We start from the raw sequence: 72,089 nt of genomic DNA on the forward strand, positions 1-72,089 counted from the left end.
ATGGCCTTTCTGTACACAAAGGATAAACAGGCTGAGAAAGAAATTAGGGAAACAACACCCTTCTCCATAGTCACAAATAAAATAAAATACCTTGGCGTGACTCTAACTAAGGAAGTGAAAGATCTGTATGATAAGAACTTCAAGTCTCTGAAGAAAGAAATTAAAGAAGATCTCAGTAGATGGAAAGATCTCCCATGCTCATGGATTGGCAGGATCAATATAGTAAAAATGGCTATCTTGCCAAAAGCAATCTACAGATTCAATGCAATCCCCATCAAAATTCCAACTCAATTCTTCAATGAATTAGAAAGGGCAATCGTCAGATTCATCTGGAATAACAAAAAACCTAGGATAGCAAAAACTCTTCTCAAGGATAAAAGAACCTCTGGTGGAATCAGCATGCCTGACCTAAAGCTGTACTACAGAGCAATTGTGATAAAAACTGCATGGTACTGGTATAGTGACAGACAAGTAGACCAATGGAATAGAATTGAAGACCCAGAGATGAACCCACACACCTATGGTCACTTGATCTTTGACAAGGGAGCTAAAACTATCCAGTGGAAAAAAGACAGCATTTTCAACAAATGGTGCTGGCACAACTGGCGGTTATCATGTAGAAGAATACTAATTGATCCATTCCTATCTCCTTGTACTAAGGTCAAATCTAAGTGGATTAAGGAACTCCACCTAAAACCAGAGACACTGAAACTTATAGAGGAGAAAGTAGGGAAAAGCCTCAAAGATATGGGTACAGGGGAAATTTTCCTGAATAGAACAGCAATGGCTTGTGCTGTAAGATCGAGAATCGATAAATGGGACCTCATAAAGTTGCAAAGCTTCTGCAAAGCAAAAGACACTGTCAATAAGACAAAAAGGCCACCAACAGATTGGGAAAGGATCTCTACCTATCCTAAATCAGATAGGGGACTAATATCCAACATATATAAAGAACTCAAGAAGGTGGACTCCAGAAAATCAAATAACCCCATCAAAAATTGGGGCTCAGAGCTGAACAAAGAATTCTCACCTGAGAAATACCGAATGGCAGAGAAGCACCTGAAAAAATGTTCAACATTCTTAATCATCAGGGAAATGCAAATCAAAACAACCCTGAGATTCCATCTCACACCAGTCAGAATGGCTAAGATCAAAAATTCAGGTGACAGCAGATGCTGGCGAGGATGTGGAGAAAGAGGAACACTCCTCCATTGTTGGTGGGATTGCAAGCTTGTACAACCACTCTGGAAATCAGACTGGTGGTTCCTCAGAAAATTGGACATAGTACTACCGGAGGATCCAGCAATACCTCTCCTGGGCATATATCCAGAAGATGTTCCAACTGGTAAGAAGGACACATGCTCCACTATGTTCATAGTAGCCTTATTTATAATAGCCAGAAGCTGGAAAGAACCCAGATGCCCCTCAACAGAGGAATGGATACCGAAAATGTGGTACATTTACACAATGGAGTACTACTCAGCTATTAAAAAGAATGAATTTATGAAATTCCTAGGCAAATGGATGGACCTGGAGAGCATCATCCTGAGTGAGGTAACCCAATCACAAAGGAACTCACACAATATGTACTCACTGATAAGTGGATATTAGCCCAGAAACTTAGGATACCCAAGATATAAGATACAATTTGCTAAACGCATGAAACTCAAGAAGAACAAAGACCAAAGTGTGGGCACTTTGCCCCTTCTTAGAATTGGGAACAAAACACCCATGGAAGGAGTTACAGAGACACAGTTTGGAGCTGAGACGAAAGGATGGACCATCTAGAGACTGCCATTTCCGGGGATCCATCCCATAATCAGCTTCCAAACGCTGACACCATTGCATACACTAGCAAGATTTTGCTGAAAGGATCCAGATATAGCTGTCTCTTGTGAGACAATGCCAGGGCCTAGCAAACACAGAAGTGGATGCTCACAGTCAGCTATTGGATGGATCACAGGGCCCCCAATGGAGGAGCTAGAGAAAGGACCCAAGGAGCTAAAGGGATTTGCAACCCTATAGGTGGAACAACATTATGAACTAACCAGTACCCCAGAGCTCTTGACTCTAGCTGCATATGTATCAAAAGATGGCCTAGTCGGCCATCACTGTAAAGAGAGGCCCATTGGACTTGCAAATTTTATATGCCCCAGTACAGGGGAACGCCAGGGCCAAAAAGTGGGAGTGGGTGGGTAGGGGAGTGGGGGGGAGGGTATGGGGGACTTTTGGGATAGCATTGGAAATGTAAATGAGGAAAATACCTAATAAAAATATTTTTAAAATAGTTATTAAAATAGCAGCATGTAGTAAATAAATAATACAATTATAAAATAATTTTTTAAAATTTCCCAAAAAATAGAGAGAGAGAGAAAAAAAGCAATGTGTTGCAATTGTCAACCATTATTGTCTCTTAGTCTTTTGGGAGGGCTTTGGGAATTGACCCCAGGGCATCTCACACTAGGTTACAGTGGTTACAGACCTGAACCTCCTTTTTACATTTTATTTTGAGATTGGATCCCGACACGTTTCTCAGACTGGCCTTGAGATTATTCTGGAGCCCAGATAAGGCTTGCACTATCGACTCTGAAACTTTATCTTCCTTTCTACCTTCAGTCACAGGCCTGTGCCACCAGTACGTCGTTGTTTGATTTAATTAGTCTTTGTGATGTACCGAAAGTTAGATTCTCAGTTACGTGCCCAGGCCTTACTAAAGGTTTTCCACCTTTTCTGAACACCGAAGGGAAGGAAGCTGGCAACCAACTGGCACACCTCTGGGAAGGCACTCGCCCCAAGACTCTGGAGGATTCTTGAGTGGGCCAGTTCTGCTGGCTTCTTGTGGTTTTGATGTCCATCCCTGTCTCAGTTCTGGAAGCCTCTCTTGATGCCTTCCTTACCTTTGCCTTCATTTGCTGTCTGCCCAGATTTCCCCGGCAAGTGATTGAAGGCTTTCTTCCCAAGACACTAATAGTACAACTAATGTCACAATTGACATGTTTTTGTTTTTCCAGGATTTTGAGAGCAGAGGGGGATTGTCGTAGGTCTGAGAAATGAAAAAAAAATTGTATTGAATATTATATGCCACTGCTTACAAAGGCACAGAATTTGGGGGGTTAAAAAGAAAGGTGTTTGGTCAAAGTGAGGCATTTGGAGGAAGGGAGACTGTACAAAACTCAACTAGGCCATTGTGGAATTTCACTATGGTTTAGTAAGGTCGTGGCCTGACTTTCATCCTGGGCACACAACTCTTCCCTTGGACTTGACTATGGCAAATGACTTACATCTAGCATGAGAAGAATTCAGTAGACATTTCTTCTATGCCCTGGCTTGGCTCAGGAGAACCTTTGAGAATACTTCTAGAAGAAGAAAAAAAAAGTGTCTGGAATGATGACCTTTGGTGAAATGGGATGATAACCCCTTGGGAAACCAGTTGAAGACAGCAAAGCTCTGATAGGTTGTCTTGAATAGAGAGAACAGTCTGTTCTTACTGCCCCCAAATGCTCACTTTGACTTGTTACCTGAGTAAGAAATAAAATTCTTAGATTATACATGTCGGAACTCATTTGTCTCTGTAGTGGGAACTGCTATAACACACCTTTAACTCCTTCTTCCTTAGGCCCATCACACTTGCAGTCTTTGTGCAATGATGGCATTCTGACGCCAAGCTCCCTGAAGGCAGGCAGTCTGCATTGTCCCTCCACTCCCTCTGCCTGGTGCCCCCTAGGTGCTCCATGAAGCTTTCCCTGATTGCATGGGATGTATCTGGGCTTTCGGGGACATTGGCAGCACCGTCTGGCTAGAATGGGGACCAGTGTTGCCATTTGATCAGTCTGATGGCTCATCTTGTTTGTCAGTTGCATCTGGAATCAACAAAAGCACAAGCCCCTGTGAGGGATTTTCTTGATCAGACTATTTGAGGCAGGCAAACCCACCCTAAATGTAGGTGACACCTTCTGGTGGCAGCTCAGATAAAAGGACATCAAAGAAGGAAACTTTGCTATTTGCCTGCTTGCCTCCACTCTTGCTGGCAAGTTCAGCTAGTCTGTTGCTGCAGCAACCCTTCACTGATAGCAGGACCACTGTCTCTGGGATTCTAATATAGACTAAAAACCAGTAGCTCTCCAGGAATCCTTTAGACCTTCAGCATCAGATCGGGACTGTTTGAGGCATCCAGACTTGTAGATTGAGCAACTACTGGATTCTCAGCCTCATCAGTGTGAGGTAGCTATTGTTGGGCTACCTGGATCATATCCTGAATCCTGTAAGCCAACTTATTAGTTTTTGTGTGTATGTGTGTGTTATGTTATCTCTAGTGCTCTTTTGGAGAACCTAACACTGGCAGAGGACCCTGTGCCTTCTCTCTTGATCCTGCTTGGCCTTAAACTTGCCTGATTCTGACTTAGAAATTAAGCTCACACTCCTGGTTCCAGATGGTTACACCACCACTGGAGCCCAGAGCCATGTTCTCACCTCCCTCCAATTTCTCTGGCTATGAACAACGTGGACCTCTGCTTCCTAGGCTCTTCCAGTTCCAAGTTGTTGTCTCCTGACTAGTACCATTTGTGAAACCATACGGATTTGTCCTGGCTCTACATAAAGATCAGTTGTGCATCCTTCCGGAACATCTACAACCTTGCCACACCCTCAGTGTCCTGTCTGGATACTCAGGGTACTGATAGGACCGGTGCCACAGATAATTGGAAAGGCTGAATGAGATGATACATGAGAAACACTGGACACTGTATTTGGCGTACAGCAGGTGCTCAATAAGTGTCACCATCATTAGGATTATGATGCAACTTCAGTTTATATTGTCACTGCATGGATTTTAATCCATGTCCCTTCTACATCCCTTAGAGAAATCAAACCCAGAGCTCTTCATAAAGAAAGTCACCCCATATAGCCAAGCACAGCATTAGCATTGGCAAGCCTGATGCATCACGTTAGTAGGTAATATGATCAAGTGGGAAACTGAGGCCAGGAAAGATTTTGAGATCTGCTAGTGAGAGGTAGAATGGGACCCAGGTCCTGGTACTGAATGCAAAACAGTGGCAAAGGTAATGATGATCGGGGCAGTGGCAGCAGAAGACATGGGGTCCCCAGTGTAATCTACAGGCACATGTACCCACTTATGCACGTGTACACACCCACACCAGCATGTGTGACTTCTCTGAGCTCAGAGGGCAGGTGCTCTTGGTGGCTCTTCTGCCCCTTAGCGGTGCACAGCTTCTCAGTACCCTGCCGTAGGTACAGCACCCTTCCTTACAGACCCCGAGCTATTCTTTATCACATGCCTTTACCCTCTGACTCAGAACCCTGTGTTACCATTGCTCTCCGTTGACCTGACTCCCTCAGTAAAAACCCCAACTCCTGAACTCCCACAGAGTCTGTCAGGTGACGTGCCCCTCCACCCCCCACAATTCACCAGGAGGGGTGAGGGCGAGGGTGCAGCAGTGAGACATGTCCATCATCCACTCCTCACCCACCCCTCACCCCACTAAATCACATTTTGTCATCTCTCACAGGTGAGTACTTTAGACCTGGCTCTTGGAGATGGAGAAGAGGCGACGGCCTTAGCAGAGGAGTCTTTAAAAAGCTTGCTTACACTGCCCATAAGGCTGACCTTGTCCACTGCCACTCACCCTTCACCTCACCCACACCCTGCCTCTCCTTTTTTTTTTTGGTGCCAGGAAGCAGCTATCTCCTGGGTGAAAATCCCAGTCTTGCAACAACATCTACCTGTATTCGAAAACTCTTGTGGCCCACCCTGGCCAGCCATGGGAGGAGGTTTGCTGACTCCCGGTCTCCTTGCAAAGTTTCTGGGGAGGATTCGGTTTAGCAACAAACAGCTGCCGAGGCTAATCCATTTTCTCTGTGCATTTGCAAGAGACATAATTAAGAGTTCTGCTGAGGGGAGAAAATAAAGCACACCATTAGATTTGTTTAGCATATTATACCAGGTCTAGTGCCTGCCTGAGCCCTCCCGCCACACAGGACATTAAGGTAAGACTCCGGAAACAGCTCCAAGGCTGCTTGATGGGATCTGTTCCATGTTAATTCCGAGTAAATATTTGCTATTCAGGCTTTTATGTGCTCTGCTGTCAGCAGGGACTTTGAAGGGTGGGCTTCCCCTCTAAACAGTAATCATTTCATTATCAAACCACTTAAGTGTGGAGTTCCTGAGATACCCCACCCCCAACTCAGTCCTAGTTTTGTCTTGCATTTTGTTTCCTCTCATTGTCATCTCCACCCCTGGACTTGAGTTCCCTCTTCTCACCATCTTCTCCTTTCTCCCTCTTTCTTCCATATCCCATGTCCAGAGCTGGGAGCTCAGCTTCTGGCGGCATGAAGTGACCAAGTAGCTGACAGCGATCCTGGATTAAGGATGGCCAGGGCTTTGCTCTCCTCTGAATCCTTTGCCTGGGTGGGAACAGGCATGGCCCGAGGCCTAGGAGCTGGAGAAGATCAGGAAAGGCTTCACACAGACTCAGTAGAGTTCAGAAGTGGGCATGGGAGAGTAAGTGGAAGGAGGCTGGAATCTCATGCGCAGACGGGGTTGGGGTGGGGCTTGAGAGTCTTTCTTAGAGTGGGCTGGAGTGGAAACGCGCTCTTGGAGCCAGTCATGTTTAACACGTGAGTCTTGGACACCCTCACTGTGCTCCGTGAAAGGTGCTGTGCATGGACACTCGAGGACAGGTCAGAAGACGCGGTCCCTTACACCTGCTACAGGAGAGCAAGGGATGGATGCTGGGAGGGAGAGAGGGACATTGGCCAAACTATGCCGGACATGGTCTTGAGAGGTCCTGGTGGACTTTACAAGTGAACTCTGAGCTTCTTGGAGGCAGAAGAAGCTCAAGGGTCGGGGGACAGCATCACACATCAGCTCCCCTCTAGTCAAGCCTGTTAATGATGGAGATATCTTTCCTGAGATGGGCACTCAGCCTTCAGAGTAGTAGAGTCTATAGTTGGCAGTGCTGGGGGGAGGGAGCTCATTATTGCATTGACCCAGCATCACCTGTCTCCCCTCTGACTTATTGGTCCTAGGACACACTTAGGGGTATCCAGGGAGCTTGTCTGATCCCTCTGCCATGTTGGTAAGTCTAAGTTGTTTAAGTTAAACTGTTGAGGTACACTCAAGTCTCTTTCCCTGGCTTGGATATACCGTTTTCTTCTCCTTAACATCGTCATCTCAGTTCCCCCCACATAGTCACTTGTGTAAGTTGTGGTTAATGTCTCTCCATAGACTGGAGGGTAGGAGCTGGGTTCTGGAACCAGGTCTGCAGCAGAGTCCTGGCAAACAGGGGGCACCTGAAAATGATTGTTGGATGCACTTAGACACAGATCCCTTTTATTCTTTCCTTCTCTTCTTCCTCAGAGATCCCTAACTTTCTCTACTTACTTCCTAACTTGTACAGTATTTTTAAAAGGAGGCCAGGGTGGGCCTACCACCCCTGTGTATTTCTCCAGGGTGATAAGCTTTTTCTATAAAGTCAGGCAAGAAATATTTTAAAGTCTCAATTCTAACTCCTGAACTCTGTCATTACAGTGCTAAAACAGCCATAGATAATATCTTATTTATTTTAAAGGAGATAGATGTGATCATGTTTCAATAGAACTTTATTTACAGATATAGGAAGTAAATCACTCTGCTCTACAAACTAAAGTTTTAGGAATCTAGACTGGATTGGCTTTGGAGAACAAATAGTACCAACCATCCAAGCAAGAAATGGTTAGCAGGAAAGAGCCCTTGGCCCTTTATGACAAGGGTGGCCTCTGTATAGGCAAAGAGAAGCAGGTTAACTGCAAGACCTGTGGTTTGTCAGAGGTCAGGCTGAGGGTGAAGCTGGATAACATCTGGGAGCCTATTCCATGCATCTGAAAGCCTGTCTCTGCTGAGCCTGGCACTCAGCGTGCAGCCCAAGTGGGGAGATCATTCTCGAGCAATGACGATGAAAAGGGTGAGCATCCTGCCCTACCAGGGGCTCAAATATTACCAGGATGAAGCCTCGTGGAGATGCGTTGAAGCAAATTAGATGACACAATTGGTTATAGTTTAAAATTGTGAGGTTCAAACAGAGCAAGAATATGTGTGACTATGATTAGGCTGTACCTGTGTCTGCATCTTAGGTGAGCATGTAGGATGGTACAGCCAAATGGAGCTCCTGCAGAGAGAGAGAGAGAGAGAGAGAGAGAGAGAGAGAGAGTTTTTAAAGGAATGCACGTTCATGTATGCACTTATTATTCAGCTCACTATGTTTTTCTGTAACTGCCCTCTTGTCCATTTCTCTCCCAAGACAGGAAACTCCTTGAGGGCGAGGGCTATTGTTCATCTGATTATTTCCAGTGCTTAGCATCGAGTTTGATGATACTTAACCAAGGGGCCATAGTTTAGATGTAATTAAATTGTTTAATTGAATTTGTTGAGCGGAGGCTGGGCATTCAATGCAGCCATGGTTGTTAGAAGGGATTGCACAAAGCTACTTATACATGGAGATGCCAGGTGTGGTGCAAGTCCCCATGTCAGAGTGTTTATAAGCACACATGGAATTCTTGTAAGGCATACAGTATATATGATATATATCATATCCATCATATATATCATATCTTAACACACACATACATACACACATATGTAAGTGTATGTGTATCTGTATCTATATATGTATATATTATGCCCTTTGGCCTTTGGGAAGTAGGAATTTGAGATTTGAGATGTGTATACGGCCTGAAGGATATTGGAATATGATCATAATATCAGATCAGGGTCTTTATGCTATACATAGGATGAACATGCAAACAATAAACTATTGTGGAATATTTTATTAGACATACTAGTTGGGGATTAAGAGTTTGTGTGTATGGGATATGGTTTAATTACTTGTGGTGACCAAATATCTGACATGCATAAGCAGCGGGAGAAGGCTTTACTTTGACTTACTGTTTTAGGGAATGCAACCTATTATGACGGGAGAGGCATTGTAGGAGGAACTGGGTGGCCACCTCTATGTAAACCGCAACCAGGAGTTGCACAGCTGCAAAGGCATCTCCTGCAGGAGGACCTAATTGAGGACTGCCTGAGAGACAAGGATTGCTGGCCCAGACAACGCCAGCCAACCGGGAGCTGCTGTTTACAGGAGATTCTTTCTTAGGACCAATGGGGTGAGGGTGGAGGGTAAACTGTAGCATTTCTCACTTTCTCCTGGAGTCTGAGTGGTTGACTCCAATACCACCTCACTTCCAATTGCCACTGGCTGGCAGGGTTTGGCAGTGAGTAGCCCAGGACACAGGCAGCAAGGCATAGAAGCAGGTGTGCTGGCCACAGGTCACATTTGCATTCACAGTTCTGAAGTGAGTGAGCAGGGAATGGGATGGGGCTGTCCACCTCACCAGTGACCTACTTTTTCCATCAGGGCGACTCCTAGAGGTTCCACAGCCTTGAAAACAGTGCAACCTGCTGGGAACCAAGTGTTCAAATACATGAGCCTACAGGGAACACTTCACATTCAAACCACCACCAACCACATTATACAAACATGTCTAATGGGATTGAATGTGTGTGTGTGTGTGTGTGTGTGTGTGTGTGTGTGTGTGTGTGTGTGTGTGTGAGAGAGAGAGAGAGAGAGAGAGAGAGAGAGAGAGAGAGAGAGAGAGAGGTGTACAGATATATCTGATGTCTATATTAAAGACCTACTGCCAGCTAGGCTGGTGGGAATGGGATGGAAAAGTACAGAGACTATGGGCATCTTGGCTGCTCCTGCAAACGTGAGCAGACATGTGCAAAACAGAAGTGTGTTTTGTAGACAGGGCTTGTTGGGAATGAGTTTCTCTAGGCTATGTGCATGTGTATAAGGCCTGTTAAAAGTGTATATACATTGGAAGTGTGTAATCAAGCTTTGGCTTTTAGTGGTGTGCGTGAATGCTGGGGTATGTGCAGAAACAGCAGTTGTGAGGGAAACAGCAGGGCAGCTGCTAATATCAGCATCAAAGCTGGTGCAGGGAGACATGGGATATGCGTCTGAGAAAAGTGGACCGCACATGTGGACTGTATAGGGCTGAAGGGTTCATATGCTTAAGGATGGAGAGAGAGAGAGAGAGAAAGAGAGAGAGAGAGAGAGAGAGAGAGAGAGAGAGAGAGAGAATATCTTATGAAGATACAGAGATACAGAGAGGGGTGCATTGTAGGGTGTGCCTGCAGCTGTGAGCTCTTTCAAGAGTAAATATTTAGAAGCACCCATTTTGAACATGGGTTTTGAAAGTCTGTTTGCGCTTTATATTCTACATGTGGGGATGACAGCTGAGTGTGTGTATAAAGACATGGGGCTTGGGGGCTGTGTATTGCTGGAGATGCATGTAAACTTTCAGGTTAGTAAGGGTGGGTACATACTGGCAGAGTGCCTTCAATGTGGGCATCTGAGTGTGTGTGTCCAATGAAAGAATACCCATGCTGTGCAGACCACCACGGCCTCGGAATTTGCCCAATGTTCCCAAGCATGGTCTCCTCTTTCCTCCAGCAAAAACTCGACCTGCGCTGCTCTGTCCTTGAAAATTGGTCTCCGGAGTCGGTACACAGGACAGGGCATTAACTCAGGTGGATGGGCATCTGTATCAGAGACTTCTCCAGAACTAGTTGCCTAGGAAGACAATTAAAAAAAAAATGTTCCCCGGGACTCTTTAGCTGCTTGCAGAGGGAGGGAAGTGCAGACTTTAGGGGAGAGAGAGAAAGACTTTAAAAGAGGGAGAAAAAAGAAGCAGGCTAAGAAGGAAAGGGAAAGGGAGGAAGCAGGCAAGCGGATGAGCAATTTAGTTGCGCCCGAGGCAGGAGAGCCTAGGTGGCAGAGGCAGCAGCTCACGGGCTGACAAGTTGTGTATGTTTTCCGTGCCCATTAACTCGCTTACCCGATGAAAAATGCATAGTTACTGGCACCCTGATGTGCCACTGTTGGAGGAGGCCTGCCCAAACCACTTGCCTCCAATCTGTGATCCCAAGGACGCCCTCAACCTGAGACAGGCACCATCAGGCAGTGAGAAAGTAGTCCCCAACCTGTGCATGAAGGAAATGAAGCCTTGGCCATTGGAAATCGAGAACCAGGGTCGCAAGCCGTATAGCTGGTGGCTATCACTCTGGGGGAATCTTTTGTATGAGGCTGAGTTCCCACATAATACAGTCTTGGGTTGTTGTCTTGGGAAGGGAAAGGAGGCTGAAGAGTAGGTAGGCTAGGTAGAGGAGGTGCAGAGAGCACAGGGTCATGGAAGAGACGATTTGCCTTGCAGGGAAACAGCTTGTATTTTCTCAGCCTTCGCTGCTATGGAGCTTGACACTGATTTGATGACTTAATACAAGGCATTCAGTAAACACATATTGTCTGCTGTAAGCTTCTCTGGGTCCCTGGGTGCCAAATACCAAAAATTACATGAGATGTGGTTTCTGGCCTTGGGTAAGGGGACCGAAAGGCAGCTAGATAGAACACATCATAGAGAGGACATGGGTTTTGGTCCCAGCTCTGTGCCTTTCTAGCCATTTGATCATGGCTAACTGCTGGGTCTCATTCCCTTCTTCTTTGTCTTTCCTGTCGTCCCCGGCAGTGGATATGCAGCGTGCATGAGCAAACTGACCACCTTTAAACTTGGCATTGGGTTAGCAATGAAATGAGGGTCCCTGTGGAAAAATTAACTACAGAGAACCAAGAAGATCCTTTGTAGCATTTGTTAGAGCAAAGGACATTTTCTCTATCATTAGATTCAAGTCGCCTTGGTGACAGATGCTGCAGGCCACCAGTCCTGGGCAGATGACACAGTCTCTCCAAGCCCTGGGTTTACCTGTGAAATGGAGATTCCTGCCAGCATCTTATGGGGACTGAGATAATACATTAAAAGCGGTTAGCAAAATGTTGGGAACAAGTAGCAAACAAATGTTTATTTGTTATTATCACCGGGAACTGGGGATATCTAGGCTTCCTTCCAAGAACATTCTGGTAATCTACTGTTTTAAGTTAGGAAGCATTAAGGGCTCTATGAGGGCTGGGCAAGCCTGCACTCTTTAGTAAGCCAGACCCGTCTCCAGGAGGAGCCCAAGGGACTGTGGTGTTAGGAGCAATCTGTAGATACGGCTACGGAGAAAGATGTAGGATTTGAGACTCTGCAGAGGCAAGGGAACTTCTGGGTTCTTGACGACATTTTTTCTTATTTATTTGGGATTGTATTCCTGGGCTGCCTGCTAGAGAGATCTCGGGCTTGAAGGCTCACACACTGGACTTCATGCCTCGTCTTTTGCTCTTACTTGGAAGGTTAACTTTTAAGGATGAGGTGGCACACAGTGGGCTTTGACAGAGAAGGAACAAAGAGGAAGTACCCGTTGCCATGCCACACTAGACAGGCTGTAAAATGGTTTGAAGCAGAAAGGCACCCCTTAGGCTAATGCTTTGAACCCCTTTGTTCCCAGCTGGTGGTCCTATTTTGGGAGGCGGTGGACCCTCACGACATGAGACTGGCAGAAGTGGATCGGAGACACGGGCCTTTGAAGGTTGGAGCCTAGATCCTAGCTTCAGTGGCTCTCAGCTTGCTGGTCCTCCATAATGGTAGTCTACTTCTGTGTCTACAAATGTGCCCTCCCCACCATGATGGAAGGAGACTTCCTGAAAGCAGAAGCCAAAATAAACCTTTCCCTACTTTAAGTTGTACCTGGCATACTGGTTGTACCAACTCAAAAGCAACCCACATACTATGTGACCTTACAAAGAGCCAGCGTCAGGCTTTTCCCTTCTCACCTCAACCAAGACTAAGCCCCAGGATGGTGGCATTCAACTTTACCCATGGTGACACCCTGTCTTTCCACACAAGACCCATATGGGTACTTAGGATACTCCAGCGAGTAACTTCAGCTGCTTGAAAAAGAAGGAACAGTCCGCACACCTTATGAGGAACTAGATCAAATAATCAAAATGATGTTACTAGCAATACTGTTACCATGCTCACTGCCTGCTTCTTGTGTAACGGGTGCTATTCTAAGTGTTGAAATCACTTTTTAACCTAATGAGTCTGGTTAGTGTTGCCATCCGGTATGTGCCTGGTCTTGTTGACCTTACCATGTGCAGGTCTTGTGCAAATAAGGATAGCTGTTGTGAGTTCATTAATCCAACATCCATACCAAGTCTAGAAGACAACATTTTACTGCATCCCTCCCATCCTCTGGCTCTTTACCTTGTGCCCACCTTTTCTTCCATGTTTCCTGAGCCTTGGGGCAGTGGGACTGGGGTTAGTGGATTGATACAGACTTCCCGGTTAGGGTTAAGTGCTCAAGAGTCATTTGTTCTCAGCCCCCTGATAGTTGTGAGTATTAACTGCTACTGCAGGGAGAGGCTTCTGTGGCCAAAGTCGTGGCACGACACTATAGGCATACAGATAAATATCTAGAAAGCATGTGTGTTTAGTGGAACAACCACATTTGATTCTGGAGAGTTGAGGGTGGATGTGATCAAGACACATGTTTGAAATTGTTAAAGAGTAAGTGAAAGCTATGCTGTAACTAAAACAGGAAGCCTTACCATCACCCCAGGGCGATGACCTCATCATCTCCTCCTGTAGATGAACAAGCTTGAAGGAACAAGCTTTAAGGACCAGTCCCAAGACCCCATAAGCCTTCTCTCCACCTCACAATGGGACTTTTGCAGGCAAAAGATCACTCCAGGGCATTGGGGGCAAGTCCAAAGCCACAGCTCAACCCTTGAAAGAAGAAAGATGCTCAAATACAGCCATGGGTTGATGTTGGTAGCGATGCCCTCTCTGCCTTTGCTTTCTTGGGCAAAATGTTTGTTGTAATGTGACACAAACTAACAAACCAGGTTATTTTGAGAGAGTACAATGGCCTAGCATTCTTCCTTGACATCATCCAGGAGTCTAAGACCATTAAGACTATAGGGGAACCTGGAGCCATCAGACCCCCTTCACTCCGAGGTGCTAAGGATCTGCCCCTCTGCAGAGCTAGCTGTATGCCTGCATAATGGCCCTGGGACCGTTTGGATTGTTTTCTGAAGTCGGAAGGTAAACTCTGACTAGGCTCTGGGCTTGCTGTCGCTGGAAGGAGTTTGCTGGAAGGGTTTAGATGCAGCCAGGCAGCTAGCTAGCTTATGCAGAGGGCAGCTGATCCTGCAACTCTTAAAACAGCTCCCTGCTAGAAAATAAGCCCCCAGAGCTTCCCCAAAGACAGTACGGGGGCTTCTGCTTGGTTCACATAAACACCACTGGGCCGTGAGGACTCAGAGGAGGGTCCCGAGATAGGAGGCGGAAGGCTTTGCCGATTAGCCCCTCTCAACAACTCAGCTATTTGCTCACCTCAGCATCTGCACCTCCGACTCTTCCCTTACCTGTCTGCTTATCTCTGAGCACTTTCCCTTCTTCCCTTGGCTGCTAGGAGCCTCTCTCCAGACCCAGCTCCTCTTAGGAGAGAAGGAAGCTAACAGAGCTTCCAAGGAGATGCCCAAGACACAGGAAGCAGAGCTAGAAGCTGAGGGGCTAGCGCCAGGCAGCATCCAGGGGACCCTTAGGAGTGAGAGCAAACAACTGAGGTCCCAATGGAACAATTTGGGAAGCCCTGGCCCTCCCATCCATCCATCCCGCCTCGGGGGCTTGCCTCTTCTGCAGCCCCCACCCGTGGGAGAGAAGAAAGCTGCTCAAGGGGGCACAGGGGCCGCTGTGGTGCTGAATAAAGGAAGCAGTCTCCTCCGCGCAGGCGTTCTCTGCTTGAATATGTGGCCTTATTTATGCCTGGCTAAAGATCATTAAAGCCTTTGCTGGGGTGGGGGTACGGGGGGGCTACAAGGAGAGTGGATTAATATTAGAACACCCTGTCACAGCTGGAGAAAAGGCGGGATTGATTTTATAGGGAGTTTAGTCAGAGCTGCGCGTGAAACCCCGCGGGTTGCGCTGGAGTGTATCCATCTCCTCCATTAGGAAGGCCCCATGGGAATCTTCAGCTGCAGTGTTTATGACTACGGAAGCGGCGTATCACAGAGAGTGAGCCGCCCTTATGCAGCTCCCTTTTAGCGACTGCCCATGCTCCTAGAGACCCTATCCTGGGGTTTCACACAGCTGTCTTTACCAGCCAGACTTCGTGGCTGGACCATGAAGGCACTGACACTGCAGAAGCGCTCATTTGGTCCCTAGTTCTGGCAGGGCAGCTCTAGAGAGCCCCCTGCTGGAAGACCTTGGTAAGCCCCATCTACTGTCTCCTTCCTAGAAGTTGCCAGAGCCTCTCAAACACTTAGATTTCTTCTCAGCCTCGCATAAAGTCTGAAGATTGCTCCAAGAAAGTGTGGTCCGTCTTCTTTTCAGAAAACATGACAAAGCTTGGAAAACTTGATTCTTCCAGAGTCTGCTTAAAAACTGGCTTAAGTGATCCTTTAAGAGTCAGATGCCTCTTATTAGCTGCTGACCCTTGAGCGAGTGTGGTGACTTCTCAAGGTTTTAGTTTCTTCGTCATCTCTGCCTTACACAGGCGTATTAAGAATTAAATGGTTATCGCAAGAAAGTTTCCAGTACAAGAGAACCACCCAGTGCTAGTGAGTGCTACTGTGTTATCAGGTGGCCATTCCAGTACATTCTAAATGGGACTCAATTTGCAAACATTTAGTTTAAACAAAGCCCCGTTGGGACACCTTCATTGTGGAAGGCATGGCGTACCAGTGGACACAAAATGTCTGTAGGGTCGTGTTCATCAGAGGGGACAAAGCTCAGAGACAACTGGGATAGCTCTGAACTTAGGTGTGCTCTGTGCACCTCATCTCCTGGCGTACGGACCCAGATATAACTGGCGGGATCTGAAGTGGTATGGGCAGAGTCTGGGTCAGCTCCCTCCCAGAGGGACATTGGTTGAACAGATGAGTGGCATAAAGGGTGTTGTTTAAGGAAGCTAACAATCATGGCTGAGAAGATGGCTAAGCCAGGAAATGCCCAGGGTTTCATCCCCGGGACCCATATAAAAAGCCTGGGATGGTGATAGGCGCTTGCCTCCTCATAGCTGGATAAGCAGAGAGAGCAGATCTCTGAAGCTTGCTAATCTGGCAGCCCAGCCGGATTGGTGAATCCCAGGACAAGTGAAAGACCTTGTGCCTAAAAACAAGGTGAATGGTGCCCGAGAAAGAATACGACTCTGAGCTGTCCTCTGTCCTTCATCTGCATGGACACAAACGTGTGTGCTCTTCTGAGCACACACACACACGCGCACACACACACACACACACACACACACACACACAAGCATGCACCCACACACATTACCCACCCACCCACATCCACATACAGAAAGAAGCCAAGAGTCTGAGCCAGAAGAGCTCACACCTCGCTTTGCAGAGCTTCCGTAGCTTGTTGGATGCATGCCCAACACAGTGCTCAGCAGTTCTGCTTTTTGGAACTTGATACTAAAACCCAGATTCTCTAGGAGCCAAATGACCTGGGTTCCAATCTTGATCTTCCTGCCATTCATTCCTTGGTTCCTTTGAAGAAGTTATGCCCTGTGCCTCAGTTTCCTGGTCTTTGAATGGGTGTAATAATGACACTGGTGTTAAAGGTAATAACAAGAGTGTTAAATGAGATGATATGCAAAGTGTCCATAGCAGGGCTTGGCAATTACAATCTTTACAGTGTCATTTGCATGACATTATTGTGACCAACCTATTGTGGCTTTTGACATACTGAGCACCCCTCCCTCAAACCCCGAGAATGGGGACTCAGAATCATTGTTTCCATGTCCCAAAGGGGCAGCCCAGGGATTGTGTACATAATGAGAACTTGGTACAAGAACTGTTGAATTGAGTAGGATAGGTTGCAGTTATATTGGAGCTGTTCTAAAATTGCCAAAGAACTGCAAAGTCCAAAATGGAAGTGAGAGCAAAGTCAGATGTCAGATAGGAGACTGCTAGGACTGAGAGTCAAGGTTAGGGATGGAGGTGGTGGTAGGGGTTTCCATATTTGGGGAGCATTAAATGCAGAATCAGAACCAACGAAAGAAAAGCAAGAAGAAGGTAGTGGAGTTGCCAAACCCCCCAAAAATAGGTCAGGGTTACTGTCCTTCTGATAGTGGCTGGATGTCCAGCATGAGGAGCATTGTGTAGGTAGTGGTGGGATGTTGTGTAGGTAGACTCCGAATGGAACCTCCTCTTTCTTGCACATACCCAGACATCTTGCACCTGTTAAGAGGTCCAAAGTTCTTGGAGGAAGGGAACTTCAAAAGGCTGCAGCAATCTCTGCTATGTGAGGATCAATAAAAACCAAATGCAAAAGGTCCCAGGGCTTTTGCGTCTTTAAAACAACAAACAGTACAAAAATATTTTACTGTTCTGTAAAGTATTTACATAATAACCAGAAGATTAAAGTGGAAATTAAAACAACTCAAGCCCCGCATCTAAGAGAGAATCATCGTTAATGTTTTGGTCTATAGCTTCGGCAGACTGAGGGGTTTCCAGACTCCCCTTTGTTTTCCTAAATGAACCTACCTCCTGAGCAACAAAAGAAGCCCTGATGGTTGGTTAGCAATTGTAGACTCAAAGTGAGGGCCCAATGCTGTCCCCACAGCCCCCCACCCACTCTAGCCAGACATCAACCTTTAAGCCCCTCTTACTAAGCCGGTAACGCTTTGGGCGTTTTGCATACAGATCTGTGCATGTGACTACACATGAAGGAAGTCAGCTCTGCAGGCTCCTCTGTTATCTGTTTTCCCCCCCTCCCTTTTACGACACAAAATGTCAAAGACATCTCTCCGAGTCAATAAGTATAGAACCACATTATCATTTTTAATGATTGCGTACTACTTCTCCCTTGTATGTCTCATGCTTTACTGGATTGCTCTCTTATTGATTGGCGTGTAAGTAAAATTTTGCTGTTACAAATAAGGCTTTCACAAACATTCTTGTACTTATACTGTTTCCTACTTAGGCAATTATTCCCATAGGGTAAATTCGAGAACTATTAAATGAGCAATCATGCACAGTTTATACTTTGATAGATAAAACTGTATAGGTTTTTACCTGCTAGCCATGCAAAGGGAGAATCGTCTACTTTGTCATCTGGGTGATAAGCGAGGTGCAATTTGTGAGCTTTAAAGAAAGATCAATGCTGATCAGATGTGTAAAACCATCTCATTCCTTATCTTGGATTTTGGCAGAGGCTATGTGTTTTCCATGTTTCCCAACCATTTGTATTTCTTCATTTGTGATTTGTTTGAATATTAAAAATCCCGAGGGCTGGTGAGCTGGCTCAGCAGGTGGAAACACTTGCTGGCATGGCTGGCAACCTGAGTTTGAACCCAGGACCCACAGAGTAGAAGGAGAGAACTCTCCAGAGTTGTTCTATGATTCCCACACATGCACCTTTATACACACAAACCTACATACACACACACACACACATACATACATACACACTCACATGCACTCATGCACACATGCACAAATAAAGGAAAGAAACAAGTGCATTTTTAAATCATGAGGACAAAGCACAAATAAAAGAAAATGCCATTTTACAAGAGAATACTAATGTAAGAAAATGGTTAAAATGTATTCCAAAATGATTGGAGTATGGGCTACATAATATTATAATTACGAGGTAGTATCTTTTAAAGAAAACCTATAGCTAGGCAGGCAAAGACCGAAGACAACACATTCCACAGGGTTAAGAGGCCTGGAAAACATGCAGTTGAAACAGTGGTAATAAAAGAACAACAGCAAAAGCCTCGTAGGTTCATAGAAATCATCACTGGGTCACAGGGAACTAGGTATATGTTTTTAACTTTTATTTGTTGATCACCTTACAAAGTAACAGGTTTTCCTACGGTCTTTTTACACCTACTTAGTTTGGGTTGATTTTGTCTCTTTCCACACCCCAATCTCCCTTGACCTTAACCCCATCCTTGGACTTCAGTAGCTTTCCCTTCTCCTTTCGTATCAAAAAGAAAGAAACAAACAAACAACAAAAACAACAACAAGAAGAACAGCCACAAGCTAGGCTGGCAAAGTTTGATGTCTGGTGACCTTGTCACTTGGATCCCTGGGTCTCACCGGGTGGAAGGAGAGGACAAACTCCCACAAGTCAAGCCATCCTCTGGCTTCCACACGCACCGGAACACATACAAGGACTAAATAAACAAAATGGAATTAAAAAAAATAGTACACCCAGTAACTATTTTAAAGCCATCCCTTAGTTTCCAACTTCTCTGCGACAAGAATGACGAATTTTATCATTTTAAGGACCCCCTAAAATAAGTAACACCCCAGGAGCCATAAATAAAGCCTACCACCATCCTTTCTGTATTTTGCTCTTTTGTGCAGCTCCTTATGCGTGAATAGCCACAAAAGAAGACATTTTGAGCCGAGAGGACCTTTAAATGACATTTTATTTGCCTCTTCCCCCTCATTTAAAAATGAGCAGATTGCAGCCCAGGGTAGTTCAATGACCCAGCCAAGGTCTGCCAGCCAAAGGGACCTGGCCACATTGGAGACACCTAACGGGTGACACGCCCCACTCCTGTGCCCCACCTTCCTCTCTGCAGGAGCAGACACGTGCTTAAGCAGTGGATGGCCAGTTGTGGAACCCGGAAACCTGCAGTCTTTACTAAACAAGAGAGTGCAAGTCTGGTCAGGACTAGGGACACAGCCTGCCTAAGGGTAGAGGGGTCACAAGACAGTTCAGAAGTTGGCTTTAAGGATTTAAGGGCTCTGTGGCCCACAGACTAGTATAGGCCTGCCGGCTAGGGGTGGGGGACTTGCTCCAGTATCCCTGATCCAGGATTCGCCAGAGTGGAGCACCTGGAGGGGAGTCTGGCGTATCCCTGGAGCCTGGGCTCAGCCTGCGCCTCAAGCCTGCCTCACAGAACCAGGAGGGTTTTGCTGGAGGATTTGTGGTTGAGGTTTCTTCCTTTCTTTTTCTTTCAGGACTCTGTCTGGGGCTCTGCTCCATGCAGGTTAGAGAGAGCAGCGCACAGCCTCTGGAAATCGGTTCCCCTGCCACATGACATCAGTGGGTTATATTGCAACTTTCCACATGGCTGCTCCGACACAGGCTGCTGTGTTTATGAAAATTCTCTTGATACTAGCTCAGAGCCTCCCTGGCGCTGGAGGCTGTGTGCTGCCTGGGCTGTGTTCTGTGTGGCTGACACAGGTTCTGGGGAAGGCCAGCTTTTCCGCAGGCACCTGGGGGTGGGGTGGGGTGGGGGAAGGCTTGTGCTCCCCATCCCGCACAGGGACATCTGTCTACAAGCCTTAGGTACAGAAATTCTGGAGCCTAGAACCAGTTTTCCTGACAAGAGGGGACAGCAAATTGGGGGTCAGGATCCCTGGGTGGTCAATTCTCTCATTCATAGTGTGGCTTTGGCTAAGCCATTTTACTGAACCTAGTGGCAACTTTTTCTTCTAGTCCCCCAACGCTGGGGAAAAGACCACACTGCCCCTCACCAGAGATGAGAACAGGGACTCCGTGGATCTGGGAGCAAGGCCCTGGGAACTGAGGCCAGGCATGCTGGCTCTGCCAGCCTTTGCTTTCTTTCCCCGAGTGTGAGGGGTAAGGTTGCTTACTGCTCCTCTCCCTCCTTTCCCAGCTCCCTTCTTCTATGCCCCCCTCTCCTCCCCTCACTTCCTCCTTGTCACCACACCCACTTTCCTTTTTATGTGGATTTTTTAGATACATTTTTTCCAGTGTTGCCCAGGCTAGCCTTTAACTAGCCTGATGACCCAGGCTGTCCATAATTTGCCATCTCCTTCTTCAGCCTTCCAAGTGGTGGGATCATAGGTGTGCACCACAATGCCTGCCCTTCCAGTTTTAATAAATGAACGAAACACACAAATCACTGTGCTGTGACACTTTGGAATCCTCAGCCTCTAACATGGACCGAGATGCTCATGCTCAAAGACCCACATGTCCTAGACAATCCCGACTATGTCTTGGTGCTTCGAAGGGTTAAATAGAACTCCTCTCTAGCACAGCAAGCCTTTGGACAAGAGTGACTCTCAGTGCTCCCCGAGTGCTATGATCCCAGGAGAAGGCCTTTCCTAGCCTCCACTGCCTGGTCCCTCTGTTAGTACTTATGAAGATGGTACACTGTCTTAGGGTTTTACTGTTGTGAACAGATACCATGACCAAGGCAACATTATAACAACTACATTTAATTGGGGCTGGCTTACAGGTTCGGAGGTTCAGTCCATTATCTTCAAGTCTGGAACATGGCAGCATCCAGGCAGGCATGGTGCAGGAGGAGGTGACAGTTCTACATCTTCATCTGAAGGCTACTAGCAGAATACTGACTTCCAGGCAGCTAGAATGAGAGACTTAAAACCCATACCCACAGTGACACACCTACACCAATAGGGCCATACTTTCTCATCCTGCCATTCCTTGGGTTGAGCATATATAGAAATCATCACATAGGCACATTCCATTGGAATAATGAAACACAGTCTGTGGTAGTAGCTAAGATATAAACAGCTTTGCATGCAACAGCCATGATTGGTAATAGTCACTCACTCATTCATTCATTCATTCATTCACTCACTCATTCATTCCTAGATCTTGGACACAAGATCCATTTGGGAGACCACCTTTCAGTATACATTTTGAGATCTTCTCCACATCACCTCCCCCAACCAAGGAAAAGAGAACTGCAGCTAACATGGGCTGATTTCTCAGTACTAGCTTCTGCTTGGTAGCCACTGTATGCACCACCCTCACTCATGGTGGCCCTTAGAGGCATCCACTTCCATTATCCTGCTTTCTATTGCTCAGTAAATGGAGCCACGGGGAGGAGAGGTACATTGTCTAAGAGTGTAAATGATGCATTGTAGGTTCAAATCTGGACCATCTGACTTTAGAGCAGATGACCCTAACCATTGCATGCATCTATCTGACACCCCAAAAAGCTAAGAGCAAATCTAAGGTGGGAGTGTTTCCAAATGGAGGCCGGGAAAGGGTTTCCTGGAGGAAGGTGTGGAAGGGGAGAGGTCTAGTAAATGGAAAGCCCCTAGAGCAGAAACCTTGTTCATACTCTGGAGATGCACATGGCTGGGAGCCTCACCTCTGACCAGTGGTTGCTATGGTCTAATCTGCCTCTCTGTCCCAGCAGAGCATCAGGTAGATGCTCTTCATCTCAGAAGGACTATACTCCTTGTACTTGGATATATTATCAGTGACATGGTAGGGTTCCTATGCTTGGCATGTTCTGGCTATGTATATGTGTGTGTATCTATTTAGGTGGGTGTGCACATGTGTATTCAGGTATGTGTAAATGTGTGTGCACATGCAGGCTCTCTCACTGTAGCTGAACTCAGCAATTCAGATAGAGTGGGTGGCTGGATTATAGGAATGTGCCACCATGCCTGGCGCTTTACTTGGTGTCCTGGCTAGTTTTATGTCAATTTGGCACAAGTTAGAGTCATCTGAAAGGACAGAATCCCAATTTAGAAAATGCCTTCATAAGGTCCAGCTATAAGGTATTTTCTTAATTACCGATTGATGGAGCGTGCCCAGCCCCTTATGGGTGGTGCCATCCCTGGGCTGATGGTCCTGGGTTCTATAAGAAAACAGGCTATGCAAAGCCATGGGTGCAAGCCATTAAGCAGCATGCTTCCATGGCCTCTGCATCAGCTCCTGCCACCAGGTTTCTGCCCTGTTTGAGTTCCTGTCCTGACTTCCTTTGAGGATGAACTGTGATGTGGAAGAATAAGCCATATAAACCCTTTCTTCCCTAAGCTGCTTTGGTTATGGTGTTTCATTGAAGTAATGGTAACCTTGACTTAATTTCTAGGGATTCGAACTCAGGTCCTCAAGATTGCACAGCAAGAACTTTACCAACCAAGCCATCTGTCTAGCCACACACTAGCTTTCAGAGACCAGCTTCTCAGAGTTCTATAAGAGGAAGATGCTGCCAGAGATGTTTGAGAGGATACCCAGAAGACAGAAATTACTGGAAGGCTGACACAGAACCTTGGAGTCCCTGGTAGTGGAGACTTAGGTCAGGTGAAACACCTCCCATGTTTCCTTGCTCCCTGCAGCTTTATGCACCAGTGTAAACCTCTGCAGAACCAGTACCAATCTCCCTAGGGATGATTTAGAAGAGGCTGTGCAGAGCAGTCATCCCTTCCATTATAATGGGCATGAGTCATAATTTTCAGTCACCATAGGCCTCTCCCTGTCTCTACGTCCTCCCTAAGGCTACTGCTCAGAGGCATTTAGGGTAGATTTAAGATCAAAATCAAATCAGACTCACCAAATACAGTGTCAGGCCAGGCAGGAGGGATGGGAAGCTCAGAGTTATAGTCTGGAAGGTTTCTCAGCTCCTTGGAGACTCTTAAGTGAGTATATTTTATGGCCAGACACAATGCTGAGCGAACCATCTATAAACCAATTACAGGAAACTTCCCTGCACACCTCGGAGAGTGCTGGTGGCCATGGGTGGGTGCAGAGGACATCTGCCTTCTCTCTTCAACAGGCATCCCCCAGGGTTCCACCTGCTGCTGGTGTCCTGTCTAGCTCACTCCCCACAGTGCTGAGGCTCCAGGGGGAGGACTCCAAAGAAAGAGTCAGCAGCAGCTTTAGAAACAGCAGTCTCAGGACCATGGCACCCAGTTTATGTGTGAAAAAAACCCGAAACGTGGGATGGGGAGAGTCCTTATTGGAGCCCACAGGGGGAACTGAACTGGAAGGACCACAGGGTCTCCAGCTTCTGAGTTCAGCTTTGTCTACTTCTAAGACACCCAATCTTTTCCCAACTCTGTGGAAAAATGGCAGAAAGCAGATTTCCCCTAGGAATTCCATTACCCATCTCGGCTCCAGATGTTGTTCTTAAAAATCTTACAGGTCTCAGGCCCGGGTGGTGCTCTTGATGTTGACAGCTGGAGACGCTTCATCCTTTACTAGGCGTTTCCTATCCAAGTCCTGAGCCATTTGATCTGAAGCACACACAACTCCTCATCAGAACACACTCTGTCTGTCTGTCTCTGTCTCTCTGTCTCTGTCTCCCCCCGCCCCTCATGTCAAGGGCCATATCAAGTTATCTCCATACCTCTTACCACGGCATGGTGACGGAGGCACAGTATGTGAATCTGGTAGATGACCACACCTAGACTTCTGCCACTTCACACAGTATGTGAAGGTGGACACTGGTCACATGGGTGAGGGAGATCACAGGACTAAGCTCATGTAGTCAACAGTGACCCCATGCTTTTCTCTCTACCCAGACAGGGACAGAGGGGTCAAACCAAATGAACTAGAATGAAATTGCCATGACCTTCTGGTACTGTTTGGGTGCGGAGTATCCCCCAGAACTGCATATATTAAAGACCGTATCTTCAGAATGCCACTATTGGGATGCTCTGCAGAACTTTAGGTGTTAGACCCTCAAGAGAGCTCTGGAGTCATTGGTGGCTGTGCCTTTCATGGGTCTCCCATTCCTCTTTCTCTCCCTTATTTCTGGCTGCAAGGTAAACAATTGGCCCCAGCACACTTCACACCATTGCCAATCAAGCTCAAGGCAGGGGGTCCATCTTATTCCCAAAATGAGCCGAAAAGAAACCATTTTTCCTTCTTAATTAGAATCTCAGGTGTTCTGTTTCAGAGGAGGAAGACTGACTGGGACCATCCCATCAGGAAACTCCAGGTGTACCATCCATTCTAGAAGCTGATCTCCTATTTTATTTATTATTTATTTATTTATTTATTTATTTATTAATAAACGGGGCTTTAAGAGAGAGTGGAGCCTTAGAGAATGAAGCTCAGGAGAGGACCAGTGATCTCCCCTCCCCCTTGTAGTCCCCAAGGGCAGGTCTCCCTGCACAGCTTCTGCTTTGTGGCTACTCCCGTCCTGGAAAGTCAGCTTTGAACTTGGGTTGGCCTTCTCTGAGGACCTGGCAGAGGCTCAAGGGACACAAACCCCAGAGGCCCGAGATGCTTTCATGTCAGGTCCAGCTGCCTGCCCTGAGAGCTGATGGCTTGACAAGTGGTATTAGCATAAAAATCTCCACAGTGGCAGCTGCCAGCTCTGTGCCAGAGCCCACGGTGCCCCCGCTTGGTACCACTCACTGTCACAGGGGTGGATGCTTGCCAGCTAAAGGTGCATGGTTGTCTCTCACCACCAGCACCTCAGACTCTGTGCCTGAAGTAGGAACCTCTCTAGCTCAGAACCTCCTCAGCTGCCTCAGAACCTGGCCTCTCTCTCCAGTCTCTTCACTTCTTATCTACCCAGAAGGCTCTGCTCCACTTCCATCTGGATGCCAGACCCCGACCACAACTTCTTCCTATCCAAGGCAAGAGAAGGCTTTCCTAAAGTCCTCCTTGAAGATCTTAGTCTTGTAAAGGTACTAGGGTCAGTCTCCCTGGACTCCATGCTTGTGTCCCCTCGGGAAATGACCCTTGGTATCAGGAATGGAGATATTTGAGTTAACAGTCTTGTTAAAACAACCAGCAGGGATTCCATGGGCAAGTGAATAGTTGGGGTGTAGAAAAGAGAGTGTGAAGAGACAGAGATAGCCCTTGCTCTGGGAGTTCCTCTACTTCCAGGGTCACAGCATGGTCTCAATGCTCCCTTTCCAATCTTTGTGACTCTGCCACACAGATAGAAACTTCCATAAATATTATCAGCACAAAGTAAAATTGGAAAAAAATGAAAAAGTATCAGCTTCTGTTAGTAAGTAGTACAGGCGTCCTCTGAACTGTACTGTGGCCAAGCTGTCCAAGCAGAGCCTAGAGCTCTAAGACTCAGTGTATCCCTTTGTCCCTTGCCTCTCCCTTCTTTGCTGTACACCTGGTCCACTGCCCTTCTTAGTCCAGCCTTGGACCTTTCTGACTCTCTTTTTGTTTGTCTGGGACGTATCTGTCCCTACTCACAGAGCCTTCCAGAACTCTCAGCTAAGGAGCCCCAGGCACCTCTCACCACCATGACCCCTTCTTCTTGGTTTTCATTACAATCACGAAGAATGAAATTGTACATTTTTGTGATTTAATAGACATCTCAATATAAAAGCTCTCTTTCCTTTTGCAGATTAGTGCTTTAACCGGGGTTACTTATACACAAAATTTTAAAATCAAATAATTTCGCAAGATTTTTTTTTCTGGAAATTTAACTGGCCTATAGCTCTTTTTTTCCCCCCATCCTTGAGTGTCAATCACCCAAACTCTTATAGTTTTCCTGTTGTCTAGATCTTTTCATTTAAATAACAAACTATAAAAACTATGCTTTTTAAACTCCAAATTTTATTATCTATTTTATTTTATTATAGTTTTAAATACATAGAAATGCCAAAAGGATTTTGGGTGAAAAACCATAAACCCTGAACTTTGCAATTAACATTTTTCACATTTTTAAAATTATCTACTCATTTATCCATCCTATCTACCCATCTACTCACCCACTCATACATCCATACACACACACACCCTCCCACCCATTCATCTTTCCATTCACTCCACTTATCAACTCATTTATCCATCTACTCATCCATCCACTCACTCATTACACATACACACACTCAATCCATCTACCCACCCATTTGTCCATTCATATACTCTTCCACTCATCTATCCACCTATCCATCCATCCATCCATCCATCCATCCATCCATCCATCCATCCACTTACTCATCACACATAGACACACTCAATCCATCTATCCACCCATTTGTCCATTCATATACTCATCCACTCACCCACTCATTAATCCATCCATCCATCCATTCACTCACCCATCTATCAACTCATTTATCCATCTACTCATCCATCCACTCATTCATCACACATACACACACTCAATCCATCTATCCACCCATTCATCCATCCATCTGCCATCCATCCATGTATTCATCCACCTATCCATCCACTCACCCACTCATCTCTCAATCTACCCATGCACCCATCCATCCACCCAGGCACTCACCTCTCCATCTACCCACCCACTGGTTTACCCATCCCCCCAGCTGTCCTACTTTGTTTCATGTCAGTCAGCTGCAAATACAAATGTCCATTATCTTCAGAAACTTCAGCTTGTGTTTCATTAGAGGCCAATATTTGCTTCTGGTTTATTTTGCTTCATTTTTCTTTTGAGATAAATTTTGTGTGCAATGGAATGTGTAGAGCATGAGTGTACCAATCCATGAGTTCAGAGAAATACATCTGACTATGTAACTAGACTGTCACAAAAATCAGAAGTGCACCATCACCCAAGGGCTTTCTTATACATCTCAGAGAATACCAACCGCTACCTTAGGAAGCAGGTGGCCATTAATGAGTGTTCTCTTTGTGTGTCCTTCTTTCTGTGTGCCCTTATCTCTGTCCCCCCTCTTTCTCTTACATCAAATATAACTGAACAGTCTTTGACCCCATCTACTTCCTCTTATGGCTCAAATCTCAGCTCAGGTTGACTCACAAGGCTTGCCATGACTTTGAGAGTGAAGTCCAACTCAACCTGGGTCACAAAGTAAGGCCCCGTATTTTAAAAAGGTCTTAGCTCATAGCTTTGATGTCTTTCCAATAATATACTTACACCACGTTTTGCAAACTTCAGTCAGTATCATCTTCATACACAATGATAAACCAAATGTTCTTTCCTGAGACAGCACTGTGCAATGATCCTTCTTGGACAAGCTTGTTCTCTTCCTCATTTCTGGTTAGGTTCTTTTTTCTTTTTTCTCTTACCATGCAACACACACACACACACACACACACACACACACACACACACACACACACACAGTGACTTAACAGAACAAGAAAATTCTATCGTCCTTATTTGCTACCTGAGCAGATGTGTTAGGTAATCTATAACTTATTTTCCCCTGAGAAGCTGCCATTCCATCAGTTGAGAGCAGCTTTCTCTGGGCTTTCCGGAGCCTCTCATCTCTGGTGCGGGAGACATCCCCATCATATACCTTAGCCCTTTAACGACCCTTTCAATCTGCAGACCAACATCTCTCAGCTTGGGAAAATTTTCTTCTATTATTTCTTTGATAATTATCCCTCCATTTTCTCTGAACCTTTCTAGAATTCCTAACGGTCAAATGACCACCCTCCTGAACGGATACTCTAATGTTCTCATTTTCTTGGCCATTACCTGCCTTTCTCTGCCTCATATTCTCTCTCTTTCTGTTCCACTTTTGGGGAAATTTCATCTATTTTATCTTTCAAACCTTTTATTGAATTTTGAATTTTTGCTATCACTTTTAATAGCCGGGAGCTCTCTCCTGTGCTTTGATTGCCATGTAGGATAGCCCGAATCTACACCTATCTTGTGATCTCTCTGCCACTCTGCCTCTCTGCCTCTCTGTCTCCTGTCCACTGCTTTTTATTTCAGGTGGGAGCTCTGCTTTTATTTCTGTGAGGACATTATGTATACATACATGAATACGTGTGTGTGTGTGTGTATGTATTTATGTACATTTGTACATGTCTGTGGTATGTATCTGTGGGTGGGCATGCACGGGTGTATACATACATATGGAAGCCAGAGGACAACCTTGGGTGTCATTCCTCAGGCACCATCCACTTATTTTGGAGACCTGGACTTTCCCTGGCCTGTAGCTTACCAAGAGGATGGTAACCTTACTGACAGGAGTCCTAGGGATTGCCTATATCTTTCTACCTAGTACTGGGATTATAAGCTATTGCCGCTATGCCCATACACACATATATATTTATATGTGCTTTTGATGATTAAGTTCGGGTCCTCATGCTTGTAAGGCAAGCACTTTACATCTTGCCAACTGTGTGCTTCAAGTTTCCTTCTACTCTTCTATTGTCTCAGCTTCTTCTAACTTCCTTCTCTTCCTTTCAGCCTGAGTGGCATCATGTTTTACATAACATATGATAAGATCTATAATAAGAGTTCCTTGGTTGCCCATACCTGAGTGAAGGAGTTATGAAGAAAACCTGATTGGGAAATCCAAGAGATGGTTTAGTGGTTAGAAACACCTGCTGCTCTCCCAAGGGACTTGGACTCCCAACACCTTCACAGTGATGAACAACTGCCTGCCACTCCTGTTTCAGGCAATCCAATGCCCTCTTCTGGTCTCAGCAAACACTGGGCATGCAAGAGATACACATACATGCATGCAGGTATTCACACGTACACATCGAATCAAAACAAGTAAATCTTAAACCCCAAATAAAAGGTAGTGCATTACTGCCTTATCTGCATTAAAAAAAATAGAAAAAGAAAATCTGCCTTGAAGTTCTCTGGGCATGAGTGGGTCCCATCTGCTGGTGGGTTTTACGGTGGGATGAATAGATAGGGAGCTGATTTTCCTTGGAAGGACAACCCTAAATTAGTAGTGCCTTTCTTTCCTTATGCCAACTAGGTTGGCTTCTCAAGCTGTGTCCAGCTTGAAAGACTGGCTGGGGGAGGGGATCGATACTGGCCCAGTGGTGCATAGATTCCCTGATGCCTTCCTTCTGTTGGAAAAGTGCCTTCCAGTTCTCCTCTCTACTCATCCTCTGAGAATAGCTCCTCCTACTCAGCCAGGGCAGAAAGAGAGATGTTTGCTTGTCTGCATGGGCCAGGTGATCAACCTGCAGACCTAGCCCTCTGTCTCTCCCACAATCAGCCAGGCCAGCCATATCTAACTCCTCAGGCCTCCTGGGGTCCACAGGGCAAGGCTTCTTTTCCACCCATGCTTTCCTCCGAGAGCCGGCCGGCCATTCAGACTTCTTCCATCCTGTTGAGCCTGTGCTTAGATCTCCCCCAAATTAGGCATTTCCTCCCCACTTCCATCATTTCCACTTCCTTTTTCTTGATAGGATGTTGGTGTCTTGAGTCTTACACTAGTGAGACATTAGGAGGGAACGACGGTAAAGGACCATGGTCGGCCCCCCATTTCTAACCTGAAGTCTGTGGATCTAACATCCACCTTCCCCACTAGCCTCACACAGCCTGGAAGACAGACCCCCACCGGCTTCCTTCCTCAGCTTCCTCAGAGCCAGGCAGAGCCCTGGACACAAGAGCAAGGAGGTTTTACCGGGAAGGGTGTCTGTCTTACTGAGTGTGAGACCTCAGTCTGCTTGGTAGCAGAAAAGTCAGGGCTGGGTTGGGGGCTAGGCAGCTAAGCTTGTCCGTACACAGAAACAAACAAACAAACAAACAAACAAACAAAACAACAACAACAAAAAACCCCAAACCAAACAGAACCGAACCGAACCACACCAAACCAACCCCCCTTAGCTCCATCCATTCAAATATTCTGAACAAAATCCCCTAACCAGGCAGGTGAATGTCCTGGTGTGCCCGGGAGTTCAAAGAGCCTGGCTCCAGCATCACTGCCCAGTTTCCCTCCCCCCGCCCCCTTCCCCGCCCCCCCCCCCCCAACCTGCATTTTGCCCCAGTCCCTGCCCAGGCAAGGGCCTTCTGTCTCATGCCTGGAAGGGAAGGAACCAGACATCTTCATTCTAGAAGTCTGGAGTGGGGAGGGAAGAGGATGAGGAGTGGGAGGGAGGAGGGAGTGTTGAAATAAGGGAGGAAGAAGGAAGGGTAGAGGGGGAGGAGAGGGTGGAAAAGGGAGGAGAAGGAACAGGCAGAGGGCAGCCTGGAGGTCTCAGGAGCCAGCACCAAGACCTGATACTGCATAAGAAGCTAAAAATACTGGGCTTCCTCCCCACTGCTGTCTCAATGTCGTTTTTGTTGTTGTTGTTGTTGTTGTTGTTGTTTTTGGGTTTTTTTTTTTTTTAAATAAGGCAGCCTCTTTCTAGTTCTCCCCTTCCACTGTCATTTATTTCAGTTTTTATCTCCACAACAAAAATTCCTTCCAACTTTCCCCCCTTGTCTCCCTCTAATGCTCTTCACTCTCAAATGCTAATAACCTCCAGCTGCAAACGGCTTAGAAGTGGCTCTAGATTGTTTGATCTTTGGCCTGTGATCTGCTTTCATCTCTCTGCTTTCAAATGTTACTTTAGATTTACTTTAACCTATTAACATGCTTGGTATTCATAGACACGCACACTCCAAAGCAGCTTCCAAGCGCCTCAACCCCCTCCCCATTTTAGCCAGGCAGGAAACTGGAACTCCCAACGCAGAGTAGACCGGAACTTTCCAGTGCTGGATGGAGGAGGAGGCCCGAAAGGCAGAAGACTGTGTCTGAGGAGGCTCTGCAGGAGAATGGTGGGAAGGGAAGGACAGGAGGAAGAGATGAAGGATTGCAGAGAAGAAAACAGAGAAGAGAAGGTAGAGAGTGCACTCAGGTGGGCGGGGAGAGGGGTAGAGACAGAGACCTAGAGGTACAAAAGCCAGGAAAGTGTCCAGGACTGGCAGCCTCCCTGCTAGTCACACACAGTCTAAATCTATGCTCTCCAGGCAGAAGATGGGGACCCAGAGCCCGCTGAGTTAGCGCCTCAGATTTCCAGCTTGTGGTTGAGCTGGGATGCTTGGCGTATTGTTTCCACAGGAAACGAGAGAGGCATGAATATGGATGAAACTCCTCACCGAGACCACAAGGGTACAGTTCAATTATTTGCCATATAAAGTAGCACGCGAGAATACTTGATGCTTGATCATTTCTTCTGTGTACAAGTGTGTGTGTGTGTGTGTGTTTTCGCATGTAGGGGTGTGTGACTGTGACAGGGTGTGTCGAGGTGGCTGGAGAAGGTTCGCCAAGCCCCTGTGGGAGAGCCTTTGCAAGGCATCAATCCATTCTGACCCTTCTTGAATGCTCCTGTGACCTGAGCCCTGTAGATGATATCGGTGTCAGGGCTCCCTATTTTTCCACTTGCAGATTACAGCAAAACACACACTCACTCACACCCCCCCCACACACACACTCACACACACCACACATGTACACACTCGTATCACACATACACACATACCACACATACATACACACACAAACACTCATACCACACACACGCATACACACTCACCCACACTCATAGCACACACACACACACACACACACACACTCATAACACACATATACACATACACATATTTACACATACACACACAGACTCATACCACACACACACATACGCACTCATCACATACACACTCATACCATACACACATATGCACATACACACACTCACAAATAGACACACAGACTCACACCACATATACATACACATATACTCAACACACACACACACACACACACACACACACACACACACACACACACATTGACACATGCAGTCATGCATGCGCACACACATTCATTCCCCACATTCCAGTTGCTAACCCACAGCCTCCACATTCACCAATAGACAGAGACCCAGAGGAGGACTGCTGATGTTAAAATGTTTGGAAAGCCTTGAAGCTGAATCCATCCCAAGCCAACCATTTCCTCAACTCTGCTCTATTGTCTGAAAGAAGCAGATGTTTCTGTCTCCTCTGAGCAAAACCTGGCTGGCTGTAGAGGGACTCCAGAATCCTCCTAGCAGTCTCTGCAGAGGAAAAGCCACCGAAAGGGACAGTGAAACCTCACTTGTAGTTAGAAGCTCAGGTGCAAGTCTCAGGCCAGTGACTCAATGTCTCACCCCAGCTTCCTAGTCTGTGAAATGGACTAGCATTCCTCCTTGAGCTGAGCTAACAAAAATAATCCCAGTGAGGCTATAACTGAAAGGCACGCAATGTTGCAATGTTCCTCATGTAGCAGGTACTGTCTTAAGTGCCTTATAAATATTAACTTGCATAATCCCCCGTTAATCCCGCTTAATCCCCCTTTAACCCTATGAGGTGGATACTGCTATTAGTCTCATTTTCTAGATAAGGAAATGGAGACACAGAAGGTTTAAGTAATTTGCACAAGGTCACACAGCTAGGGCTATTATGTTCATTTTAGACTAATTAGGCTCTAGGGGTCGTATGAATTCATCAATTACCCCATTCAGTTCCTTGACATGCCTTGGAGATGGGGCCACTGCCACCAGTTCACATAGAATGGAGTGGGCCAATCTCACCCTAGAAATTCAAGTTAATTGCCATGGGAACCTAAGTTCCTTAACAGATTCTGACATGAGGACGCATCTCCCAGAGCAAGACTGACCTTGCTGCTATTATCATGCTTGAGTGTTGGTGGGGCTGCAAGGTGGGGAACTCTTGTCTGGGCGGTTAGAAGCCAAGTGCTAAGGAAAAGGTAATGTTCCTAGGCTGTGTCTCCTTACTCAGACCTTCCCTAGGGCCGTCCATGGCCTTCCTAGTGTAGCAGGTGGGCCGCTTCTGGTCCTGGACAGGAAGATGGGCAAACACTTCCATGCCGGACCTGCAGTAGATTCAACACAGCACAGGAGTCCTACCTCAGTAGATTCTCTTCTGTGTCTTGACCCTTTGGGTTCCCATGATGACGAAGGCTTTAGCTCCAGGACTAAGAACAGGCGGTTCTGGCTGGACCCACCTATAGGTTACTCTGGTCCCTGAAGCAGTAGATCTACCCACTCAAAGTCAAAGGTGTTCATGTCCTTGCTCAAATATCACTGACCCTGCTGGTTATGCTCCCATTCATGTGGCCATCTTGCAGAGGCTGAGTTTAAGTGGCTTCAGCTTGGTCATACAGCATCTCCTTGTCACACCCAACAACATATCCCTTGACACTCTACAGTTTTACCCTGATTGTGGTTTAGAGTTAAGCTAGGAAGACAGTTTGTGGGTCTCCAGCAGCTGACACATCTATGACTCCACATTCTCTGTGAATGTCCTAGACCTGGGACTGCTGGTGATCTGGTGGAATTTAGGTTTAAGGTGTGGCTTCTTCCTCTTACTGGGCACTCTCTCCTCTAGCTTGGCCCATCTAGATGCCATCTCTACCTAGCAGAGGACTCCATGATGGCAGAGCCCTGGCAGGAATTGAACTTGGCCTTTCTACTTACTGACTTTGTGCCCCCATGTGAATAGCTGACCAAGTCTTCCCCATCTGCTTAAATAGTGTGGTGTTTTTAATGAATGGTGGCTTCTGGATGACAGGGCCTTGGGAGTGCAGTTCCCTTAGAAGGGTCTCTTTTTACACGCCGACTTGCTGCACAGACCATTGAGGTCCCCTGGGAAAGAGCTGAATGTCAGGCAGAGCTTCCAACCGAGGGGCTTAGTGAAGGTGCATGCTTGGGGGGGGGGCATCTGTACCTTTCATTCCACTGATAGCATAACTCTGGCTCTGTCATTGTTTATAGGACAGTTCCGAGCACCATGGTCAGAATCCAGATGTGCCTGTTCCGGGCCCCAGTGAATGCCCAGCTTCTGTTCTCTACAGTATGAGGTCTCCTACCTCTCACTTAAAAGATGGTACTGCAGGCCAGGAAGAGCAAGTCTCCATCACTGTAGTGGTAAGAGCAAGGCTGGGCTGATCAGTGTTTGCAGCCCCTTGGCATCCTTTGGTGTCAGGCACAGCAGGGAGGAGTTCAAGGAAGCTGGGAGGGGCTGTAGACACTGAGGAAGTGAGCCCCTTTCTTCACACCACCCACCAGCCCTTAGTTACTGGGAAGAACAAATGCAAATGGACCCAGAGCACAATACCCAGAATACACTGCCATGCTTCCTAGGGGCTTGCTGTAAGTTAAAGCTGGGCTCCTCCTGGGGGCTGACATTTTCCCTGGTTCAAACAACATCTGCGCCTCGCAGAGCTTGGCAAAGGTGAAGGAGTCAGTCACTGCCATTGTGAGACAGAATGGAGAGCCACCCCACGTCCCTCCCACCTGCACGTGTGTGTGTCTGTGTCTGTGTGTGTGTGTGTGTGTGTCAAACCCACACAAACACCTACACATGTAGATGTAAATGCCCCCTCACATGTCATACAGCATGTATAGCTGGAGGTGTCTCTCACACTCACCTGTAACCCTAACAACGTCCACACCCACTGATGTGCTGTGGCACATGTATGCTCTTCCACAAACCTTTAGGTTTATACAAACATACATGCATGTTTACATGCATATTTACCATGAAGGGCAGACAGGTTCTTGCGACTCGTCTATCCTTGATCTTCCCTATGTCAGGTCACAGCCCCTTCCCTGCCATCTGCCTCCATGCTCTGACTGGGCAGCAGCAGTAGGGGGCTGGCTGCTGAGGAGTCAAAATAAACGCATTCTCTAAGAGGGACCATCTTCCCCTCCAGGCTCTAGGCCAAATCTCCAAATGAAATCAGGCTGGGGAGAAATGAACAAGTGAGATGCAGAAAACAATGTGAAGAAGAAACTCTGAAGATTCGAATAATAATAGAAAAAAAAGGTGAGAGTTATTTTTCAGCTCACTGGCTTTCTGAAAAGTAATATAAAGTTGGCCAGCGTCTTCTTGGAATCGACCTTTCTGAGCCGAGACCCAGGCCACACGCACGTCTTTTTCCTCTCTTTCTATTACCCGAAATTTGTATGGTTTCATCTCCTCTGATTCTCTTTCATTTGTGCGCCTGTGCAAACCCCTGTGTCAGGGGCTTGTTCCTAACCTGGCAGGCCCACCAGGCTGCCAGCATTCTCCTGGGCCTCCTGCAGGGCTGAGAATTGAGATCCTCCCAGGGCCTGCAGCTCTCCTGCTCCAGCTCCCCCACCCACCTGGTCTCCAAGCTGTCTTTGTTCCTAAGAGGACTCCCGTGTTCTTTCCTGCAGGCTGTCCTCTTCTCTCTGTGGGCTAAGGGGACAGGTCCTGGAGCAAAGCCGAGCCCAGAGTCTGCTGCACCGCGCAGCAGAGCACATTCATGAGGAAAGAGTGTGTCTTCTTCAGGGTGGCCGCTCCAAATTCTCCAGGATATAGATTCAGGAGGGGCTCCGGCCATTGTTGAGAGTAAAAGCATTGCTATTTGCTGCTGTTCCAGGGAACCCTCTCAAGGGAGAGTGTGAAGGTCTTGCCTAGAGGTATTTCTGCTGCTCTCTCCTTCTGTCACCTCCTACTCAAGGCATGCACACACTCACACATGCAATATGCACAAACACATGTGTAAGGTCTTCAAACATATCCACGCACATATACCCATACCCCCTGTCTTAGTCAGGGTTTCTATTCCTGCACAACATCATGACCAAGAAGCAAGTTGGGGAGGAAAGGGTTTATTCAGCTTACATTTCCACACTGTTGTTCATCACCAAGGAAGTCAGGACTGGAACTCAAGCAGGTCAGGAAGCAGGAGCTGATGCAGAGGCCATGGAGGGATGTTCTTTACTGGCTTGCTTCTCCTGGCTTGCCCTGCCTGCTCTCTTATAGAACCAAGACTACCAGCCCAGTGATGGTTCCACCCACAAGGGGCCTTTCCCCCTTGATCACTAATTGAGGAAATGCCTTACAGTTGGATCTCATGGAGGCATTTCCTCAACTGAAGCTCCTTTCTCTGTGATAACTCCAGCTGTGTCAAGTTGACACAAAACTAGCCAGTACAGCCCCCTTAAACACTCAAACTCCCCTGTGTGTGTACATACTTTAAATGCATCCATATAAGCACAAGCATGTAGCTTTTAACACATATGGATGCAAGTACTTTAAATACATCCACACAGATGCACACACATGCACATTTCACAAACATACAATTACATGCGTATACCTCTAAAGAGACCCAACCATGTGTGTGCATGCACGAACACATACACACATTGGGATACATGCATATGTGTGTGTGCTGATACATCTCAATCATATGCACATGCATATACCTCACAAACACATGCATGCATTGGTACATATATGTGTGTGTAGCTCAAGTGAGACCCAATCATACACATAAAAATCTTTAAGGTGCCCAAACATGTATTGACACATATTAATCACACCCTCATAGTCACTCATATGTGCCCAGTACATGCATATTCTTCTGCAGGGGTGCCTTTCAAGGCAATGCTGATACTCTTTGGGTAGCCAGTGTCCACTCTCAGTGTCTCCCCAAGGATGGGGTGGGGTGCTTGGGAGTCTGAATCCCTACTGATCTTTTTTTTTTTTTTTTTTGAGACAGGGTTTCTCTGTATAGCCCTGGCTGTCCTGGAACTCACTCTGTAGACCAGGCTGGCCTCGAACTCAGAAATCTGCCAGCCTCTGCCTCCTGAGTGCTGGGATTAAAGGCATGCGCCACCACTGCCTGGCTCCCTACTGACTTTTGCAATAAATGTATCAACATTGGGTTTCACTCCCCCACCCCATGTGATTCTTTGCTGAGAAGGTGAGTGACAGATGCCTTACTCCAAGTTCCCTGTGGTTCCAGCAGGACCAGTTGTGCTGGGCTCTCTGGGTCCATCCCTGCAGCTTATCTTTGGTACTTTGCGGGTTCTTTTCTCTTCTACCCTTCCCTACCCATTTTCTTTCATCTTTTCAACCCCCTAACACTAGATGGGAGAGAAAAAGGATAGAGAAGAAAGGAAAGAGAACCCCAAATAAAGCCGGGGATTGGATATGGAAAGACGTTATTGTTAGACTACTTCCTGCTGATTAGGGGTGTTGAGTTCCTTAGGGCAAATTTGATCTTTGCAGTTAGAATATCTAATTTCTCCTTTTTGCTGCTTCTTCTTTGCATCTGACTACTTAACAAACTACAACCAACATCAACCAACAACACCCAGCAAGCAACCAACCAACCCTTGCCTCTCAGGGCCCTAGCATTTATATACCCTGAAATTCCAAACCTTATACAGTTGCAGAAACTATCTGTAGCTGGCACAATGATGCCCTGGCTAGAGCTGGAGGCAAATAGTCAGCTGCTATGGACCATCTGAAGCAGCCCCAAAACCCACACCGGAGGTTAAAATAAAAACATATTCCTATATTATTTGCATATTTTTGAAGAGCCCCAAGTTCCAGAATTTTCACCACACATTCAAAGAGTTAAGAAAGCCTGAATGGGTAGATATTAAGTGATGGAAAAGAGGAATGGAGGAATGGGGATGCAGGGAAAGTGACTGACTGACTGACTGATTGATTGATTTTTGCCAAAGGAAAGCAGAAGGAAATAATCAATTCTTGTGGCCCCTTCCTGTGCCAATGACTCTCAACCTTCCTAATGCTGCCACCCTTTAATACATGTCCTCGTGTTCTGATGACCCCCCCCCAACCATACAGTTATTTTTATTGCTACTTCATAAGTGTAATTTGCTACTGTTATCAATCCTAATATAAATATCTGATATGCAGATGGTCTTAGGCTATCCCTGTGAAGGACTGTTTGCCCCCCAAAGGGGTCACGACCCACAGGTTGAGAACCACAGTTTTATGAGTTCTATTTCCCCCTCCCCCCCGCCCCCGTTCAACTTTTTGAAGCAGATGAGTTGCTCAGGATGTGACTCTAGGGGTAGATTGAACAAGACAGTGGGGATTATTGACATTAGTTCATTCTTGGCTGCTTGCATAGATGGGCACTTCCTTCTTTAATCCAATTCTATCGCTACACTCATAGTGCAAACGAAACAGGTGTTAGCTGCCAATCTTACAGGTGAGAATTATGGGTCTTAAAATAGGCAAATGACTTGAGTCTATCAGTAGGCTAGTGTTATGAGCATCTCCCAGTTCTCAATGGGGTAGCACAGTTTCTCCAGCTTGTCCCTCTTCAGTGGGAGTTGGTAAGATGCTCTGCCTGAGTAGTCGCCTGGAATCCAGGCTGCTTCTGTCTGTGGCTTTGCTGCCCACCGGGTTCTTGGAGCATCTCAATTAGAAAGGTGGATAGAAATTTCATAAATTCATTTTTTAATAGCTGAGTAGTATTCCATTGTGTAAATGTACCACATTTTCTGTATCCATTCCTCTGTTGAGGGGCATCTGGGTTCTTTCCAGCTTCTGGCTATTATAAACAAGGCTGCTATGAACATAGTGGAGCATGTGTCCTTCTTACCGGTTGGGACATCTTCTGGATATATGCCCAGGAGAGGTACTGCGGGATCCTCCGGTAGTACTATGTCCAATTTTCTGAAGAACCGCCAGACTGATTTCCAGAGTGGTTGTACAAGCTTGCAATCCCACCAACAATGGAGGAGTGTTCCCCTTTCTCCACATCCTCGCCAACATCTGCTGTCACCTGAGTTTTTGATCTTAGCCATTCTGACTGGAGTGAAGTAGAATCTCAGTGTTGTTTTGATTTGCATTTCCCTGATGATTAAGGATGTTGAACATTTTTTCAGGTGCTTCTCTGCCATTCGGTATTCCTCAGGTGAGAATTCTTTGTTCAGCTCTGAGCCCCATTTTTTAATGGGGTTATTTGATTTTCTGGAGTCCACCTTCTTGAGTTCTTTATATATATTGGATATTAGTCCTCTATCCGATTTGGGATAGGTAAAGATCCTTTCCCAATCTGTTGGTGGCCTTTTTGTCTTATTGACGGTGTCTTTTGCTTTGCAGAAGCTTTGCAATTTTATGAGGTCCCATTTATCGATTCTTGATCTTACAGCACAAACCATTGCTGTTCTATTCAGGAATTTTTCCCCTGTACCCATATCTTCAAGGCTTTTCCCTACTTTCTCCTCTATAAGTTTCAGTGTCTCTGGTTTTATGTGGAGTTCCTTAATCCACTTAGATTTGACCTTAGTACAAGGAGATAGAAATGGATCAATTCACATTCTTCTACATGATAACCGCCAGTTGTGCCAGCACCATTTGTTGAAAATGCTGTCTTTTTTCCACTGGATGGTTTTAGCTCCCTTGTCAAAGATCAAGTGACCATAGGTGTGTGGGTTCATCTCTGGGTCTTCAATTCTGTTCCATTGGTCTACTTGTCTGTCACTATACCAGTACCATGCAGTTTTGATCACAATTGCTCTGTAAAAAAAAAAAAAAAAAAAAAAAAGAAAGGTGGATAGAAAACAGCAGTCGAGGCTCCTATGTGGTATGCTTCTTTAGCAACACCTTGAGGTGGCACATGTCATCTATGCTCACATTCCACAGCTTAGAATATAGCCATGTGGCTATAGTGATGACCAAGGAGGCTGGGCTATACAGTCTAGTTTGAAGGAAGAAGGGGAGAATACAGAGATTGCTGAGCCATACCCAGCATGACACAGCTGCAGTCTACTCTCAGAGTCAGGTCTTTGACTTCTAGGCTCAGTGATCTCCCACTCTATAGTTTACAGCTAAGCCTTAGCTAACCAACAAAGCTTGGCCCCCGCTCTTGGTTCTAGGTCTAGAAATGTTTTCATGTATAAGAATATTAATAATCATGATTATTGTGTTTAATGGTTTATTTTGGCTTCGGTGTGCTATATTATACACATTCTATGTAACCTCAACCATCTCTTCATGAAGTAAGTAGGCCAATATCCTAACTGAGAACCTTATACCTCAGAGATAGTAGGCAGCTCATATCTGAATTTGAGAGGTAAAGAGGCTTTGGGTCCAGGACCTTTTAATCTCAATGTCTCTCCTTTCCACCACATTGCTGTGGTTCCCATCAGCCATAAGGTTGGAGGTAGGGTAGACAGGAGGCCATCCTTTTGTCTAACAGGATGGGATTCCCTGATAGAACTAAAGTCAGATGCTAAAGTTGTCAGGAGTGGGTAAAGTCTTTGCAGCCTCTTTGTGCTGGGGATACCTGGAAGCCTGTAGCTCTTGTAGCTCATCTGGTTGATAACCACAGACTTGGGAACACTGGGTCATATAATCCAGGTAGTACAATCTTGGATACCATCCCCCATTAGAAGTTGGAAGACATTTATGTCAAGATCCGTCTGTAATTGGTAACTTGGAGCTCATCACTTCAAGTCCCTGGAATTCGGTGTCTCTACCATTTCCCTTAAAAAATGGAAGACAGTAGCCCCTATTCTCACTGTGCATCACAGCTAATACCACAGGTGTCTCTTCTCACACCCTTCCTGCATACCCACGACAGAGTCACCTTCTTTCTCAGCCACAAGACAATCTCTCCACACTGCTCTTCTGCTCAACAAGCTATTGCTCTCCCCTGCCATAAAGTCCAAGTTCATGAACAGAGCGCCTGCTTTTCTTGGAAGTGAGTGCTCATATTGCCCGTTCAGACAGAGCATCCCTGATTCCTCTAAAACACACCAAAGGCTCCTGCTGTGTTGCCTTTTTCATCCTCCTGTGGTCCTATGACCAGGACCAGGTGGCCTTCCTTGCCTGCCCATCAGTGCCACCTCTGGTTAGTCCCTGCTCATTTTCCTTCTTAAGTTGGCACCTATGGGTATCCAGATATCCTCTGTTCTGGAAAGCCTCTTGGTATATGATCCTTTATATCCTTAGGTATGTAGGCACACAAGTGATCACAGACTCTCTGCGATATGTAATGAAAGAGTTGGTGCTGTGGTCAAACTAGACATAGGAGGCAACCCTGGCAAAAAGCCCTGCAGTTTCCTTGTGTCTGTCTGCAGAGCTCGATGTGTTCATGAACTGAGTTCAGATTTTCAAGCATATTTGGTTGTATTTTCTTTGCCTACCTAGGGGACAACCCCAGATGTCCCATAGGCTAACCTGTCAGTAGAAGCAAGCAGTAGGGACCTCTTGGAAGCTCCTCAAAGTAGGTTCTTTGGCTTTTTGCCCACACACAACCTCTCTCTCTCTCTCTCTCTCTCTCTCTCTCTCTCTCTCTCTCTCTCTCCAGCAGGCTGAAGCCAGTGGTGAAAGTAATAGATTGGGACTGGGATGCTCAGGTTAAGTGGGCCGCTTTGCGGAGCTCATCCATAACCCTGCTGGAGCCCAGAGAACAATACGTTAATTAGAGCCGACGGCACGGCTCCCATCAGCCATCCATCCTGTCCATGTCTACGGGGCCTTCCCCATGGACACGCCAGCCCACTCCCTACTCTGAAAGAGATTTATTCATTATCAATGTGTGTCTATGAGACGGACCTAGTGGGGACTGAAGAAGGTGAGAGGGAGATGCCAAAAGGGACAGAATGTGAAAGAGGCTGATCCCAATCAGCTGGCAGATGGTCAAGGGGTGTGTTTGGGGGCTGGAGATGGGGTGTTCCCAATTAGGGGGATGTGACAAAGCCACCTGGTTGGGCAGGAGAGCCAAAAGCAACAGAAGAGTTGCCATGCCTGTGTCCAGCAAGGAGTCTTGGCCAGGTTTGAACGCAGCTTTCTTTAAGTCCCGAATAGTAGAGAAGAGAAGACACGGAAGATAATATCCTTTCAGCCCAAAGCTGTGTATCCCCCAGAATCTATTTCCAAAGCACCCACCGAAGAAAATGATGCCCACTGAATAAAGAAATGACAGCCAGAGTAAGCAGAGAAATCAGGGTCAAATGTCAGGAGGACTCACCACCAAGGAGCGGGCAGAAATAGGACTCAGGAAGGCTAAGCATGGCTTCTGGAAATTTATTATTTTATTTTATTAATATTTAACCCAAGAGGTTTTTTTTTTTTTTTTTGGTAGAAGGAAGAGAGGTACATTTCCTTGTTTCTGGGTCCTGTTACTTGTGTATTGCAAAGAATTTTAGAGATGATAGAACCAGATCTCTTCAAGGTGGTGCAGGAGCATTTGAAATGGTAAGTGAGCAGGCCAGAGCTGACCAGATCAGACCAATTCTTTCTCTTCTCTTCTCTTCTCTTCTCTTCTCTTCTCTTCTCTTCTCTTCTCTTCTCTTCTCTTCTCTTCTCTTCTCTTCTCTTCTCTTCTCTTCTCTTCTCTTCTCTTCTCTTCTCTTCTCTTCTCTTCTCCTCTCCTCTCCTCTCCTCTCCTCTCCTCTCCTCTCCTCTCCTCCCCCTCTGTGTGTGTATATAACCAGAAGTTAATATTAAGAGTTTTCCTTTATTGCTCCACGTTGGCTTTTGAGACAAACACCTCTCACTGAGCCTAGAGCTCATCAGTTTGGCTGCCCGGCCAGCCACCTCCAGGGAGTTCCCTGTCATTTCCTTACCAGGATGAGGTTATAGTTGTTCACCACATACATCTTTTTTACATGGGTGCTGATGATTCAAAATTAGATTTTGTGCTTACATGGTAAGCACCTTGCTGACTGAGTCAACTGCCCCGGCCTCGGTCAGGGAGACTCTGTAACCTTCAGTAGTCAGCAGTCACCTGGAATGAAGGACGGTTGGACCTGTGCAGGACCTGCTTTGCATCTTTAGCAGGCTTCCAGACTGGGACCCTGTTTCTGCTCTGGGGACCCTTAGCTTGAGAAACACTGACCAGCTGGTTTCTGAGGGTTCCTCTGATTTGTGCACTCTATGACTCAGTCCAGCCTCAGGACAGAGTTGGCTGTCCCTTTGCCACTCATCTTCTATTTGGGGTGTGTGTCTCTCCCAAGTGGGCAGACTTTTCCCATGTCATTTCTGAGTTCTTCCAGTCCAGACAGTTAATGTCACGTTCTGTTCCCAGCATACCCTGAATGGATGAGCTAAGCCCTACAAAATGCACGGAAGGCAATTCAGGCAAAGTATTATCAACAAGATTTAAGAAGAAGCCCATGGAACACAGCAATAAAACCTGGAAATAACTATCCATTTCCTACCTACAAAATGTCTCATTTCCGAGTCCATAAACGCTCCCCCCTCCGGATCCCAGACCCATCTGTTTTGTAAGTGTGTATAATTATTAGCATCATAAAATCAGTTGCTATACCTAATGTAATTATCAGCAGCCAAAATAATATCAGGTAAAGGCAGGGGAGGAAGGAGGAGGAAGCTGCTCACTGCTAACTCAGACTCATTTTTTTTTTAAAGAGAGGGAAGTGGTCACATGAGAAGATAAGAATTCTTTATGGTGAGATTCCACTTCCAGTGGAGGCTTTGGGGACTGCTTTGCAAATAAGGCTGAGCTGGCTCATCTCAGAGTAAAGAGCGCCTCCTCGGCATGTGCCATGGGTTCAGTCGCTATTGGGAATCAGAAGTTGAGATCTGTGCTTCCTCTGCGACCAACCTACAGCCTCTCTGGAGGCCCAGGGAACATGTCCTTCCCTCCAGAGGTGCTGCCAAAGCTTTTTCATTCTTTCCCATGCTTTGGCTCAACCTCAGGAGAGTTCAAAAGTAAGTTTCCAAAGCTTGGCCGGGATAACTAAGTCTGTGGTGAGTTCCTGATTCAGAAAGAACTCCTGCCTTGTGTCTGGTCACAGTGTCAAGGCTGGTTAGTCACCCATGGAATGAGTGAGGCGGCGAGTCAATGGATGGAGTGATGGATGAATGGAGAGGGTCCAGATGGTGACAGCAATGGCTATTACAGGAGACGGCGAGCATATGCCAGTGCCTCCGCCCATGTCTTATGGTGTTGGTGGGAGGAAGCACACTGCTCACTGAGGCATCATGGAGAGGCTGGCTTTGACTTACTTCAGTATTCTGACCACTAGATCATTCCAAATGGAATGGCCATCTTTGCACAGAGGTGGGCTCTATAATCCCGATGTTCTTCAAGGCGGAGCCTGGGCAACCCCTCCCCAGGCATCTTATCCAGGAGGTTGGAGGGGCAATAAAAAGAACATTTACATTACATCTGCTGTATATCTGACTCATTTGACCATATTGAACTCACTCCTCAAGCTTGAACTAGACCCTGTAGTTCTCTATTTCTTAACATGAAAGAAAACAAGCTCAAAGATTCACCGAACTAGACCATCCCACCAGCTAGTGATACCCAGAGCTAAGATCCAAAGGAGGCTCTGCCTTCTCCAAGGTTCAGCACCTTCTACAACGGCTTGAAAAGCTATCCTAAGCCTTGGAATCTCCAGTGCACTTGTTGGGCCAGAAAACTCAGTGTGCCTGTCTACTGAAAATACAGGCTGTTGCCACTGCTGGCTGAGGTGTTGGTCTGCCTTCTGGATCTATCCCTGAGGATTTGAAGCTGTCATAAGAGGGCCTGGAGTGGGGGTGTGATTGTTCTCAGTGCCCATTGTCTATTGGTTCAAATGGGTTTGTCAAGCTGCCCTAGCATCTTCTCATCTGCTTGTCTGCCAGAATCCAAATCCAATCTGATGGTGAAGGGATCTGTTCTATGGTCCTGAGATTTGTGACTAATGAGCCTTCCCCATCCTCCACATCCCTCTGCTGTTGAGGACCAGGGTTCCGTCTCCAGGTCTCACTCCAGACATATTAAGGGATGGATGGGGAGTGTGTCAGCCTGATAGGGCAGATGGCCGGGGGTCCAGGCTGTTGTACTCTCCCTAGTTTGTAGGAATGGTGAGCCCCAGAGGCACTGGCAATGCATTCTGGGAGAGGTGGGACAATTAGACTGGTGGGCTTTCTGAAGTGTCTCTGCAGTCTTTGGAGACAGCTCCTTGTAAGCATGTTTCTTCCCACTTCTGTCCCTTGTTCCCATGCCAGCATCCTTTGATGGTCCCCCAGGTCTCTTTATGCCTAAAGGCCTCTCTCTAGTCTCCACTGCAACTACGTGGCAGGGACTCCCTCCTTCCTCCTACACTAGCTGAGCAGGTGAAGAGGAGGGGAGAGTGCTGGGAGCTGGTGGCCATGGGCACCACCATGACACCTTTCTTTCTTAAGGCTTCCCCTTTCTTTGCTTCCAACATATTTTTTTTTGCCTCCAATAATTTCCAGTCTGGCTTGCTACACTGCTAGGACAGGCCCTGCCAGAGCAGGGCACCAGCCAAGCCTCTGGGAGGCTTCTGCTTCTACTGATAAGTGTCCCGTCTTTTTCCTCCCTTCCGGCAGGGTAGAGATGCCCTCCCTTCTGAGCTAGGGAATTAAAGCAGGGAGCTGGGCTTTGGCAACCGGCTTTCTCCCTGGCACTAGGCCTGCACTGTCTCCATGGGTTTCTCTCTCAGACTCACTGTTGCCTGATTAAAAATGATTCCTTCTTGCAAGACAAAATAGGGTCTTGTCTGGAGTCCACCCTAAAATGAGATAGAGACTTAGAGTTCCAGAGTGTCAGAACTCAGTCTGTAGGAAAGAAGGGTCACGGCGGGGTGGGGGAGTGGGTTACCTTTCCAGTGAAGGGAAGGGTTGCATGAGAGAAAATATGCCCAGGCTGTCTTCCATCCAACCCAGCCTTACCTGTATGAAGAACCTCAGAGTGGGTGTTCTCAAACTATGGGAGCACAAACCAGACATGGTAACACATGCCAGCAATGTCCCAGTTTTCCTTTGGGGGGGGGGGGTTATTAGTTATATTAGCACGCTCAGCCTGTCATAACAAAATATCAGAGATGATATGTACTAAGCAACAAGAGCTTATTTTTCTAAGTTTGGGAGGCTGAGAAGCCTGAGCTTAAGGTGGGAATGCCTGTCCTTGTTTTCGGAGGGCTGTCTTCTCGTTGTGTCCTCACACGGGGAAAGGAGGACATTTGGAACCTCCAGGACAGCCCCAGAACTAGCCCTATCAGGTTAAGGTCTTGCTTTCATGGCTTTCTTTCTTCTCTGTCACCTCCTCAGAGATCCTGCTTCCAAGGATGGTCATTCTGAGGGCTGAGCTACAAAATCAGAAAATTTCAGGGAAAAACTTCAGTCCTTGGTGCCAGTCATACTGGGTTGGGGCACACACTGATGACCTCACTTTAGTGCGACTATCTTGCTAAAAAGTGTCTCCATCTACAGATAACGTTCTGAGACCATCGGGCGTTGTGATGGTAACAGAAAACATTGTTGGGAGAGAAAGTCAGTTCATAATATCCAGTTTCCCCAGACTGACTGAACCCAGTAGAGAAGAGACTGGGTTTCCTTTCCTGGGCCCTGCTTGGTTTTTTTGGAAATCTGGTACATTTAGAGTCTCCTCGGGCGTTCCCTGGGCTGAGCCTTGGTACCCAAAACCCTGAAGTCTCTGCTCACTGTTTCCAGATCACTCTCAGCTTCCATTGCTCGTGTGGTCAGTTTTCAGGGTCACAGCTTCACTGCCCAGCCACTCAGCTTTCAGTCAACAGAGGACAAAGATGCAGAGCAGTGTGGTTGTCACTCCAGGAATCCTTTGTGATGTTAGTACAGAGCAGGGGCCCGAGCAAGAGAGGAACACATTATAGGAAGATCTGGGCCTGGAGTCTGTTCAGGGATCAGGGAAGAGATGGAGACAGGAGCAAGAGAAGGCAGGGGTGGAAATTAATCTAACTCTCCATCACTCTGAGCTCGTTATCACTGTCATGAAGGACACCTCTCTTCACATTTTTCTCTCCTAATAGGATTATCCCCCCCAAACATCTCAAGCAAGAGAAAAGCTGTTTCTTTATTTAGAATACACAAAGACTGGAACTTTCCTTTCTGGGCTAAGTAGCCCTTACATGTTCATTGTGCCCTATTATTTCCTTGTAGAAGCACTCTGAGTGGCTTCCATCATCCTGAAGTCTACATGCTGCACTGTGACTCTGAGCCATGGAAATGGGGAGTAGGGTTTGAGGGGGACTTTTCTTTCATCCTTTCAGCTGGTCTGTCCTCAGCCACCCTGTCTTCTGCTGCTGTCTTAGGACTCCCTTAGGCTTCCTCCCATCTCCCTGGCTAGCCTCACCTGTCATTCAGCATCATTGTGCAAGGGTTAGGAACCAGAAGAGCTCACTTGACATGGCAGCTAAGTGGTAAATATGGTGGGGGCAAACGGAGAAGCTTATGGACCAAGTGCATGTCACGTGACCTCTGCTCTGATTGCACTTGCCCCTCCTGACGCTTAGGTAGAAAGGCCACATTAGGCCTCACCATTTTCAGGAAGAATCTGAGAACTGGAAGGGTCTTTGCAGAACACAGAGCTCATCTCCCTATTGGTTGCCCCAATGCTTCTCAGAGGCCTGCTTTCATAGTCCTAGGGTGGAAGGACCTTCTCCCTGTCTGCTAGGCTTTATAGCTTATCATTCTGGGATATCTCTGAGGAGGGCGTGGGTCTCCTTGGATTAGTCAGGGCTTTCCAGAGAAGTGTAATCAACAGAATATGAAACATATTTTGCATATTATAACAGATACATATATATATATCTTGTATAATAGCAAAAGGAACTAGCTGGAATGAGTCTCAAGGCCTACCACTCCCACACTGGAGACCCCCGATAGCTGAGGGTGTGAGTTCCAGCCCAAAGGCTCGAGAGCCAGGAAGTTGGTGGTGTAGTTTTTCAGCTATAAAAAAGCTGATGAAGTGTCAGGCAGTGAGGTTCTTTCTTCCTTGGGAAACAGCTTAGCTTTTCTACTGAGTTTGCATTGCTCAAGTTTTCCCTGTCTGGATGGGGCCTCTCTCTCACTGGGGAGGTGATCTGCCTTACTGCAGCTACCAATTCAAACACTGCTATCCTGAGACATGCTGACACCTCTTAGAATAATGTTTGACAACACATACAGCTTTCCATGGCCCATACAAGTGCCTAGTTAAAATGACCACTACACTTCCTGTCTGCCATTCCGCATTAGACTGGCCCTCCTTATTTAATGTCACAGGGGTGGGCTCTGTCCTTTATGAACCTAGAGTGCTCAGTTCAGCCATGGTCCCATTCTCAAAAGGGACCATGATACCCGGCTGGGAGACACCATTCCTACTGGTTGTCTTCTTCCATTGCATAGTTGTAAGGTCCTCTTGCCTCAGCTGGCCACACGAGATGTCCATCTGCCCACCTCTCCATGTCGTGCACGTGGCCTGGATGGATACATCTGAACTGCAGTGACCAGAGATCTTAGAGTCAGTACCTGGATCTTAGGACATCAGTGTTCTCTTCTCTGTCCCACTCTTTTGTTAAACCCCAGAGAAGCAGTCAGGGCCAATAGGAACCTGAAACTGGCCTGTGGGAAAACTCATTGCTATCTGTTTCTGCCCTTGGTAGGGACTTCAGAGAGGGCGGTGAACTGGGTTCCTACTTAGTTGCCTAAGACTTTGTATGTATCCTGTTCTTTGGCCACGAGAACACCAGCACAGATAGTGTTATATAGTGTTATATAGCTTCTATATAACAACAAAGATGCTGGCACATAAGGAGAGCCTCCATCACAAACTGGTCACCGTAGTTCTCTGCTATAGGAGCAGGGACTTGAATCCAGCTTGAGCATATGTCAGGCTGTGCTAACTTTGATGGGTCAGGCCACAGCCTGGTTAAAATGAAAGTAATTTCAACCTTAACAACCTTAACCTTCTTAAGAATGCCAGGAGCTCAGCTGGCGGCCATCTTAGGAAGTCAAGGTAGGATGGACACTGTGACATCTTCAGGAAACAGCATATGAGGTGACTGGAGGGGATGACTCCTAAATGTCACTATGCTACTGCTGGCATCTTAGTCTTCCCACAGACAGTTGGATCCCTAGAATGGGTGGCTCTAGAGTTCCTTTATATTCGCTCCCTGGAAGAATGAGAGGCCCAGGGTATCCCAGTGTCTCCCAGTGCTGGCCGTTGCTGGGGGAGGAGGTGTGGGCACAGCCTTTGCAAAGGGCACAGCAGAAGTGAGGCCGCTTCCTGTTTGTCTGGGCCCCCGCCAGCGTGTTCTGCAGGGACTAAGACGAGGAGAGCAAACAAGGGGATTTTCAGATGGTCTTTGCCGGCCTTCTACTTTGTTTTCCCTTGGAGGGAGAGGCAGCCACGATTCTAAATCTTGGCCTGGAGGAGCTGGGCAAGAGATATTGGAGAGGAGGATGGCTTATGTGAGATGAGGAGCCGGAAGCCCTGCTAAGCTGATCTGGGGAGCGGTTGATCTGAGCCCCGCTCAGAGAAGCTTCAGCCTCTCTGAAGAGAATGCGGACTGACCTTTCTAGAGGATGTTGCTTCTCTTACAATGGCCATTTCAAAGGAACTGTCATCAGTTTGGAGTGTGGGGAGAGGATCGCCTGACACTCACTGACTACCTACAGAGACAGGAACCTCACTACCCTCTCAGGGTTAGCCATTTTACCTCCATGCCAGCCCTCCTAATGGTCTGCCTCCAAGTGGGTAATGGTAATGTCCACCCAATGTTCCAGAGGCTCCTGAGACACCCAGACCATGCCATCTGTCATCTGATCCTACGTGGGCGTTAACGCTCAGAGCACCTTCCCACTTGCTGGGGCTGTGGCTGCCTGCTCCGGGTTAGTCATTTCATTTCCTCAGCTGGACAGTAAGCTGCTGTCAGTAGGGACCAGATCATCTCCATCTTTTATATCCCACGTACTCCCTCCCAACAGGCGGAGCATATGGCAAGCCTTAATCACCGCATCATGGAAGGAAGAAAGGAAATGGGGAGAAAATATCTGCCCTCACCTTTTCTCTACAAGATAGTGGGTTCCCACCAGGGACAGAACAACCAGTAGGTGCTGGAAGGATGAGTAGCTGAGTGGGTAAAGCGTGTCCTGTGCAAGCATGAGGATCTAGGTTCGAATCCTCAGCATCCACGTGCAAGCTGAGCATGGAAGAGATCGTTCTAACCCAGTGCTGGGGGCAATACAGACAGGCAGATTTGGGGGCTCACTGGCCAGCCAGTCTAACTGAAACAGAGAGTTCCAGGTTCAAAGAGAGACCCTGCCTCAGAAACAAGATGGACGGTGGTTGAGGAAGACACTAATGTGAACCTCTGGCCTTCACATTTGCACTCATGAACACACACACACACAACACACAACACACACCACACACACACACACACACACACACACACACACACACACACAGGAGCAATCACTTGTTCTTGATAGAGGTTAGCAGCACCTTGGCATGGAAAATGGTCCAGACTTTGCTCTCTGTACCTCGGTGCCTGCTTTGGGATTCTTAAAGCAACCCAGCACAGTTATTCTCTGTGCTTAGAGATATTGGGCAGGACTCAGATTGTAGCTAAGGAGATTCCAACAAGGGCCAAGCTGCCGCTATTAGTTGACTAATTTCCACTGAGAAGTTTCTTTTGATGCAGTCTCAGAGCTCAGTGTCTGCAATAGGCAGTTGATAGATGAGAAGGCAGAGGTTCGGAAAGGTTGAATGACCCCATGGCTACGATTTGAATCCATATCCTCAATACTCTGCAAGGTAAGATACATTTTATGCTAAAAAAAACCCAAAACCAAAACAAAGCATCAGATGTGTGTGTATGTGTGTGTGTGTGTGTATGTGTGTGTGTATGCATGTGTGGTGTGTATGCTGTTAAAGGCAAGTTAAGGGCAGCAGCCATGGGGTAGGAGAAAGTGGGAATGTGGTGTGTGGAGTGATTATGTGATGGTGGAGGTATTGGAGTCATAGGGACCATAGCCCCCAGTGACTTAATGATTTCCCTATGTAACACAGTAACACACACTAAGAGCTCATTTGTTTCCCAGGCAGATTTTGAAGCTTCATCCTTGCCCTGCGTCATTCATAGTGAGACTCTGGTCTGATAGCCAGGGACTGCTTCCCCCCGGGATCCAGGAACTGCGTAAGGATAAGGTTTCCAGATGTACTCTGATGGGGCGTGGGAGAAACCTTGAAACCAGGAGGAGCAAGGGAAGATTGGGCTTTGAGACAGTCGTGGATGGGCCATTGTGCAAACTTTATTGAGCAGTTCACATGTGCCAGGAGCTGTGTTGAACCTCACTAGATTGAAGAAACGGGGGACTTTGGTGCCTGAGAAATTTGCAGATTGGCAGGGAAGGCAACAGATGGGGGGTTGTTATGCAGAAAGATGGGCAGCAGAGGGATAGGATGGCTGGAGGGCTGGTTGAGGGGAGGCACACACCTGGGTTCCCTCACTGGGATCTCCGCACGCCCCTCAGGCCTGGCTCTGAGTTTAAGTCAAATAGCTTTGGTCCCCAGTTGCCTCCTGCCTGCCATGTTCCAACTCAATCATTCTTTGAAATTTGGAACTGGAGCTAAAACGCCTTTGCCCTGTAACGGGATTTGCACAGTCTCCACAGCAGTGCCTGCGTTGCTCATCACCTGCTGTTGTAATCTGCACCACTAAGCCTGCAGCTAGAGGCGGAAAAGCTTAACTCGTTTCTCCTGGCACGGGAGCCATATTCAGGATGGGGAGCTAATCCGCACCTCATCTCTACACACTGAGGCTTGCAGAGGAAGGACCCATGGCACAGAGGACGATGGCTCCTTCTTTCCCAGAGGACTTCTGAAGACCAGGAATTGCCTGAGTCTGAGGGTTAAACTACGCTGGGGACCCTCTTCTCAAGAGTGTTGGTAGCAGAGACAAGATGGCTAATTTTCCTGATGACTCTGACCCCTGGGCTTGATTGGATGGGACTCCATATCTGCACCGGGGGAGTTAACTCTGTCTAAAGACATATACAAGTGGGTTTTGAGCGTGTTTGAGTACGCATGCGCGGAGCTTGTTTGAGTACGCATGCGCACGATTGCGTGCGCAGTGTATACCTCTCATGGATGCGGATTAAACATACAGAATCTTTTCTAAAGTCAGGGCAACTGCTCAAGGTTTGTTGTCTTCTAACTTTATCAGAAATCTTTGTGCTTTGGAGGAACAGAGCCCAGAGTAACGCTAAGCAGGAGTTTACTGACTGCTTGCTGGAGCTCAACTCTATTTGAGGCACCGTGCTTAAATAAATGTTCAGGGGCTAGAGGATCCAAACACATGCGCACAAAATGGAAAAGCAATCTAGAAACAGAAAGAAAAAAGTTGCATATTGCATGGAGGTAGGGTACAGACGTGCGTATCCATGCATCTATTCAGTAATCCACTCAGAATATATTTACTAAGCCTAACACGTGCTATAAAGAGCTAGCTGCTCTTTATAGCTGCTGAGAGACATCCAAGCTGTCCTAGTTCAAGTGGAATGTGCTGGAAGGACTGGGCAGTGAATGGGATTTGGCTTGTCCTAAGCAATAAGTTTCTGAGAGGCTGACTATCTGACAATGCAGCAGGAATCCACATGAGGAAGTAGGCTTTCATCTCTGGGAAAGTTGTAAGTTTGAGTAGAGCCTTTGTAGGCAGACTTCTGAGATGCAGAAGAGACTGAGCTTCATCCTATAAGCGCCCCTTTATTCCCACTGCCCCCATTTTCCCAGTACTCATGGATATCATTCAACTAGAGCCTTCTCTGTCCACTTCCTGATGACAAGCTGGAAGTCTCAAGGTATGGATGGCACCTAGGAGCAGCCCTTCTCAGATGTCTGCTACAGCCAGTATCTAAATGACCCTGTCTCCTCCTCCCTGTCATGGGTCCCTCCAACACCACTGCTTTCCACAGTTCCTAACAGTATGACGCTCTGCTTCCTACCGCCGATACTTTCTCTGTAACTTGCTCTCTTGGCTGCCTTCCTACCCTGACTTTCTTCCTCACTTCCCTCTTGGTTACTTGCTGGTTTTTCTTTGCATTTGGTCCCTGGCCTCTCCTTTTTTGGATAACCTAAAGGAAAACAAAGGAAATCTTGGTCTGTGTGCAAGCTGAGACCTCTGAGGGTCCCCTCCTCCTGTTTCCATCAGACTCTGCTTGGATTAAGAGACAGTGGCACACTGAGCCTGGAGCTTCCCTTCTCTGATGGGGAACAGTGTGGGACATTTGTCACTCATCTGACATAAGATGCTCAGCTTGCCTTCTCAGCATGTCAACTGGATCCCCTGAGAGCATCTGGTTGGGGCTGCTTTAGTGATTCTTACCCTCTCATCTACCCCATCAGAGTTTAGGCTTGGAGACCCAAGATGCCTCATGGACACTTGTAGCTATAGCTCTTCTTGATCTTTGGATCTTTCAGTCTGTTATAGCTCTGGGCAGGGCTGAGTCCCCACATCTACCATTCCCAAAGACCTCTGTTTCACTCAGTTGATGAGCCGCGGGTTGGGTAGGTCTATTCTGAAGGTCTTTTCTGTGTCACCTGGCTAGAAGGCATAGAACTGAACAAGCAACAGAGCCAGGCTAACTGACTGCTACGCCATAAGATAGGGCTTGGTTAGAGCAGTGTATATTGTACATCTTCAGACATGCACGGAGTGTAATGAAACTACTTCTTACAGAAGCAGGAAAAGGTGATGGAGATAGCATCTTCAATAGGTATGGTGGTCACCATAATGGCCACCTGTTCCTCATCAGTGAAACATCTGGCCAGATGCTTGAAAAAATTCAGTGACAGAGCACCTTCTACCCTAGGCTGAGACCCTCTGGGTTTGCTTACATTCGATAACAGATTGATACATGAATAGGAAGAGATGCCACCTGGACTGGATTCGGGATGACTTCGAAAACCCTTTCATGGGAGGCTGGATAGATGGTTCAGTGGTTAAGAGCACTGGCTGCTCTTGCAGAGGATCTAGATTCTGTTTCCAGGACCCATATGTTAGCTAACGACCATGTGCAACTCCAGTTCCAAAGGATCCAATGCCCTCTTCTGGCCTCTGATGGCACCTGCATGCATGTAATACACAAACATACACTCAGACCAAACACTCATACACATAAAATGAAAATAAAAGAATCTTTAAAGTCCTTGCATGCTCCAGAGAATCCTATAGGGTTGTGCAAGGGAGCCCCTGGGGATACATGAAAGGTAGTTCTGCCTATGCTCAAGTTTGCTTTCTACCTTTTGTTGTTGTTGCTACTGGTGTGCATTTTGTGACACTCTTTAGTAAGTACCCTCTTGGTAAAATTCAGTTCAGAGGTTGCTCTCAGAAAACTTACCTTGGGACAGAGGGGCATTGTCCTCCCCGACTTGACTGGACCTCTGAGTCAGTCTGTTCAATCCTCAAATTGTCAATTTCTAAATTGTACCTTCCAGAAAGCCCTTGGTACCTTAGAGGGTGAAATGAGGTCAAGGCCCATCTCTTTCTCTACTGGTCTCAGAAAGTGTGTGTACTTGTGTGTGTGTGTGTGTGTCTGTGTGTGTGTGTGTGTGTGTGCATGTTAGCTCTGCAGGGCACATTTCCTCCCCCTTACACACACATGCCATGACACCCTCAGGTGCACCGATGCCCGACTCACAGCACAGCCACTCTCTGTAGTCAAGGGTCCTTCAGAAGATGTAACAGATACAAGACCCTAAGCAGCAGTGTGTCTCAGTTCCAGGCGTGTTCCTATAGCGGGAACTAGAATGGGAGCTCGCTTTATTAGATCCCATTATAAATGGATGATTTGCCATCTCTGAAGATAAATGGGAAGCTTAATGCAGAGGTACCCTGTCTGGGGAAACCGGAGAGTTATGGATGTTAGCTTTGTAGCTTTGTGAAAGCACTTTCTTAGGGAAACTGAAATGACCAAGATGAGATTGAATTAGTATGTACTGGTAGGAGCTTTTTCTCCCCCTATCCATCTTGATTTTTTTTTTTTAAGGAAAAAGATTTGCCTCCTCTGTGAGCAGTTTCATAAGATGCAAAGCCGAATTTGGGGATGGTGATTAGCAGGGTTGCCTCCTGGTGCTAAGGATGCTGCTGCCCAGCTGGAGTCATCTGTGGGGGTGGTTAAGGAAGCCCCTCTGCGGGCTTCCCTCCTGCTTGTGTCTGCTCTCTCCCCACTCACTTGGCTCCCACTCCTGTCAGGAGCTTCTTTTTCCTGTGTTTACAGAGTGATTAACAACACCTTCCACTCCAGCTGTGGGCTCCTGGATTCTGCATCTGCTTCTCTGTCTCTCCCATGCACCCTTTTTATTCCCCTGGCCCATTCTGAATTACAGTTCCAGGTCTCAGCTAGGAGGTAAGCTTCTTGTAGGTAGGTAACCCTGTCCACTCAAGGCTAAACGCTAGTGGTGTAAGGATGAGGACGCAGACGTGTCCAGTCTCATGATAAAGAAGAGACAGAATCAGAAGCCCTACCTCACTTTCTGGTGTTTTTTGTTGTTTGTTTGTTTGTTTGTTTGTTTTACCCCAGCTTATGAGATAGAATGAGATCAGGTGTCAAGGAAGACTAGAAGACCATAGGAGCAGCTAGGACTCTGAGGTTTCTGTTGAAGCCTCCTGTTTAAGCTATCACAGACCCAAGACCAAGTGTTGAGGTCTTATGTGTGTTTGAGGCTTACAGGCTAAATGTAGTGGGACACTTATTAGTGATATTACTTAATCATCTAGGACCAACCCTCCTCCCTCTATGGTCAATGTTTGTCTCAAATGTCTTCATCACCAAATAATTGTATGAGCTAGGCTTGGAAAGAGACAGAATAGTGTGTGTACTAGTTTAGTTGTGACCCTAGGTAGTAGAAGCACTGAGAATTCCTGTCTTTCAGAGAATTTACTGGTGGTGGTGGTGGTGAGGATTTATCCTCTTGGGTGGTCCCCATTGGGCCATGAGTGTGGAATTCCAGCCTGGAATTAATTTTTGAGTCAAACAACTTTGTAGAGATGGAGAATAAAAAGGGATAGCTTGCAGTGAATGGACTTAGCCTCTTCGATGTCCCACAAATATTTATGAGCACAGATAGAATCTATAGACAGCTTTGCACACATGGCTGGGAGCTGGTAGGGTTGGGAGCAGTTAGCCTCAGGTGGATTTATCTGAAACTTAAAGCACAGACTATATAGTTAAAAAATAAAATGCTAAGCACTAGGCCTACCCCAAGTCTCAGAGTATTCTTTGTTGAAGATGCTGAACTTGGCAAATGGAATGATCCTGATCACCTTGGATCCCTAACCTGCTCCATACTAAGGCCTGGGGTGAGTACCCATCATGACTCTGGGGAGAGGCCAGGACCCACCTGGAGAAAGACCCAGGGCTTTCTCCATTCCAGGCTTTCCCTAGTAATGCTCCTCATGTTGATGAGAGCCCTCTGGCCTTTAGTGGAACCATATAAAAAACATTATAAATACTAGTGTATTTAAACTTGTCTATGGTTTCTTTATTTTGGAAGTTGGGAGGGAGTAGTTGAGAATTTTTCACCCACCTAAGATGTGCATCTTCTTATAAAATGTATACATTTAAATTTTATTTTTAATTATTATGTGCATTCGTATGATGTGAGTGATGAACATGCGTGTGCCACATCGTGTATATGAAGGTCAGAGGTCAGCTTGGTGGAGTCTGGTCGTTTCTTTCACTTCTGTGACTTCCAGGGGCTGAACTCAGGTCCTCAGGCTTGTGTGATGAGTGCTTTTACCCACTAAGCCATGTCACTGGCCCATGTGTGCATCCTCTTAGTGCTGCCTCTAAGGTCTCCTCCTGGCTGTGGCAAGTACTAAGCTGGAAGAACCTTCAGGATTATTAGTGCTCTTCCTCCCTCTCCCCATGTGACTGAGGAGAGACCATGAGATCCCAGGTCAGGTAGGCACTCATTCAAGGTCACACACCTGGTCAGCAACAAAGTTGAAATTCAGACTGTCTAAATCATCCATGCTTGTGCTCAGAAGGTTTTTAGTCAACTCTCAGTGGGTATCCAGAAACCAAGATAGCCGAGGACAGTGAAGGGCAAGAAGACATGGTCCGCATTCCCAGAGCTTGCCTTGGAGTGGGGAAGAATAAACATAGATTCATATTCATCTTTTCCTACATGTCATAAAGGAAATAGCAGGGTGGCCAGAAAATAAAGAGCTCCTCTGGGGAAGTCATATATAAATTTTGGTTCACAGGATGGTTGGAGAACCAGGGATAGAACTAGGACAGAGCGTTTCAGGCCAAGGGAAAAACTTTCACAAAGCCCGTGGGAAGCATTGTCAAGGTAAGCATGTTGGCGCCCAATGAGAGAAATAGGGTGGGGCAAATAGGGTGGAAGAGGCAAAGTCAAAGTCACATGACAGCCTCCCTGGGTCAACAAAGGAGCCTGGGTTTTACTCCCAGTGGTCCAATGTAGGAAGAGGCTGAAAGCTGACTCGAGCATCCCAAGAAACAGAGACTTGACTGTTCTGAGAAAGGAGCTTCTGAAGGCACGAGGAAATGCGGTGTAGCTGTTCTGGTAAAGAGGCACTAGTCCAGGGAAGGTAATGACTTTGCCATCTTAAGAGACAACTCAAAGAGATCTCGGAAGAGGAGCCCCACAGTTGGCTTGAAGAGGCTGTCAGTGATAAACTGAGAGAGTGGATTCATCAGACCTTCCTGAGGACATCCATGGACTGGGGTCAAAGGACTGAACTGACCAGCCCAGGCCTTAGCAGATCCAAACGTAAGGACCCAACCATGGGTATACTAAGTGAATTTGTCCTCAAGCTGAGCTAGGGTGGTTTAACTCCTTGGGTAAGACTCTTGTCCTCAGGAGTCCTGGCTAGTGAATCCACAGGTAGATGGAACGTGGGCAATGTTAACACACCTTTTTCCTGGAAGATGGATGCTGTCTTAGTAGGATGCTTAGGGCACAGTTTTGCCTCCTCTCTCTTGCCTTGGAGCAGAATCCTTGACCTCCCATTGTTCAACATCCTTCTGCCTTTTTATGTTTTTAACTTTTTATTTCATTTTGCTTTATGTATATGGGTATTTTGCCTGCATGTAGATCCGTGCACCACTTGTATGCCTACTACCTATGGAGGCCAGAAGAGGGCACCAGATGCCCTGGAACTAGAGTTAAAGATAGTTGTGAGCCACTAAATTGGTGCCAGGAATTGAATCCAGGTCTTCCGGCAAAGCAGCCAGTGGTGTCAACCACTGAACCATCTTGCCAGGCCCCATTTTCCTGTCACTTAAGAGAAGATGATATCATAGAAGAAACTCTAGTCATCTTCTCACCACTGGCCCAGGGAAGACTCCAGCTAAGACACCATTGCTCTCCAAATCTTACCTTTCAGTGGAAGAGGTGTCCTAGATCAGTTTCTCTGCAGGCATACTGTGGCACACTGCTGAGCCAGGAAGAGCATGCCCATCTTGGCACAGTGAGCCTTTTCTTTGAGAAGCCTGAGTGGGTGAGGCTAGCTCCTGGTAGAGTCTCCTCCGATTGAGTTTGGTCTGTGCTCTATCGTGTAGAACAAATATTTCCACTGTCTCCATGTGCTGTGAAGTAAAAACAAAACCAAACTGGGAAAAGCAATGCCTACAAGAATCCTAGAAATCATTCCAAGGTTTCTGTTGAGATAATGTTCTGTGAGTCATCTTTCAGCTTCAAAACTCACCTCTTCTGAGACATCTGCCCCCGCAACATTATTCAGTGGTATCTCTCATTCTAGCCTTTTCAATAGTTACAAGCTGCAATATCCTGGAATTAATTCAATTATTTATGCTTCTTCATATGTGACCTGTGGGTTGTTTCCTATAACAACAATAACAATGACAACAGCTACTGTCAGTTATCATGAATGTAGGTGGCAGACATCTTAAGAAGCGACCTTGGGAACCTGGGACTTTGGAGGCTTAAAGTGATTGTCAAGAGCCAACTGCTGAGTCAGGATGTGGAGACAAGTCTTCCTGATCTAGTACAGGATAAGCCAGCTAAACAGCACAAATTCTTTGTGTGCCCTATTAGACCATGAAAGCTCCAGAAAAAAAAAAAAAAACCGTTTTCTGCACTCTTCCCATTTCCTCTTATTTTAAAACTCTGCTCAGTAGGAGTCTTAGTTAGGTTTTCCATTGCTGTGAAGAGACACCATGACCAAAACAACTCTTCAAAGGACAACATTTAACTGAGGTTGGCTTACAGGTTCAGAGGTGCAGTCTCTTATCATCATGTCAGGAAGCAAGGCTTCAAAGCCCATCCCAACAGTGATGCACTTTCTCCAACAAGGAAACACCTACTCCAACCAGGCTACACCTCCCAATAGTGCCACTTCCCATGAGCCAAAAATATTCAAGCCACCACAGTAGTAAACTTGAGATTATTGTTGGGTATGTCAGAGACCTTGGTTGACGTTGAAAATGGGCAAATAAAATACACCCCTTATCCAGGTTGCAGACAGAAGAGGGCACAATTAATTTCTAATTTCTTTCCTCCCTTTATTCTTTGGGACATGTGTGTGTGTGTGTGTGTGTGTGTGTGTGTGTGTGTGTGTGTGTGTGTGTGTGTGCGTGTGCGCACACATGTATGCCTGTAACTGTAGTTTTTGTTTCCTCAGATGAAATGAGATGAGAGCCATACTCAAGCTCTGCAGGTACATGGCTTGGGCTGAGCCCAGAGTGTCTCTCTGTTCTAACTATACCTAGCCCTAGACCTGGAAGCTTCTAGTCTCTATACAATCTAATCTTCCCAGCTTAATGATTCAATCCAACTTTCCTTGGTCTCTGCCTGAATTGCTGTGCCTGACATCATACTAACTTTGGTAATATGTTCTAATCTTCTGGCTCCTTCTTAGTCTCTGATTTGTTCTATCTTCACCTGTGTCTAGCTTGTGCTCTCTGTAACCTGCCTCTATAAAACTGTCCCAGTAAAATTGCCATACACACCCACCACCCACCACTTTTCTGTCTGTCTGTTGGTCTGTCTGTCTGTCTCTGCTCTTAAGTAGCCTCTCTTTCATGTGCTGTTCTCCTGCAAGTTGGGTATATCCTATCTCTGACTCATTCTGTCAAATTTTTCTCTGATTTATCACATTGTCTGCCCTTAAATTAAACATCACTTTTGAACATAGCTGCTTCCTTCTACAAACTAATCTTACCTTAATTGTTAGGGATTAAAGGTGTATACTAAGGGTGTGTCTATATTCCAGTCAGATCATACTGGAATCTGGGTTGCGGCTGCATTCCTACCAGGTCATATAGATTTAGAAGGTCTTTGGATGTGATCCTTTGCCAGAGCAGGCATGTTGCTTGGTTAAAATTCCTCTACATTCATGTGTGAATGCAAGCATGCTCATGCCATAGTGTAGGCTCAAAGGCCAAGAAGTCAGAGGACAAGTTCGGGTGTTGTTTCTTGCCTTCTCCCTTGATTGAGACAGTCTCTGGTTTCAGACCAGTTCTGCTGAGCTAACTGGCCCAAAAGTTTTCAGGGATTCTCATGTCTCACTCTATTTTAGATTCTGGAATTACAGCTAATTACATGTAGTTCATGCTACATGTCTAGGTTTTACTTGGGTCCTGGGGATTTGAACTTGGGTCCTCATGTTTAAGTGCTTTTACCCACTGAGCTACCTTCCAAACCCCAATTTCCAGGTTTTACCTGGTTATAGATAAGAATGATCTTACAGACCATATAGCAAGGGAGTCAGGCCCCAGGTTGATGTATCAAAATAAGAAGACTCTCTCACAGAAGGCCACAATTAAAGAGATTTCCAAGAACCTGTTCATCAATCAGATACTGGTCCTGAGGCTTACTATACATTGTTTTACATTAATGTCCAGGAGTAGCTATAAAAGGGAGAAGCAAGAGTTGGTGATTGATATCTATAGCCTTACTGGATTATGGGAGTCTGGTGTGAGGTTCACACTAGAATAATCACCACACTGAACCAGCATTTTCTAGGTGTAGCGTTTACTCCCACTTCTTCTCTTTCTTAGCCTCTGTCTTCACAGAAGAGTCTCACCTAGCCTTCCCATTGCCAGGGACTCAATGAAATACTTTGTTTTAGTCTCCAAATGAGTTATCTGTGAGTGGCCCCATGGAATCCCCATTCCTGAACCGCTAAATCAAATACAAATATGCTTTGTTGTGAAGCAGATCGTGAATGGGGTTCATCACCTTGAACTTCTCATCACTGTATAGCCGTGAACTGGTATGCTAACATTTATTCAATAGATATTTACTGAGCACCTACTGTGTGCCACCCACTAGGGTTGATACTGACGTGTGGCGGCATGGTGTGTAGCCTAGGATAGGAAGTGCTGTGCTAGGACTAGCAGGGCTTAGAACATTAGTGGGAAGGGAAGTTAAGGCCCCTCTCAGTTGAAACCTGGATGATGATGAATAAAGAAGTGATGGAGACGTAGGGAATGTTATGGAGACCCAGGGGACAGCAATGCCAAGGCCTTAGGATGCCAAACAGGGGCCCACCGATAATTCTAAGAAGTTTCTAGTTTGCTGTAACAGGCAGCAAATTGCAGAGTCTCAAGATGGAAGCAGAGAATACAGGTACTGGCAAGGTTCCAGGCCAGCCATAATGATGCTGGAGGCATCTACTCGCTGAACCCCAGTTTCCTAAATGAAGACATGAGTGCCTAACTTCTAATATAATGAGTAAACACTTGGTGTGCAATGCACAGAAACCATTAGTAATAATAAAAATAGTAATAATAAAAATAGTAATAGTAATAATAATAATAATAATAATGCAATACTCCATGATAATCAATAATAAGGCAATGAACTCAAGCCCTTCCAGGAGAATGGAGCCCATAAGTAAGCCAGGACTTTTCAGTCAGTAAGTCTGGGGATGGGATGCAGACTGCCTTTCCTGGCTCTTTTATTGTAGGTTGTTCGTAGGTATATGTGAAGGGCAACTATGTTGCTCAGCATCCACTCCAAGGTGGTCACCAGGCAGGAAGGAGTGGACAGGCAGTCTCTGGGAGAGGAGAACTTCTCTGTGTGTTACCAAAGCAAGGCCACCAGCAAGTGGGAGAGCCCAAGCATTCAAAGTTCTGTGCCTTCCCATTCCTGCTCCATCCAGTAAGCCTGCTGAGTTGAGAAGGGATACGAGAAGGGCTTAGCTAACAGAACAAGCAAACTAGGATGCAGAAGGTGTGGAGACGGACTCTTCTAGTTCTTGACTTCCCATCTGCAGGGAAGGGTGCACGGGAAATAGAGGAAGAGAGAACGAAGAGATGGATAGATTTCTTCCCTGGCTTCCTGTCTGTCCTCTGAGATGAGCGGTTAAGATGAGAGAGGTTGAGGCTGCACAGAGGGATTTGGTGAGACACTCTCAGTATGCAAAGACAGCAGCTCGACTCCGGAGCATATTTCTGCTCCAGCGAGCAGGGTCTTCCCTCCTGCAGAAATTCACCACTTTTGAGTAGTACTGGGACAAGCTGAGGGGCTGGAGAATTCTGATGCCCTGCAGTCACACCTTGGACGGCTCCAGTTGTCTGCCAGTGTGGTAAAGGGAAATTTTATGAGCTCTTCATTCCTCGGGTCCCATGAGACCTTTGCCTTGCTCAGACCATCTCGGATACACACATATATCTTCAAAAGAAAAAGAAAGAGAGAGAAAAGCTATTTTATTTCATTGCCAAACTATCCACTTTAAATACCCTTTTTATTACAGTATCTGCATAGTAATGCTAATAATAGATCTTGTTGGCAGTTCTAATGAGGCTGGAGAATATAAGGTTCCCAATAAAGTTAATTGTTGCCTTTAATATTCTCATACATTTATACATGGTAAATCTTTAAAGGAGAAAAAACACTCCATTTCACCCCTGTTAAGCAGCGGGTCCCAGACTGGAGAGAGACCAAGCACAGGAGCACTGTGGACTGACTTAGAAGAACTTGGCTCACCAGCTCCAAGCTTATGTTGATCAGGAAGAGGCTGAGGTTTAAGCAGGTAGGAGCGAGACTTCCAGACTGTCTTTGATGCCTCTTGACTTTGTAGCTTGGACACTGAACCTCTTGTAGCCTCATTATTTTAGTGTAAGACGTGGGATTCATGATATGTGTATGTAGCTCAGCTTAGTGCTTGGTGTGTCCCCTGTGCTCTCCCATGAAAATCATTATCATTATTACCATTATTCCTCTCTTCTGTGTGCATGTACATACACGTACATGGCAGGACAGGGAACAAGCGTTAGTTTCGTTCTCCACTCACCACCTACTTTTTAAGGCAGGGTCTTTGCCTGGCCTGGACTCACTGATTAGGCTGGGCTGGCTGGCCAGTGAGCCTCAGGGTCTGCTTGTCTCTTCTTCCCCATTGCTGTGATTACAAGCACAAACTACTGCACACAGCTCTTTACATGGGCCCAAACCCAGATCCATCGCTTGAACAGCAAACACATTACTGAGTCAACTCTCCAGCTATATTGTCACCACTTTAAGACATTTAAACACAATTATTATTTTATCTACCCTTATGCATCCTCACTGAGGGTGAAATAAGTCACTGTGTCACAAAGACTGTATGTGAACTCCAGAGCTGAACCCAAACCTCTCCCTTGGTCAGTCCTTCAAGGTTGCACAGTGGCAAGTGTTAACCAGGGTTTGAATCTGGGGCGTTTAGTAACCAGGATATTGCAACATTCATCAGTTGCTAGGTGACCCCTGACCTCTGCACCTCTAACCCCTAGGAGGGTCTTACCAATTTGCTTTTCCTCCACCTTTTAATGCAACCCAGTTCTCTACTGCCCGGGTTTAGACCAACCTTGAATCTGAACTGGGGTGAGTGGGGACACCTTCTGTCTTGGGACAGACACTCCTGAGTCCTGTCTCAGGACTCCCAGGGTCCTTTCTTCCTTTTTGATTTTTTCTTGGAGAGAAAAAAAATCACACGAGTTTTACAGTCTCAGAACAAAGAAGAGTGTGTGTTTATCAGTTTATTCTGTCTCCAGTTCTGTGTATTTCTGACAGTTCCACTGCACTGCTGACTCTTAGGATGTTTTTCCTCCCAGGAGGGGTACCAGAGGGAGATTTAACCCCGAGGCCTGCCCTTCACGATCTGGGAGACAGGAGTGAGGGACTGAGATATCCCAGGTTAGGAGCAGCCCCTGTGACCTTGTGTTTCAGCAAACAGATCACAAACAAGTCTCTCCCCTTCCTGACCTTCCCCACCCAAGCAGGCCTCTCTTCTACACATCAACGCCTCTCCTACTGGCAAGTGGCAAGAAATACTATGTGACAGGATGGTTGCCATGGCAACTCTCATTTCCAGTTAAACAACCGGGCACTGATGAAAGGGGTCTCCTTTGCTTTGGTTAAAGGGTTTGTGAGAAGGGTGTGGGGCTCCTTCCTTCCTTCCTTCCTTCCTTCCTTCCTTCCTTCCTTCCTTCCTTCCATTCTTCCTTTGTCCCTTTCTTCCTTCTTTCCTTTCTTTCCTTTCTTTCCTCTGCCTTTCTTATTCCTTGCCTTTCATCTTTGTGTGTGTGTGTGTGTGTGTGTGTGTGTGTGTGTGTGTGTATGAAAGAAAGACATGCTGTAGAGGCTCTAATGGGCCAGGACTGCTCAGTTCCTGGAGAAGAGCAAGGTAGATCAGGCTGGACCAGAGGGAGGCAGATGGGGTTCTGAAGCTGAGAGAAGAGAGTGTGCCTCACATCCTTGCATCTACAGTTTTCTCGCAGACCTACCTGCTCATGACAGTATTCTTTCAAAGGAAGGAAGGACCTGTTGGGGAAAGAAATGGGCTCATGGAGGACCCTGTGTCCCAACAGGTGGTTGGGTAATTAAGTGAGCTTTATGCACACAACACTGTTTTGCCCGATGTAATTGCAGTTTCCATATAAATAATTCACGGGAAATTATTAGAGTGAGGACATTGCCCGCCTCTTCATAATTTGCTTAACCGAAATAGGCTCTTTCATCATGCACGTTGATTTGCCTTAAGACCACGCACTCAGCATCCTTCATAGGCCTGCTCCTCTGAAAAAGAGAATGCAGAATTTAATTAAGTTATGCAAATTGGGCATCCCCTGCCTGGGGAAAGGCAGGGTGTTTGCCCACATGGCTGTGGGGTGGCACAGGGAAGGGCAGGTGGAGCCAAGGTGTGCCCCAGGGGGTGAGCAGCTATTTGGGGAGGGACTGGACTGCCGCCTCCCCATAATCAGAACAGCCTAGGATAAATGAGGGTTCAGGTTTGGACTCCATGGGTGGCACAGAGCAGACCCTAGGGATTAGAGCTCCTGACTGGGTGTTGTGTCATTGGAGAACTTCGTAACCACTGTCAGGATTCTTCAGTGTAAAATGAAAATAATACAAAGGCACTGAGCTGGGGCTGATGGGATAGATCCATGTGGACACCTGTGTACTATGTTTCATGTGGTCCTAGCTCTAGGAAATCGAAGAAGCACTGGCTCTCTTGTGATTACCATTACTTCCCTTATGGTTTTTGTTACTGTTCTTATGTAACAATACTGGATCCTCTGGTTCAGGTTTTCATTGCTTTTCATGGACATTTCTAGCCATCCTGCCTTCCTACCACAAGGAGGATCAAATGTACAACTTCCTGCATAGATTAATCTACAATTTAGGGAAGAAATTATCAAATAGAGGAGAAAACGTTACATTTTGAAGCTGTAATGATGAAGGTCTAAATCTCAGGCCCATTGCTTGAATACTGTCATGGGCAAATCAATCCTTGAGGGCCTCTTGTCTAAGGAGGAAGAGTGTTCTTCGCTTGAGATGGTTAGGAGGAACTTCACCAAAACATTGGAAATATGCCTGCTTTGTGGTGTATGCTCTATAAAAAGGCACAGCTCTGCCAGTGACAACTCCAGTGCATGGGCCTTAGCCTCCTCTCTAGACTCTTCTTTCACCATGACCCTTCATTACCCTCCTTTCTTTCATACCATTCATAAAAATTATTGTCTTTTAGTTTACTTTTCTCATTCCTGGGGCAAAGAATCTGCACATCAAAACTTAGAGGGAGAAGAATGTATTTAAATTCAGTTGATAGCAGGGGAAACATGGTGGTCACATTAGTGATGATGGCTTATGCCTGTGATAGGGGGATGGGTTGTCTGGCTTGCTCAGATTTTGGTTGTTAATCAGTAAGTAGAGGGCTCCACTGGCACCAGGTTGTGACCTATAAACTTGGCTCTTATTACCCTCCATCTGGCAGCAGAGATCCAGTCTAAAAGGTTCCATAACTTCAGAAAACAGCTCCACCTGCTGGGGACCAAGTGTTCAAACATACAAGCCTGTAAGGGACATTCTCATTTCAACAATAACAGTGACCATAGCATCCAATAAGACATCTACATCGAGGGATAAGTCATTGATGACTTTAAAACCCTTTTTCCCTTTGAGGGGACTGACATTATTTCAAAGGATTCAAGGGAACAAGAATGTTTAATTTCTAAATACCCAAAGGCTTGCTAATGGACAGAAGTACTCCACAGACCAGCCACCAAGTCAGAGGTTCTCCATAATCTCTCTTAGAAAGATGATCCTTAGTCTTTAGTAGACAGTAATGGGTTCTTTGCAAACGAAGTTCAGTTTGGGAATTTGTTTAATGGCAGGTTTCATATCTCTCTTTCTCTCTCCCCCTTCTTCCTTCCTACCTGTATGCATTTCTCCTTCTGTCTGCTTCTCTATGTATTTACAGGTCTTTTTTTCTCTCTTCTTCCCTCCTTAAGTTTCTCAACCATTGTTATAGAGCCAGTTGCTTTACTCATTAAACAAATCTCTATTGATCATCTACTATATATAGGATACCTTGTAAATCATTTGGGTTTACTTTGGCAAATAAAAGACTCAGTTCCTGCCCCAATTGACCTTAAAAACTAGGAGGTTCAGGCTTTAAAGCAAAAGGTATACCTCTACATATATAGCCATATAAGGCCTGTGAGGGAAAGATGACAGGGGACAGGAGAACAATGGGGGCTGTTTAAATAGCAAGCAAAAGATCTTTGACAAGGGAGCTAAAACCATCCAGTGGAAAAAAAAGACAGCATTTTCAACAAATAGTGCTGGCACAACTGGCGCTCATCATGTAGAAGAATGCAAATTCATCCTTTCTTATCTCCTTGTACAAAGCTCAAGTCTAAGTGGATCAAAGAACTCCACATAAAACCAGAGACACTGAAATTTATAGAAGAGAAAGTGAGGGAAAGTCTCGAAGATATGGGCACAGGGGAAAAATTCCTAAACAGAACAACAATGGCTTGTGCTGTAAGATCAAGAATTGACAAATGGGACCTCATAAAAGTGCAAAGCTTCTGTAAAGCAAAAGATACTGTTAATAAGACAAAAAGGCCACCAACAGATTGGGAAAGGATTTTTACCAATCCTAAATCTGATAGGGGACTGATATCCAATATATACAAAGAGCTCAAGAAGCTGGACTCCAGGAATTCAAATAACCCCATTAAAAATGGGGTACAGAGCTAAACAAAGAATTCTCAACTGAGGAATACCAAAGGGCTGAGAAATACCTGAAGAAATGTTCAACATCCTTAATCATCAGGGAAATGCAAATCAAAACAACCCCGTGATTCCACCTCAGACCAGTCAGAATGGCTAAGATCAAAAATTCAGGTGACAGCAAATGCTGGCGAGGATGTAGAGAAAGAGGAACACTCCTCCATTGCTTGTGGGATTGCAAGCTTGTATAACCACTCTGGAAATCAGTCTGGCGGTTCCTCAGAAAATTGGACATAGTTACTACCGGAAGATCCAGCAATACCTCTCCTGGGCATATACCCAAAAGATGTTCCAACTGCTAATAAGGACACATGCTCCACTATGTTCATAGCAGCCTTATTTATAATAGCCAGAAGCTGGAAAGAACCCAGATGTCCCTCAACAGAGGAATGGATACAGAAAATGTGGTGCATTTACACAATGGAATACTACTCAGCTACTAAAAACAATGAATTTATGAAATTCTTAGGCAAATGGATGGATCTGGAGGATATCATCCTGAGTGAGGTAACCCAATCACAAAAGAACTCACTTGATATGCACTCACAGATAAGTGGATATTAACCCAGAAACTTAGAATACCCAAGATAGAATTTGCAAGACACAAGAAAATGAAGAAGGAAGACCAATGCATGGATACGTCATTCCTCCTTAGAATAGGGAACAAAATACCCATGGAAGGAGTTACAGAGATAAAGCTTGGAGCTGAGACAAAAGGATGAACTATCCAGGGACTACCCCACCCAGGGATCCATCCCATAATCAACCACCAAACGCAGACACTATTGCCTATGACAGCAAGATTTTGCTGAAAGGACCCTTATATAGCTGTCTCTTGTGAGGCTATGCCATGCCTGGCAAATCCAGAAATGGATGCTCATTGTCATCTGTTGGATGGAACACAGGGCCCCCAATGGAGGAGCTAGAGAAAGTACCCAAGAAGCTGAAGGGGTCTGCAACCCTGTAGGTGGAACAGCAATATGAACTAACCAATACCCCCGGAGCTCATGCCTCATATGTAGCAAAGGATGACCTAGTCAGCCATTATTGGGAAGAGAGGCCCCTTGGTCTCGCAAACTTTATATGCTTCAGTACAGGAGAACACCAGGGCCAAGAAGTGGGAGTGGGCGGGTAGGGGAGCAGGGCAGGGGGAGGGTATAGGGGACTTTTGGGATAGCATTTGAAATGTAAATGAAGAAAATATCTAATAAAAAATTGAAAAAAAAAGGAGTGACATCATCGGAAGGAGATGGGAAGTGTAGTCTGGGCAGTGAAAGTCAGTGTACAAAGCCTGGGGTCAGGAAGAGGATTGATGCCCTTGAGGAGCTGGATGGACACCGTGCTAACTTCACCCAGGGCTAGGCACAGCACAAGTTCTCAACGGAGCTGGATGGACACTGTGCTAACTTCACCCAGGGGCTGGGCACAGCACAAGTTCTCAACAGATGTGGGGATACCTCATGGTCCAGCGAAGTTGATAGAGAAAATTAACCACCACACTCACTAAGGGGACATGACAAGGAGGATACAGGAGTGTGAGATTGGTGACAGTCAAGAGCCATTGCCTCTCTCCATCCCTCAGGCTCATGGGACTGAGAAGGGAGCAGTGTCCAGAACAGCTAGTGAGAGGAGACAGGGTGTCAGGACAATGAAAAGTCATCTTGAGCAGAGATACAGATAAAGCTCTCAGAAGTTGTCCTTTGGTACCAAGACTTGTGACCCGAAGAAGTTCTCAGTCCATCCCAGAGAAGGGAAGAGCAAGACTGCCCATAAGGGGCTTGGAGAGAACTGGGGACTCAGTGTTAGACAGATGTTTGCTTCTAGCTCTGCTAATTGTTCTATCCCAAATTAGCCATTGATATCTAGTGTCCTCACCTACAATGGGATGTGCTTTGTGTTTCCTGTCAGGGCCCCCCAGAGATGCTAGTCATGATTCTTTGGATTCTAGGAAGCTGACCTTTTCAGGCTGGGTCTTAGTCAGCTCTTAATCCCTGTAACAATGTACTGAGAAAAAAATAATCTTAAAAGGATGAGAAGTTTATTTGGGTTTGTGGTTTTTCAGCCCAGGGTCACTTGATCTAGTTACTCTGGGCTTGTGGAACCACAGTGGGTGATAGAAGCAAAAGAGTGTAGTGGAGGGATGGCTGTTCAGTTCACAGTGGCAGGAGAAGCAAGACGGGGGAATAGGGCAAGTTCTCATATCCCTCTCAAGGGCAGGCTTCTAGTGACTTGATTTTCTTCTAGATCTTCAAAGTCTCAGAAACCCTTAACAGTACCAATAGCTGGAGATGAAGCCTTCAACACATGGTGTTTGGAGGACATGGAAAACCCACACCACAATAGACTACATTAAAAGGGTAAGATAACCAAGAGTAGACCTTTTCCCTTCTGGCTTGACTGAAGTGAAGGCTCAAGAAAGCCCGGAAAGTCAAAAATTTTAAGGCATACATTTCTCCTGCCCCCTCATTTCTGGGATGTGAGTGGGCTGACTCTCTAAAAGGCCATATTCCAGTTTCTCTTGTGTTACAGACCCTGAGTCCAGGTTCTGGTCACTACTGCCTCCCAGTTTCAGCTGTCACTAATCCCATGGTGCTATATCATCCTTGTCATGTCCTCTTAACTCTGCCCTTGTACTTGAAGAGTTCCCTTGTTAGCATGATGATTAAGTTCCTATGTCAACTCGAATGGGCTATGAGGTACCAATATTTGTGCAGACAGTTTGGTGTGTCCTGTCCCCGGTTGAGGTTAGCATTTGATTTAGTATGCAGTAAAGACTAGTCTCCCTAATGAGTCATGCACTATCCATCCAAGAGTTCTGATGAGGAAGAGCAAGTGCTTGAACATCTTGAGTTAGGCATAGACCGTCTACCCTCAGACTGGAACTTACACCATTGATTTTCTGTTTCTTCACCTCGCTGACTTATGGACTTGTGAGCCGTTCACCTCATGGGAGAGCGACAGAAAGAGTTTGTGATGCTTCATATTAATTGCTAGCTTGATAGCACGTGGAATCATCTAGGATGTAAGTCTCTAGGAATGCCTCTTAGGGAGTTTCCAGATTAGGTTAACTGAGGGGGGAATAGCTCACCTTAAATGTGGGTGATACCATTTCCTGGGAAGGGATCCCAGACTGAATGAAAAGGATGCAAGCTCAGCACCAATATTAATCTCTCCCTAATTCCTGACTGTACAGGCGAAGTGACCAGCTGTCTCACACTCACGCTGTAACCTCCCTGCCATGATGGATTTTGCAATCAAACTGTGAACCAAAATCAACACATCCTTCCTTCAGTTGCTTTCCCAATGTATTTTCTGACAGCCATGAGAAAAGTGTTAATACAGGTACCTGGGATAAGATATAACACCCAAAGATATGTCCTTAGGGATCTTCTTGCTCTACCTAGGCCTGGAAGTTTCCGTCACTGCCCAATGCTGTCACATCATGAGTGCATCAAGGGATAAATCCATGGATCAGATCACACAGTACCCCTACTCCCTTAATACAAGAACCTCTTAACGACTGGATCTACCAACTGGAACCAATTCCCACTCTTTTTCTGGGAGCATGTCCTATTCAAACCATGACATCTTAGAACCTCTCAGCTCCAATAACCGTGTGAGCCAATCTCCTCCCTGTCCCTACCCCTGCCTTTTCCCCACACACACCAGCCTTGATTGGAAAATTAGTATCAGGAAAAGGAAAGAGATGAAACAATTATCTCCATTACTGCTCCTGTACCTCTCCACAAATGCCTTTACCTTTCACCTCATTAAAACTTAATCGACATACAATAAACTGAACATATTTAAAGTGTATCATATGATGAGTTTTGACATATGTGTGTTCAAGATAATGAGCATATCCATCATCCCCCAAACTTTCTCTGTGCCCACCCCCTTTGCAATCCTTGGCTCCTGCTCCCCGCCCCAGTCCCTAGGCAACCAGATCTGCTTTCTGTCACTACAGGCTCATTTGCATTTCCTACAATTATATAAATGGAAGCATCCAGTATGCACTCTGTTTGCTTGTCTTCTTTCACTCAGCATAATTATTTTGAGCTCCATCTGTGTCGTAGTATGTATCGATGGTTCACTCCTTCTCATTTGATGGTATTTTGGTGCATGAATATCCCATGGTTTGTTTATCCATTCATCAGTTGATGGACACATGTGATATTTCCAGGGTTTTTTTTCCTATTCAAATCCATGTTGCTAAGAGCATTTATTTAGGTGAAAGCCTAGACCTGGCTGTATCCTCCCCCTCTTCCTGCGTACACTCCTAAGAGAGGAATGGTTGGATCACGTTCTAGGTAGTTGTTTAACTTTCTGAAAAGATGCCATATTGCCTTCTAAATTAGTCGTACCATTTTACATTACCCAGCAGTGTATGAAGATTCCAATTGATTCACAGTCTTGGCAGCACTTGGTATGTTCAGGCTGCTTAACTTTTGCCATTCCAAGAGACGCACACCAGTATGCCTGGTAGTATTCATTTGCATTTCCCTAATGAATAGCGATGTTGAATATCTGTCATATGCTTCTTTCCTGTGATGTACCTTCTATGGTAAAGTCAGATTTTTTAAAAACTCAATTTAAAATTAAATTGTTTATGTTCTTATTATTGTTTTGAGTGGCATTTGCATATTACAGATATAAATCTTTCATGAAATGTAG

At 46.2% G+C, this 72,089-nt stretch overlaps 2 long non-coding RNA genes across 7 annotated transcripts; both read left to right on the forward strand.

Moving 5' to 3' along the window:
* The first annotated feature begins 30,374 nt into the window (after positions 1 to 30,374).
* Positions 30,375 to 38,628, forward strand: Gm31614. Of its 6 annotated transcripts, none has more exons than XR_003948151.1 (5): positions 30,375 to 31,174; positions 31,395 to 31,445; positions 34,111 to 34,263; positions 35,052 to 35,164; positions 35,539 to 36,098. It is a non-coding gene; the product is annotated as a predicted gene, 31614 (long non-coding RNA). The 6 variants fall into 6 exon arrangements; XR_001779158.1 differs by having other exon boundaries at positions 31,304 to 31,445; positions 35,539 to 35,962; XR_870713.3 differs by having other exon boundaries at positions 35,052 to 38,628.
* Positions 38,629 to 39,690: 1,062 nt separating this feature from the next.
* On the forward strand, positions 39,691 to 44,276 carry Gm39330. The gene is made up of 2 exons (XR_870714.2): positions 39,691 to 42,340; positions 43,173 to 44,276. It is a non-coding gene; the product is annotated as a predicted gene, 39330 (long non-coding RNA).
* The last annotated feature ends 27,813 nt before the right edge of the window (positions 44,277 to 72,089 follow it).

This window comes from Mus musculus, chromosome 9 (assembly GCF_000001635.26).
Source record: "Mus musculus strain C57BL/6J chromosome 9, GRCm38.p6 C57BL/6J".
Classification (NCBI taxonomy): Eukaryota; Metazoa; Chordata; class Mammalia; order Rodentia; family Muridae; genus Mus; species Mus musculus.